The 72,089-nt window shown below is 39.9% G+C and overlaps 2 protein-coding genes across 8 annotated transcripts in view; both read left to right on the top strand.

The window, feature by feature from the left end:
• Window positions 1-19,642, top strand: part of CD84 (CD84 molecule) — a 36,374-nt gene extending 16,732 nt beyond the window's left edge. For 2 of the 4 annotated variants that reach the window (XM_024750672.1, XM_024750689.1), the window contains exons 3-8: window positions 11,604-11,855; window positions 12,253-12,372; window positions 13,036-13,068; window positions 14,308-14,405; window positions 15,328-15,390; window positions 17,102-19,642. In XM_024750672.1, the coding sequence (XP_024606440.1) occupies window positions 11,604-11,855; window positions 12,253-12,372; window positions 13,036-13,068; window positions 14,308-14,405; window positions 15,328-15,390; window positions 17,102-17,167 (632 nt within the window). In that variant the 3' untranslated portion in view covers window positions 17,168-19,642. The remainder of the gene's footprint in view (window positions 1-11,603; window positions 11,856-12,252; window positions 12,373-13,035; window positions 13,069-14,307; window positions 14,406-15,327; window positions 15,391-17,101) is intronic. The other 2 variants (XM_024750696.1, XM_024750681.1) reach the window with 2 other exon arrangements.
• A 17,322-nt stretch (window positions 19,643-36,964) lies between these two features.
• Window positions 36,965-65,792, top strand: SLAMF6 (SLAM family member 6). 4 transcript variants are annotated; one of them, XM_024750446.1, is made up of 8 exons: window positions 36,965-37,087; window positions 57,096-57,419; window positions 60,172-60,435; window positions 60,907-60,972; window positions 61,345-61,383; window positions 62,435-62,514; window positions 65,026-65,100; window positions 65,451-65,792. In XM_024750446.1, exons 1-8 carry the CDS (start codon window positions 36,982-36,984, stop codon window positions 65,502-65,504), a joined length of 1,008 nt encoding a protein of 335 aa, XP_024606214.1. In that variant the 5' UTR covers window positions 36,965-36,981; the 3' UTR covers window positions 65,505-65,792. The 4 variants fall into 4 exon arrangements, with proteins under 4 accessions (XP_024606214.1, XP_024606207.1, XP_024606221.1 ...); XM_024750439.1 differs by having other exon boundaries at window positions 60,907-61,020; XM_024750453.1 differs by lacking the exon at window positions 60,907-60,972.
• Window positions 65,793-72,089: the final 6,297 nt, after the last annotated feature.

Below are 72,089 nucleotides of genomic sequence, written 5' to 3'. Positions count from 1 at the left end.
GTAAGTTGTGGGAAGACAGAGGGCTTGTTTTTTTATTTTTACTTTGCAATTTGCTGTCTAAAGAACACTTTTATTTCTGACAGCTGGGTTCCCTAAATCTTTTTATACTTATAAATACTTAAATAAATATATCAGTACTTAAGAGGATGTGGCTTTGTTTGCTTTTAGCTATGTACTCTTCCTGTGGACCTTGTTTCTGTTTTCTATAAAATGTAAATAATCATACTATCTATTTCCCATAGTTATTGTGAAGATCAAGTAAGACAGTGTATGCAAAGTACTTTTTAAAAACCTTTTTATTTTGAAATAATTATAGATTCATAGAAAAGTGTAAAGAAATGTATAGGGAGGGCCTGTGTGCATTTCACCCCCACCTCTCCCAATGGTAACATCTTACATAACTAGAGTACAATATCAAAACCAGGAAATCGACATTGGTACAATCTGTAGAGCTTATTTATTGAATAGATTTCACCAGTGATATAGGCATTTATTTATGTGTATGTGTGTAGCTCTGTACAATTTATTCACAAAAATAGCCTTATGTAAACACTACATAATCAAGATACTTAACTGTACCGATGTCACAAGATTCCTTCATCCCTTTATAGTCATTCATTGCCACCCCCTTTCCCCTCCCAAACTCCTGGAAGACATTAATCCATTCTTCATATCTAAAATTATGTTACTTCACAAATGTTACATAGATAGAATCATGCAGTATGCAAGCTTTGGAGATTGGCTTTTTTCATTCAGCATAATTTCTTTGAGCCATCCTAATTGTTGCAAGTATCAATAGGTTATATATTTTTATTGTTGGATAGTATTTCATGGTACAGATGTACTACTTTGTTTAACTATTCACCTATTGAGGGATATATTAGTTGTCTCTAGTTTGGGGGTTATTACAAATAAACCTGCTATGAATATTTGTGTACAAGTTTCTGCATGAAGTAAGTTTTTGTTTCTTTAAGATAAATGTCCAAGAATGAAATCATATGGTAAGTCCATTTGTCTTTCTTTAAATGGTTTATTGTGATAAAATATACATAACATTTAACATGTTAACATGTTAATCATTTTTAAGTGTAACATTCAGTGGCATTAAGTACGTTTACATTGTTGTGCAATCATCACCACTCTTCAACTCCAGAAATTTTTTTCCCCTTTTAGATAGATTTTATTTTTTAGAGCAGTTCAAGGTTCATACAAAAGTTAAGTAAAAAGTACGGAGTTCCCATATGCACCCTGCCTCCTACGACATACATAGCCTCCTACATTATCTACATCCCCCACCAGAGTGATATATTTATTACAATTAATAATGTACATTGATACATCGTTAGCAACCAAAGTCCACAGTTTACATTAGGGTTCACTCTTGGTGTTATACATTCTATGGGTAATGACAAATATATAATGACATTTATCCACCATGACAGTATCATTCAGAATAGTTTCACTGCCCTAAAATCCCTCTGTGTTCTGTTATTCATCCCTCCCCCAAGCCCTGGCAACCACTGATCTTACTGTCTCCACGGTTTTGTCTTTTTCAGAATGTCATGTAGTTGGAATCACACAGTATGTAACCCTTTCAGGTTGGCTTCGTCCACTTAGTAATATGCATTTAAGTTATCTTCGTATCTTTTCATGGCTTCATAGCTCTCTCCAGAACTTTTGAGTCATTTTTAGTGTTAAAAGGATTGCCAAATTATTTTGCATTCCCACCAAAAATGTACGAATGATCAGTATCTCCACATCCTCACAGCATTTAGTGTTGTCACTATTATTTTGGTCATTCTGATGAGTGAGTAGTATATTTCATTTTGGTTTTTAATTTTAATTTCTCCAGTAGCTAATGCAAAATGCCTTTAAAAGGTAAAATATTAGTACTGTTATCATCACTAAAATTACTGCAATTCACTAGGAGATGTATGTGGTGTGTTACGCAATGCTACTCAAAGTGTGGTCTGTGCGCTGGCAGCATCAGCATCACCTGGGAACTTATTGGAAATGCAAATTCTCAGGCCACAATCCTTACCATTGGTAGTGAAGCCCAGGAATCTGTGTTTTAACATTCTCTCTAAACTATTCCTATGTGTGCTGAAGTTTGAGAAGTGCTAATCTAGAACTGCCCTGTCCAACATGGTAGTCAGTAGCTACATATAGCTATTAAGTATTTGAAATGTGGTGAGTACAAGTTGAAATGTGCTCTAAGTGTAAAATACACACTAGATTTAGCATCAATAAAGAAACCCATAAAATATCTCATTAATCAATTTTATATTGGTTCCAGGTTAAGATAACATTTTGGATATATTGAGTTAAATAAAATACATTATTACATCATCTGTTTATTTTCACTACTTTTAATGTGGCTATTAGAAAAATTTAAATTACATAAGTGATTAACATTTTATTTCAGCACTAATTTCTATCATAGAGAATATTTGAGCCATGTCTCAAGGATTTTACTGTCCATCTACCCCACGGCAGAAAAACACAGAAATGCGACTAATAGATAAAATTCAGGTATACAGTTAATCCACTAAAGTTCAAGCTCCATAAAGGCAGAGACTGGTATAGGATACACTTCATGTTCCCAGCTCCTACCTTGCCAGGCACATAGTGGGTGCTGCAGAAGTATTTGTTGAATGGAAAAGTGAATTAATCATAATAGTCCCAGGTCCTAATACAGTGCCTGACAATTGTAAGTGCTCAATTAATATAGCATAATTCAATCGGGTTGCATCTGGATAGGACGCATACTGTAAAGAGCATTAATGTCAGAATTAGAACCCTTGCCAACTGTGTGATCCTGGCAAAGTTGTTTACCTTGTCGGGGCCTAAATTTCCTTATCTATAGAATGTAGATTGTAATAGGTGGGATTAATTGAGATAGGGTTAGTTGAGCTCCTAGTACAGTGCAAGCCTTAAAGTAGATGCTCAATAACTAGCTGTTGTTATTAATTTTTTAACCCTTGTCCCCTTTTTAGATTCTAGTTAGGAAGAACTTCCTAGATGAAGAAGGCTCTGAACTGGGCATGAGCGACAGAGTCAAAGAACCATACCCAAGTGTGGACACTTCAGAAAATATCTGACTCATTCAAGAACTTTGGCTGAGAAAATATAGAGGGCGTTCAATTTTATGATGTTTGTTTTCATCCCGTTATATGTTTAGTTTTACCCACTCAATCTTTAGGGGGTGTTAAACCACCTGCAATTAGGGCAGACTACTGTAAAATCTTAGAGAAAGTCCATACAACAAAATCTTCACTTTTTGGGTAGTTAGCTGAGAAGATAAAGAGAAAGAAACTGACATTTAATGAACACTATCTATTTGTATGGCATTCTACCACCTAATTTTTTAAAATACATAAAGATTATACATATTTAGGCAATATATGCACAAACAGAGCAAAAGATAATACAATGAAATGCAACTGTTCCTTTTCAGAGGCAGTCACTATTGCCAGTTTATTTTGCTTCTTCAGTAGAAAATTAAAGTACATATAAGCATAGATAGATTGTTGCTGGAGAGATAGATAGATAGATAGATAGATAGATGATAGATGGATAGTAGAGTGGTCTTTATATATAATAGCTCATCTAATCCTCACAACCACCCTAGCTAGAGAAAATTGTTGTCCCCGTGTTATAATTGAGGAAACCAAAGCTCAATGCAGCTGGATACCTTCTCCACTATTCCATAGTTAGAGAACAGTGGAGCATGGATTCTGAACCTAGTCTCCAATGGCTTCTCCACACTTTTACTTGGGAGGATGAAGGTCTGTCAGCCACAACCCTGACCTTCTCTGCCCATCAGCTTTGTGTAGGTAACATCTCTGTTCCTGCAGAGAAAAATGAGATGGAATCCTATTCTTCACCACTATCCCCCACCTTGACACCCACACAAAAAAAAAAGTCTTTTTAAAAATAAGTGAACAACAAGCAGAGACTTAAACACTGTTGTAAATCAAGTTTCTACGGAAACACACACACACCATTTGGTTCCTTTTTCATTATACATATCTGTATCTATCACTGTTATAGCTAATCAAGGTCTTTACTCCAAACTTGTTTAGAAGCTCTTTGGCAAGTTATCACTAATTCTGATTTGGAATGGTTCCCTCTAAGAGACTCTTAGGACCAGAGTATCTGGTTAGGTTGGAATCAAAGACTTTACAGCTCTTAGTTCCCATGTTCTACTCCCTCACAGGTACAGAAAAATGGTTCCTATATTTACAGTGCTGAATTTATTGCCTTTACAGACCTCACATTAATTAGAAAGTTATGTGCCATTTCCTTCCTCTATTTCCTCCCTCACATGGCAATAGTGGGAGGAGCAAACCACATTGCAGCAGTTTTGACAAGAATGAACTAAACTTACCAGCTCTGAATGTGGTCCTTTTCTTATCTCCTGGTAAAATGTTTTTCCTTTCCTTCTGCCAGCTCCAGATCTAGATATTGCCTCAACTTATATATAATTGGATTTTTGGTAACCTTTTTCTACTTACAACTTTTTCATTGCTTTAGTAAAAACATTTTTTAAAATGAACTTTTATTTTTTTATTATTTAAACATCTTTATTGGAGTATAATTGCTTCACAATGGTGTGTTAGTTTCTGCTTTATAACAAAGTGAATCAGTTATGCATATACATACATCCCCATATCTCCTCCATCTTGCGGCTCTCTCCCACCCTCCCTATCCCACCCCTCTAGGTGGTCACAAAGCACCAAGCTGATCTCCCTGTGCTATGCGGCTGCTCCCCACTAGCTATCTATTTTATGTTTGGTTGTGTATATATGTCCATGCCACTCTCTCACTTTGTCACAGCTTACCCTTCCCCCTGCCCATATCCTCAAGTCCATTCTCTAGTAGGTCTGTGTCTTTATTCCCATCTTACCCCTAGGTTCTTCATGGCATTATTTTTACTTAGATTCCATATATATGTGTTAGCATACAGTATTTGTCTTTCTCTTTCTGACTTACTTCGCTCTGTATGACAGACTCTAGGTCCATCCACTTCACTACAAATAACTCAATTTCATTTCTTTTTATGGCTGAGTAATATTCCATTGTATATATGTGCCACATCTTCTTTATCCATTCATCTGTCGATGGACACTTAGGTTGCTTCCATGTCCTGGTTATTGCAAATAGAGCTGCAATGAACATTGTGGTACATGACACATTTTGAATTATGGTTTTCTCAGGGAATATGCTTAGTAGTGGGATTGCTGGCTTGTATGGTAGTCCTATTTTTAGTTTTCTGAGGAACCTCCATACTATTCTCCATAGTGGCTGTATCAATTTAAATTTCCACCAACAATGCAAGAGGGTTCCTTTTCTCCACACACTCTCCAGCATTTATTGTTTGTAGATTTTTTTTGGTGATGGCCATTCTGACTGGTGTGAGGTGATACCTCATTGTAGTTTTGATTTGCATTTCTCTAATGATTAGTGATGTTGAGCATTCTTTCACGTGTTTGTTGGCAATCTGTGTATCTTCTTTGGAGAAATGTCTATTTAGGTCTTCTGCCCATTTTTGGATTGGGTTGTTTGTTATTTTGATATTGAGTTGCATGAGCTGCTTATAAATTTTGGAGGTTAATCCTTTGTCAGTTGCTTCATTTGCAAATATTTTCTCCCATTCTGAGGGTTGTTGTTTCGTCTTGTTTATGGTTTCCTTTGCTGTACAAAAACTTTTAAGTTTCATTAGGTCCCAATAGTTTATTTTTGTTTTTATTTCCATTTTTCTAGGAGGTGGGTCAAAAGGACCTTGCTGTGATTTATGTCATAGATTGTTCTGCCTATGCTTTCCTCTAAAGTTTTATACTGTCCGTTCTTACATTTAGATCTTTAATCCATTTTGAGTTTATTTTTGTGTATGGTGTTAGGGAGTGCTCTAATTTCATTCTTTTACATGTAGCTGTCCAGTTTTCCCAGCACCACTTATTGAAGAGGTTGCCTTTTTTCTATTGTATATTCTTGCCTCCTTTATCAAAGTTAAGGTGACCATATGTGCATGGGTTTATGTCTGGGTTTACTATCCTGTTCCATTGATCTATACTTCTATTTCTGTGCAAGTACCATACTGTCTTAATTACTGTAGCTTTGTAGTGTAGTCTGAAGTCTGGGAGCCTGATTCCTCCAGTTCCGTTTTTCTTTTCTGAAGATTCCTTTGGCTATTCAGATCTTTTGTGTTTCAGTACAAATTTTGAAAATCTTTTTCTAGTTCTGTGAAAAATGCCATTTGTAATTTGATAGGGATTGCACTGAATCTGTAGATTACTTTGGGTAGTAGAGTCATTTTCACAAGGTTGATTCTTCCAATCCAAGAACATGGTATATCTCTCCATCTGTTTGTTTTTTTTTTGTTTGTTTTTATGGTAAACGGGCTTCTCACTCTTGTGGCCTCCCCCATTGCAGAGCACAGGCTCTGGACACGCAGGCTCAGTGGCCATGGCTCACGGGCCTGGCTGCTCCGCGGCATGTGGGATCTTCCCGGACCAGGGCACGAACCCGTGTCACTGGCATTGGCAGCCGGACTCTCAACCACTGCACCACCAGGGAAGCCCTCTCTATTTGTTTGAATCATCTTTAATTTCTTTCATCAGTGTCTTATACTTTTCTGCATACAGGTCTTTTGTCTCCTTAGGTAGGTATATTCCTAGGTATTTTATTCTTATTTTTGCAATGGTAAATGTGAGTGTTTCCTTAATTTCTCTTTCAGATTTTTCATCATTAGTGTATAAGAATGCAAGAGATTTCTGTGCATTAATTTTGTATCCTGCTACTTTAAGAAATTCATTGATTAGCTCTAGTAGTTTTCTGGTGGCATCTCTAGGATTCTCTATGTATGGTATCATGTCATCTGCAAAGAGTGACAGCTTTATTCTTCTTTTCTGATTTGGATTCCTTTTATTTCTTTTTCTTCTCTGATTGCTGTGACTAAAACTTCCAAAACTATGTTGAATAATAGTGGTGAGAGTGGACAACCTTGTCTTCTTCCCACTCCTAGAGGAAGTGGTTTCAGTTTTTCACCATTGAGGACGATGTTGGCTGTGGGTTTGTCATATATGACCTTTATTATGTTGAGGTAAGTTCCCTCCATGCTTACTTTCTGGAGGGCTTTTATCATAAATGGGTGTTGAATTTTGTCAAAAGCTTTTTCTACATCTATTGAAATGATCATATGGTTTTTCTCCTTCTATTTGTTAATATGATTTATCACATTGATTGATTTGCATATATTGAAGAATCCTTGCATTCCTGGGATAAACCCCACTTGATCATGGTGTATGATTATTTAAATGTGCTGTTGGATTCTGTTTGCTAGTATTTTGTTGAGGATTTTTGCAACTGTGTTCGTCAGTGATATTGATCTGTACTTTTATTTCTTTGTGACATCTTTGGTTTTGGTATCAGGGTGATGGTGGCCTTGTAGAATGAGTTCATCAGTGTTCCTCCTTCTGCTATATTTTGAAAGAGTTTGAGGAGGATAGGATATCAAACATTCTCTAAATGTTTGATAGAATTTTCCTGTGAAGCCATCTGGTCCTGGGCTTTTGTTTGTTGCAAGATTTTTAATCACAGTCTCAATTTCAGTGCTTGTGATTCATTTGTTTATACTTTCTATTTCTTCCTGGATCAGTCTCAGATGGTTGTGCTTTTCTAAGAATTTGTCCCTTTCTTCCTGGTTGTCCATTTTATTGGCATATAATTGCTTGTAGTAATCTCTCATGATCCTTTGTATTTCTTCAGTGTCAGTTATTACTTCTTTTTCATTTCTAATTCTATTGATTTGAGTCTTACCCCTTTTTTTTCCTGAATGAGTCTAGCTAATGGTTTATCAATTTTGTTTACCTTCTCAAAGGACCAGCTTTTAGTTTTACTGATCTTTGCTATTGTTTCCTTCATTTCTTTATCATTTATTTCTGATCTGATCTTAATGATTTCTTTCCTTCTGCTAACTTTGGAGTTTTTTTGTTCTTCTTTCTCTAATTGCTGTAGGTGTAAGGTTAGGTTGTTTATTTGAGATGTTTCTTGTTTCTTCAGGTAGGATTGTATTGCTATAAACTTCCCTCATAACACTGCTTTTGCTGCATCCCATAAGTTTTGGGTTATCGTGTTTTCATTGTCATTTGTTTCTAGGCATTTTTTGATTTCCTCTTTGATTTTTTCAGTGATCTCTTGGTTATTAAGTAGTGCATTGTTTAGCCTCCATGTGTTTGTATTTTTTACAGATTGTTTCTTTTAATTGATATCTAGTCTCATAGTGTTGTGGTTGGAAACACACTTGATATGATTTCAATTTTCTTGAATTTACCAAGGCTTGATTTGTGACCCAAGATGTGATCTATCTTGGAGGATGTTCCCTGAGCACATGAGAAGAAAGTGAAATCTGCTGTTTTGGGAAGGCATGTCCTATAAATATCAATTAAGTTTATCTTCTTTAATATATATATCATTTAAAGCTTGTGTTTCCTTATTTATTTTCATTTTATATGATTGGTCCATTGGTGAAAGTGGGGTGTTAAAGTCCCCTACTATGATTGTGTTACTGTTGATTTCCCCTTTTATGGCTGTTAGCATTTGCCTTATGTATTGAGGTGCTCCTATGTTGGGTGCATAAATATTTACAATTGTTATATCTTCTTCTTGGATTGATCCCTTGATCATTATGTAGTGTCCTTCTTTGTCTCTTGTAATATTCTTTATTTTAATGTCTATTTTGTCTGATATGAGAATTGCTACTCCAGCTTTCTTTTGATATCCATTTTCATGGAATATCTTTCCATCCCCTCACTTTCAATGCATATGTATCCCTAGGTCTGAAGTGGGTCTCTTGTAGACAGCATATATAAGGGTCTTGTTTTTGTATGCATTCAGCCAGTCTATGACTTTTGGTTGGAATATTGAATCCATTTACATTTAAGGTAATTATCCATATGTATGTTCCTGTTACCAGTTTCTGAATTGTTTTTGGATTTGTTATTGTACATCTTTTCCTTCTCTTGCGTTTCCTGCTTAATGAAGTTCCTTTTGCATTTGTTGTAAAGCTGGCTTGGTGGTGCTGAACTCTCTTAGCTTTTGTCTGTCTGTAAAGCTTTACATTTCTCTGTTGAATCTGAATGAGATCCTTGCTGGGTAGAGTAATCTTGGTTGTAGGTCTTTCCCTTTCATTACTTTAAATATGTCCTGCCAGTCCCTTCTGGCTTGCAGAGTTTCTGCTGAAAGATCAGTTGTTAACCTTGTGGAGATTCCCTTGTATGTTATTTTTCCCTTGCTGCTTGTAATATTTTTTTCTTGGTATTTAATTTTTGATAGTTTGATTAATATGTGTCTTGGCATGTTTCTCCTTGGATTTATCCTGTATGGGACTCTCTGCACTTCCTGGACTTGATTGATTATTTCCTTTCCTGTATTAGAAAACTTTTCAACTATAATCTCTTCAAATATTTTCTCAGTCCCTTTCTTTTTCTCTTCTTATTCTGGGATCCTGATAATTCGCATGTTGGTGCCTTTAATGTTGTCCCAGAGGTCTCTGAGACTATACTCAATTCTTTTCTTTCTTTTTTCTTTATTCTGCTCTGAAGTAGTTATTTCCACTATTCTACCTTCCTGGTCACTTATCCATTCTTCTGCCTCAGTTATTCTGCTATTGATTCCTTCTAGATAATTTTTAATTTCATTTATAGTGCTGTTCAACATTGTTTGTTTGCTGTTTAGTTCTTCTAGGTCCTTGTTAAATGTTTCTTGTATGTTCTCCATTCTTTTTCCAGGATTTTGGATCATCTTTACTATCATTATTTTGTATTTTTTTTCAGGTATACTGCCTATTTCCTCTTCATTTGTTTGGTCTGGTGGGTTTTTATCTTGCTCCTTCATCTGCTGTATTTTTCTGTCTTCTCATTTTGCTTCACTTACTGTGTTTGGGGTCTCCTTTTCACAAGCTGCAGGTTCGTAGCTCCCATTGTTTTTGGTGTCTGTCCCCAGTGGCTAAGTTTTGTTCAGTGGGTTATGTAGGTTTCCTAGTGGAGGGGACTACTGCCTATGTTCCGGTGGATGAGGCTGGATCTTGTCTTTATGGTCGGCACGACTGTGTCTGGTGGTGTGTTTTGTGGTGCCTGTGACCTTATTATGATTTTAGGCAGCCTCTCTGCTACTGGATGGGGTTGTGCTCCTGTCTTGGTAGTTGTTTGGCATAGGGTGTCCAGCACTGTAGCTTTCTCATCGTTGAGTGAAGTGGGTCTTAGCATTGAGATGGAGATCTCTGGGAGAGCCTTCGCTGTTTGATACTACATGGAGCTGGGAGGTCTCTGGTGGACCCATGTCCTGAACTCAGCTCTCCCACCTCAGAGGCACAGACCTGACACTCAGCTGGAGCACCAAGACCCTGTCAGCCTCACAGCTCAGAAGAAAAGGGAGAAAAAAAGGAAGAATGAAAAAATAAAGTAAAGTTATTAATATAAAAAATAATTATTAACAATAGAAAAAATTTTAAAGTAATAAAAAAGAAAAAAAAAGAAAGAAAAAACAGAACAACCAAACCAAAAAACAAATCCACCAATGATAACAAGCACTAAAATCTATACTAAAAAAAAAAAAAAAGAGAAATAAACCGGACAGACAGAACCCTAGGTCAAAGCTATACAGACAAGATCACACCAAGAATCATACACATACACACTCACAAAAAGAGGAAAAGGAAAAAAATACATATATCTTTTGAGAAGTCTGAGGTCTTCTGCCAACGTTCAATAGGTAGGTGTTCTGTAGGAGTTGTTCCACATGTAGATGTATTTCTGATGTATTTGTGAGGAAGAAGGTGATCTCCACGTCTTACTCTTCCTCCATCTTGAAGCTCTCCCCCCTTTCAAATGCTTTGTTGAGCATTTATATCCCTAGCCAACATATGGTTGCAAATGATGAAGGAACCAACATGAGGAGTGGATAAACACAACCAACATATATATTGGTTGATATTTTCATTTAAGTTCAGTAATAAGAAAAAAGTGATTGAACAAAGACATATATTGGAACTTCACTTGTTCATCAATGACGTGAGCAACTTCTTTGCTGAACTGGATAGTGGTTTTCAAATACTGGAAGAACATTTCTAATTTTTTGTGTGCTATTCACAATATAATGGCTACAGACAGGATGCATTGTTATTTTAATCTGCTTCAGTACCCTCTCCTCCATTGCTTTCTTAAGTCTAGTGTGACAATCAAGAAAACAATAAGTCAAGCCCTAGTTTGCAGCATTTGCCAATTTCTTTGGTGTAAATACTCCCACTTTGGCTGATTTTAAGACCTGCAGAGTTGGGAAGACTTTGTATTGATACATCATTACAAGGGATAGATACAATAGATGTAAATAACCTCTAGAGCATAGATTATAGTAAATTGTCCAAAAAAAAATTAGTAAGTGATAAGTTTTAAAGAGTTATTAGATTGTTTTTAATATAATTTATTTCATTGTAAGTTTTTAACATCCATCATGAAAATTTCTGAAAATTTAACAGTTGGCTCGCACAAGCTGGTATAGGCCAGCTCCAGCTTACCACTGGCTCATGTGTTTTCTCCTCATAGGTCGGCTTGGGAAGCCAAAAATTACTCAGAGTTTAATGACATCTGTGAATAGCACCTGCAATGTCACACTGACATGTTCTGTCGAGAAAGAAGAAAAGAATGTGACATACAGTTGGAGTCCACTGGGGGAAGAAGGCAATGTTCTTCGAGTCTTCCAGACCCCTGACAACCAAGAGCTGACTTACACGTGTACAGCATGGAATCCTGTCAGCAACAATTCTGACTCCATCTCTGCCCAGCAGCTCTGTGCAGGTAACCATCTCTGTCCATCTCTCCTGAAGTCTCAGAACACTCTAACCTGCTGCAAGGCCTGAATCAGCCCTAGTTCTCCAGGGAAAAGTGCCTCCCTTATACCAGGGCTGGACTCAGGGGAATTCTCTTCCCAAGAAGCCCTGGAACAGAATCCAAAGCCTTCTGGGTGATGCCGGGCATTTCAGGGTGTTCTGAGGCAGCCCCCGCTCAGCTCCCCAATTCAGTTTCTGATCTTGACCTTTAATAGCAGGAAGTACAGTTTCCCTCTGAGCTTTGGCACTCCCCTCTATCAATATTGAGTGTCCTTCAGGGGAGTGCCCCTGAATGTGGACAAGTTTGCCCAGCCTCTAAGGCCTATTTCCTGAGAGTCAAGTCTCACCACATCTTCTATTTCCAGACATCGCAGTGGGCCTCCATACTCACCGCACTGGGCTGTTGAGTGGGCTGGCTGTGTTCTCTCTGCTTCTAATCATTCTACCTTCAGTGATTTTGTTCCTTTTGCACAAAAGAGGACAAGGTAAGATTTTCTCAGAAGTTAAAATGTGGAAATGCACCTGCCTTCTTCCTTCTTCCTGGGACTGAAGTCATTTATCCAAGGTGAGGTGGAAATGTCCTTTGTTCCAGGGAATTAGCCTTCCTAAAATCCCCAGCCCCTCACCTTACCATCTCCCAGAAAGATGGTCCCGAGGACTATATAACATTACCCTGAATGGTCTTCAAAATATGTTACTGGGATCACCAAGATGTCGTGGGCCCAGAACATGGGTTCGAGTTTAGCACTGCCATTAACAAGCAGTGCTTCATGGGATGCATGTCTTTACCTCTCTGACTTAGTGTTCTCACATGTGAAATGAGGTTTGGACTAGGTCTCCAAGGTCACTTCCAATTCCATCAAAACTGTGACCTTTGAAATGTCATTGAGGGACATGTACTAATTTTATATTCCATGGTTGTCACTAGATCCCTTTGGGTCCCTCTGGATCACTCTGTAATTGTAACCATTCTCAATTCAGAAAACCTGATCTGGGGTTCTAGGGGATCATTATACCCTCCTATTCCTCCTAACTCCGTGTCCACCCAAAATCTTGCTTTCCCACCAATCGTAATAACAAGCCTGTATGTAGCGAGGCTCTACATCTGATTCCATGTTCCTGACTCTCCTTTGTGTCTGATTCCTCAGGTTCCTACTTGAAGATCTTCAGTAAGAACCCTGGTAAGTTCTCAGCCACGAATTTTCCTGTATGATGGAAGAGATGCATTCACAGCACAGTGATTAAGCCTAAGCTTGTACTTTGCAGGCAGTCTGGGATGAAGGTGCCAGCTTGACCATTTATCAACTACCAGTTATTTTATCACTGTCTCAGTTTTCTCTGTTGTAAAATATACATAAAAATAGGATTGCTGCATATACTTATTAAACGGATTTAATGAATTACACATATAAAATACTTGGCCCAGTGTCTGGTACCTCGTAAGTACTCAGTCAGTGTTAGATACTATACTTACAATTGACCAACCTGGTCTTGGCACAGAAGGAGGCATTCTGGGGGCAGAGAGTTTGTGACATGAACTGTAACTCAAATGGCCTCATGATGGGGAGAAATCACACAACCTGCTGTAATATCACTCAGCTCAGGCTTGTTGTCTGCAGATATGTTGGTGCCCTGGAATATGAAGGCCCCAAATTCTGGCTATCTCTTTTCAACTTGACCCTCAAATGTTCCATGTTAGGAGCAAAGAAAAGCAGTACACTGGGAGGAATTCCCACGAATTCTTAAAAGCAGGGACTTATCTCTCTTGTCTGCTGCTCCGTGACCTCATACATTGCTTGGCATGTGGAGAGAGCTTAACAAATCTTTGACTCTGTGGATCAGTCAAGCAACAAATATTTGTGGAGCATCTACTACAGGTCTAACATTGAGGTGGTAAAAGAAAGGTGTGCACCAGAAGAGGCCAACACAGTGTATAACTAGAGAGAATCATTCTAGTCAAAAAATTAAGACCCTCACATGAAAAGAAAACTAGCCATGCAAGGTAGTGGATGCTAAGTGCCAGAGACACTAAGACCCTGTGTGGAAAAGCTACCTTCAGTGCCCACACAGGGATTGGGGAGAATCTCTTTACCCTAATGTGGGCTTTGGAGCAGAAAAGACTTCCCACTGAGCTCTGAGTGAAACCTGAGCCAGGTGTCTCCCATACCACATGCCATCCCTAGAAAAGGAAAAGACAGTCAAGGATCCAAGCATCCATCTCAAGAGAATGGGAGTCATTTAACTTCTTTGGGTTTTATTTCTTCATTTGAAAAAGAGAACATTAGAATAGATCACCTCAAAAAAAAAAATAAAAAAAAAAAACCCCCAAAAAAAAAAAAAAAAAAAAAAAAAGAATAGATCACCTCGAAAACTTCATCCACATTTCACATACTGTGGTTCTATGTTTGTTTGTGACACAGATGCTGCCTCAAAGAAAACAATATACACATACGTCACAGTTCCAAGAGACACCCAGACAGCAGAGCTCAGGATCTATGATGAAATCCCCCAGTCCAAGGTGAGGTGGTGCTACTCGTGGGTCTCCACCACAGGCCCCCAGGACAGGGAGTCATGGGCAGCAGGCACAGCCAAGAGCCTGACGGGGTCCAACCAGGAAATACCAGGTCAGGGAAATGATGCCATGAGTCTTTCTATGAGGACAAGAATGTGGTCAAGTGTCACCCCATGACAGCCTCCCGGGGTTGAAGCCTCATGCTTCCACATGAGAGCCTCACTCCAGGTTAGATGAGAGTCATGACTGAGAGCAAAGCACCTTCTATAGGGGACCCACAACAGGGGAGTCCCTGATGTGAGGTGAAAGCTGTTATGTGGCCACTGACAGGTGAACAAGTTGCTAAGCGGGGTTCAAGGACACAGAACTGAGAGAGGTCCCCTTGAACTTGAATTCTTGGTCTGGCTGTAGCAACAGCTTGCTTTCCTCAGGCTGCTTTGCTCTGTTCCACAGCCTCCCCTCTCGCCTGCCTTTTACCTGCCTGTCTCTCCCTCACCTCCACCCTGAACCAGGCTTCTACATGGTATTCCCTTTCTCTGTGCCCCCACCAGCCTGTCTCCTAAAGTCTCCAAGGAGTGAAAGGGAAACTGAGGTCTGCCCGGTAAATCCAGCCTTGTACTTGGACTGATAGGTCAGCTGGGTCCATAGAGCCCATGGAAAGCTAAAATTCTGACTAAGCAAGACTCAGTCTGACCCCTTCTCTTGGCTCCTGAAGATTTTGCCCAATGGCTGCCAACTGTCCCATGCTCACCCCCACCTGAACCTGATTCTCTCCAAAGCTGGATGGAACCAAAGTTGAAGCTGGAGAGGAGGCCACCTAGTGAAAGTGCAACCAGGGAGGGCTGATGGGCAGAAGCAGAAGTAAGAAGGGGGGACTCATAAGATTTTGCCTGGGCTCCCTCACTGAGGGAAGATGGGTGTTTTACAGGTGCTCCCCACCAAGGAGGAGCCAGTGAACACGATTTATTCCATAGTGCAGTACTCTGATAAGGTAAAGACTTCCTGATTTTTAGCCCTGTTGTCCTGTCTATTCCAACCTTTCTGCTGTATCTTGTCCATCAACCAGCAGTCAGCTGGTTCCCTTGGGACTCTATGCTTCTCAGGATTAATTGCTGAGGGCCTTGGTCTCATTCCACACATGCACACAGCCTTACTCCCCAGGTCCATGACCATCCACAAGCTGGCCTCCTTGATGCTGATCCCACACTTTATATGCAGGAGCCCCTAGGCCTCTGAACTACAGTGTGGAAACTCCAGCCTCTATAACATCCAAGGCCATTGCTAGCTCACAGTGTGGAAATTAGAAAGCAGGTGTCCCCCACCTTCCCCCTACGCTGGGCAGACACAGGTCCACACCAAGTGCACAGTAGAACACAGGGGCAAGTAGAACACAGGCTGAACCCCAGTTCCCATTTGCTCCCTCAGCAGACCCTCACAGTGTGCAACATGCCCAACCATTTGTAGAGCTCTAGTGACACTCACATTCCCTGTGCCTCAGTGTCCTTCTCTCAATTATGCAAAGAGAGAAGGTAAGTCCTGATCTTTGACAGGACTTTCAGTTTGGGGAATCTGGTGAGGAGTTGAGGCCCTGTCTGAGGGTCCTGATTTCTGCTACAGTAAGGACAGCTCTGGGGTATCTGGGTGAATCAAATATTTTGGAAGTATTTCTGTTTAATAGCTGAGCTAATAGGTAGGAAGCTAATCATGAAAGATAAATTTGAACCCGGAAGTCTCGGAGGAAAGGGATAATAATGATAACAAATAAAGAGTGAGAAGAAATATCGGGATACCAAAATGGAATGCAAATGAATCCATGAATAAGAATTAAGAGCTGATTCTATGAGGCATCTATGAATTGGCCAAATAGGAAGGTCGTAAGGGAACTCAATGCACAGGTCAGTTTGAATGTAAAGATAAGCCAAGTGTCCTGGAGAACAAGATAAAAGGACCTTGACTTCCTCAGTGATCAGGAGATGAAAGGAGGGAGAAGGAAAGGAAGGAGGTGAGTGAGGAAAGAGGAGGAGGAGGGAAAAGGAAGGAGAAGCAGGAAGCGGGAAGCAAGGTGTCCACATGTTTGAACCAGGATTGGAAGGAGAGTGGGAGGAAACAGAGAAGAAAATACAACTGGAAAAGACTAGACTTGAGGGATTAATCAGGGACTCTTGGATTGAGACATCTCAAAGTAAACCCTCTAGACAAGTTGGATGACAATTATTAATTTGGATAATGTGTAATTTAAAACCTAGGACTCTGCAAGCCAATGGGAGGGTTGTTTGCAGTATTCTAAGTAACTAGAGCATACGACACCAGTGGAGGTGACTCACCACTAAATATAGGCCAAGGTGCAGTTACCGGGGTACAGAAGGAATGAAGGCTGAACTAGGAACATGGAACATGGGTAGCTTGAGCCTGGATGTTGCCTCAAGCCTATAATAAAAATCAGTGCAGATATCCACATTCTCTACTGCTGCTTTTTCTAAGCTAAGAAGTTGATTACCCAAGGGCTTCCAAATTGGGTGGCTGGAACAGAGGTGAGGGACTCAGCAAAGGGCAAGGCCCTGCTACCCCAGTTTACCCCAGAACCAGGGAAATCTAAGGCATCGGTCTGTGCCATTTGCATGACTCTAGAGGGCTCCTCGTGGGACTGGAATTCCCTACCAGCCCCTTTCAGTCAACATGTCCTCCTTCTCCCTTTTGTGCAGATGGGGAAAACCAACACTCAGGACAGCAAACCTCCTGGGACTTCAAGCTATGAAATTGTGATCTAGGCTCCCAGATGGAATTCTCCCCATGGAAACTGAGCTACAACCATACCTACTGGCAGATGCTCCAGACCTAGACTTGCTCTGCCCAGATCTTACCTGGAGATTGCAAATCACCAGATCCCAACACGTAAGCAAAGAAGCAAACACTTTGTTGCTGGGCATAGCTCATGCCTAGATAAGCAAATGGATACATGCCCTTTCTGAAATTGCTCCCTTCCTGATGAATGACAAGGAAGGTCCTTTGGAACAGTGCTTCCCACCCTTCTTCACATCGCAGCACATGGAGAAAATATTTTTGTGGCCCAATGGGGTAAACAGTAAAGATTGCTCATGGTTGGAGGCTGTGTACGACCAGAGGTGATGACTCTTCCCAGCAACCCCATATGTGAAGGATCCACATTTTGCACACCTGTAATCTGCCATGACACACCACTTAGGAGCCTCTTCTCACAATATATGGGAGGAGCCCTGGTCCATGGCTTCCCCAAGTCCACACAGCACCTTGGCCAGATGAGCCCCTCACTTGAGTACATGGCTTGGCATGTACTGCATTTCAGCCTCTGTTTGTCCCTTTGCCTGGGAAACTTTGTTCAGGGTACACCTGGCTGGACCAGTTCAACCCTATGTAACTGTGTGGCATGGGAAGCCATCAGAGTTGTGGCTCTCAGCTGTGCAGACACAGTCTCCCAATAGAGTGTTGGAAAATGCTCTTTCTGTAGGAACTAGCCTGCTGGGGCATTTTTCTTCAAGCTCCACTTCAGAAACCTCATAATATATTTTTTCTGGCCAAGTTTTCCTTCTATATCACTCTGTGATTGTTAATTTTATGTGTCAACTTGATTGGACCATGGGGTGCCCAGATATCTGGTTAAACATTATTCAGGCTGTGAGTTTGAGGGAAGAGGTAAACATTTGAATTGGTAGACTGAGTAAAGCAGATTAATCTTCCCCTCCAGTGTAGGTGGGCATCACCAAATCCATTGAAAACCTGTATAGAACAAAAAGGCAGAGTAAGGGAAAATCCATTCTCTCTCTCTGCCTGTCTTTGAAATGGGACATCAGTCTTCTCCTGCCTTAGGACTTGCACATGGACTGGAATGTCCACGATCAGCTCTCCTGGTTCTCAGGCCTTTGGACTCAGACCGGAACTATACCATCACCTCTCCAGCTTGCTGACTACAGATCTTGGAATTTTTCAATCTCCATAACCACATGAGTTAATTCCTTTATAGCTATTTCCTGTTAGATCTGTTTCTCTGCAGAACCAGGCTAATAGAAACTCCAAACAGCTTCATCAAGAAGAAGAAGCCAGGGCTTCCTGGTGGCGCAGTGGTTGAGAGTCCACCTGCCGATGCAGGGGACACAGGTTCATGCCCCAGTCCGGGAAGATCCCACATGCCGCGGAGTGGCTAGGCCCGTGAGCCACGGCTGCTGAGCCTGCAGCCTGTGCTCTGCAACGGGAGAAGCCACAACAGTGAGAGGCCCGTGTACGGCAAAAAAAAAAAAGAAGTAGAAGCCATAGCCAGTAACCTCATTCTCTAAAAAGAATTGCTAAGCTATATTTCTGGCACTTTAGGGGAACCCAACCATCAAAACAATAGACCTTGAAGGAAGCAGTCATTCTCTAGAGGGAACTTTGTAGATGACAGTATAGGTGATGAAATTGGATTCACCTCAGTTCCTAAGGCTCATCCCAGAAAGTCATGGAGTTCAAGCTGATGTTAATGACCCTCCCTCTTTCCCTGACAACACTAAGGAGGAATCACCTATGGCTGAGCAGAACATTGAAGTAAGCATTTGAAAAATTGTTTCCCTTATGTGTTAGCAAGCATAACCAGCTAAATCCTAAAACCCCATGAAAAATCCCAGGCTGGATAGCAGAAATAAACTGCATTTAGGCAGAATGAAGTTGTTAGTCCCCACTAATGGGTCCATAGAACCACCTAGCCCTGACTCTCATTAGCACTGTGTTGGGGGTTGCAAAGCCTCCAAAGAGTAAGATGAGCATGACGTCTGCCCTGGTCTAACTACAGTACAAGTACTACAGTTAAGTTCTGAACTACATGCTACAGAGAGTGGCATGAGCTAGCACAGTCAGAAAACATCTTACGGAGGAAGTGCTGCTGAAGCTGGACCTCAAAGGATGGATGGAATTTGGCAGAGAATGAAGAAGACAGAAGGCATCCAAGTGAGGAAGGCATGAAAGAAAGAAAAGGACTGGATCTGTGTCATGTATTTGGGATACCTCCCCAGATATACCATGCATGTTCACAGTCTCTTGCCTGTGTGTGGCACAGTGCTCAGCTGGAATGTATGCCCCCATCCCCTGCCCATTTACACAGCCTTCAATACCCAGCTCAAATGTCACCTCATCTATGAAGCTTTCCTGGGTATCACTCGGCAAATTAACTATGGTTCTTTTTGCACTCCTTCCCCCACCCCTTTGGTCTTTCTGTCATTAAAACTCATTTCATTCTACCTTACAGTATAGATTATTATTTGTTTCCCTCTATGTTGCCCATTACTTAAAGACAAGGCCCATGACTTCATGATCATGAAGAGGTAATAGCTTTATTCATCTCTGCATCTACCGCCAGCCAGCATGGTGTCTTGTACCTTGCTTGTGAGCTATAAATGCTGTTGAATAGAATTGAAAGTGACCAGCCAGGTTGCAAAGAAGATACATATTGGAAATACTGATGGATAGGAGCCAATAAGCACAGTGGAATCAAATCACGGCAAGCATTACATATCAAGAGGCAGACATCAGAGACTATTCCTAGTATAAGGACACTTTGGAGGGAGAAGATTTTCAGAGTTAGACAGACCAGCTAAGACATCAAGTGATGCAATGAACCAGGTGTGAAGAGGTGAAAGGCAGTCACCCTAGGGAAGGGTATGAAGGAGGAAATAAAAAGATGTGGTCCTAAAGGATGAAGAAGTTCCAAAGTCACACTAACAGGCTGTTTTTTCTAAAATAAAAGTATTCTTTTATGTGAGTTGAGGGATTGCTCCTGAATATCTTCATTCTGTAACTGCTGTCCCTGCCTTTCTCTGGTGTGCTCACTCAGTCACATTCTTAGTATACTAACACTCCAGTGGAAAGGTGGGATGGGAGAGAAAGGAAAGCAAGAAAGCAAGCAAGAAAGAAAGAAAGTAAGAAAGACAGAAAGAAAGAAAGGAAGGAAGGAAGAAAAATGAAAGAAAGAAAGAAAGAAAGGAAGGAAGGAAGGAAGGAAGGAAGGAAGGAAGGAAGAGAGAGAGAAAGGAAGGAAGAAAGAAAGGGAGAGAGAGAAAGAAATGGGGGAGGAAAGAAAGAAAGAAAGAAAGAAAGGGAGAGAGAGAAAGAAAGGGGGAAAGAAAGAAAGGAAAGAAGGAAGGAAGGAAGGGGGAAGGAAGGGGGGAGGAAGGGGGAGAAAGGAAGGAAGGAAGGAAGAGGGAGAAAGGAAAGAAGAAAGGAAAGAACCAGAGATAAGTGTTCCTTAGGTCTTCCAGGAGAACTAACCTGGGATGGAACCAGTGCACAGAAATTCTTCAAGTGGGCTTTGGGACTCAGGACCACCGTGTTTGATTCTTTCCTGTGAGTCTTCTGATTTATGAAGATGTAAGCTACTTACCCCATTCCCAAGGGCTCAGTTCTCAGATAATCCTTCTGTAAAATGACTGTGATCTTATTTTCCCCTTCACATATTTCCATACAACCTAGATTATGAACAACAGGTCTATAAAATCAAAGTATTCTTTCAATGGAGAGGATCTTGTATCAGACAAAGATGTGCTAGTTTAAAAATGTGCATTGAAATTGAAATCTGAGGGGCAGGGCCCTCTAGTGGAAAGCAGAGGTAAGACAGGACACTCCCTGGCAAGTCAGCGTGGGCTTTACCAGGGAACTGAGTTAATGCCTCTCAGAAAAAGAAAGTGAAGCTGATTTAAAATGAGAGTTTTTTAAAGCTATAGAACATTATGAACTGCACAGCCCACAAGAGAAGATCTGGACTGGGCCACCTATGGAAAGTGGGCATAGGAAGGAGCCTGGCTGGTCCAGGCTATGTAAACAGAGAGCACTTCTCATGGTTACTCCTGGAGAAAAGAAATGACCGGGCTGTATTTTCTTCAAGATCCATTACTTTCCTTCTATTTGAATTTTCTCTGAATTTCACTTGATTTGTAAAATTTTCTCACATGTAATTAGTGACAATACCTATTGGCTGTAAAATGAAGCTTAAGGACACAATAGGAAAAAGTGTAATGAGTGGTCACAAATGTGGGCTCTGATGCTAGAGTACCTGGGTCTGAATCCTGGTTTCTTAGATATGTGACCTTGGGCAAGTTATTTTAACCTCTCTGTGCCTCAGTTTGCCCATCTGTAAAATAGGTATAATACTGGCTCCTACCTTGTAGGGTTGATGTAGGGATTAAATGAGGTGTTCCGTGCCTGCACACAATAAAACCCTGGATCATTATATTAGCTGTTCTTATAGGCCTGAAACCATCATAAGATGCTAAACCAAAATTATGAAATAAGGTTCTTGCAACACAAATGTATCTGATATTGTGCTAGATTAACATGGTATATCAAACTTTTAACTCTCAATCCTCAACTCAATACCTGCTCCTATTATTTCACTTATTACACTACATCTTAATTACCTGATAGCATACCTGTCTCCTCAACTAGCGAGAGCACAGGGGCTATGTCTGAATAATAGTGATGGAAATAAAGAGCTATTTGAGGGCAGGGAGCCTGTAATAGTTAATTGAGGGCTTACTTTGTACACCAACTGCTACACTAGATGCTGTAAAATAGAAATTAACTCTTCTAGTTTACATTAAGGCTCAGGGAGTAAATACCTTAGCAAAGCCAGTAAGCTTAGGAAGACAGGATCTGAACTCAGGACTTCTTGTCATCAAGGCCTAAGTACTTGCACTCTACCATGCTGCCTCCTTTACCTGCTGTGGCTTCCCAACACCTGGCACTTTGCTTCAAGTATATCACACACCTGGCACCTTGCTTGACACATAATAGGTGGCCCACAAATATTTGTTGAATGAATATGTACATATAATAATATTTTAAAGACAATAACTGCAGCTCCAAGTCAACATGTTCATATATTAATTCCATTGTTCTCTGGATAACCACCCAGCTTTCCTTTTGGAAACAGCCATTAAAGAAGCTTGGATAGAAGCCCTCTCTGCATTTTGGACAGAGCTAGTTTCCTAGCAAACAAGGAATCCAGGTCTTAAGCATTTCTGATGAGTTGTTACAAAATGAGAAAAACACAGTGTAAATTTCCACTATTTACACCACAAGAAAAACAGGAACAGAAGAGGTAAGAACTGGGGAGTTGTGCTATACTAGTTCATGGTTAAGAAACAGCTACGCACCTTGAGATTTTAATGATCCTCCATCCAAGTGTGAGGAGCCCTTGATGGTTTTTCATATTAAAGTGTTAATACATTTTGACAAAGGCTCATTAGTAAAAGTCCTGAAGTTCTGATTTGAGGAAGCAAAGTAATGACTAGTACATTCTTTAGAGGCTTGTAGACTTTGAGAAATTTATTTAGAGGATGCATAAGAGAACTATCCTCTCTTCGGATGATAATTATTATCATCATTCTTGCTGGCTGATTGCCCAGGCAGTTCTGAATAGCCCTACACAAGCCTCTGGGTTTAGCTGCATCAACTCTGGGACCTGAAAGTGGCCATATCTTTGCAAGTGGGAAATAGAGATTTTTTTCTTATGAGGTTTTATCATAGGCAAATAATTACATAAATTATCTGTCAGGGAATTATTAAAAATACACATAATCTCAATCACTAATTTATAATCTATATTTCCAACTGTTTATGGGTCATTTCTGCATGGATGTCAGAAGTCACCTTAAATTCAGTGTGCCCAAAATTGAACTCACAGGTCTTTCCTTGACCTCCCCAACTTGCTTTCTGTCTGTTTCCACTGTGCTAGTTAATGGCCCACCAAATCATAATAGCTGACACTTACTGAGTGCTTACTATGTACCATTCCCGCCCTGATGTTTTATATGTATTCACTCATTTAAAGCCCATAAGAAACATTAAAACTTATCTACCCCCAAAATAGTTGCAATCATCCTCCATTTTACAAGTTAAGAAACTGAGTCACAGAAAGGCTAAGTAACTCAGACAAACAAATATTAAAACCAGGAATCAATTCCTAGTCTTCCAACTCCAGGGGTTGTGTCCTGAACTGCTATTCTTCACTGCTTCACCAGTCAGCTGCCACCCAAAGCAAAGAAATCTTTTATCCTCGAGTATTCTTTCTTTCTTCCCATCACCTCACCTCCCCACTACATCTAATCAGCTACTAGGTCCTGTCAATTCCAACTCCTCATCTGTCATACAGAGTGAAGTAAGTCAGAAGGAGAAAAACAAATATCATATGTTAACACATATATATGGAATCTAAGAAAAAAGAATGTCATGAAGAGCCTAGGGATAGGATGGGAATAAAGGCACAGACCTACTAGAGAATGGACTTGAGGACATGGGGAGGGGGAAGGGTAAGCTGTGACGAAGTGAGAGAGTGGCATGGACATATATACACTACCAAAGGTAAAATAGATAGCTAGTGGGAAGCAGCCGCATAGCACAGGGAGATCAGCTAGGTGGTTTGTGACCACCTAGCCGGTGGGATAGGGAGGGTGGGAGGGAGGGAGACGCAAGAGGGAAGAGATATGGGAACATATGTATATGTATAACTGATTCACTTTGTTGTAAAGCAGAAACTAACACACCATTGTAAAGCAATTATACTCCAATAAAGATGTTAAATAAATTAATTAATTAATTTAAAAAAAATTCCAACTCCTCTATTTGGCCCTTCTCAACCATGTCTCCTCAATCTGTCTAATTCTCAAACACACCCTCCCTCTCTATCCCAGTCTCTCAGTTCATTCCTTTATCCTTTATTACCTGGGCTGCTATCACACAAAGAGCAACCTTTCTAAAACATGGAAGTTATCACTTCATTTTCCTGTGGGACCAGACTCCTTAGCAATCTAACCTATCAGATTTTCCAGGCCCCTCACCTGCCTCTTCCCTAGACTCCAGCCACATAGAATATCATGTATCCATAAACTCACCAAATCCTTTCCCACTCCCATGCCTTTGCCTATGCTGCGTCCCCCACCTGAAATGCCTTTCTCTCCACTCCATCTCTGGCTCTTTCATATTTCAAGGATCAGACCAAGTATCCCCTCTTTGTGTAGCTTTCCAAAACCTCCCACTCAAAGCTAAATATATAGCTCCTTATTCACACTCCTGCAGCATTTAGTACATAAGTGCATAATAGTAGTATTTATCATATTCTTTTATAATTATTCCCTGCATCGGCAGGCGGACTCTCAACCACTGCGCCACCAGGGAAGCCCTGTGGCATTTTTTTAACTGTCTCCCCAACTGGTCAATAAATTGTTTTGGCTCAGAAGACTTTCTCCTCTTCTTTGTGTCCACAGTACCTAATAAACCTTGGATCCTCAAAAACTTGGATTAATTAATACAAGCATGAAGATTATGCTTACTAGTAGCAAATGCTGCTAAACCTATTTCAGAAGCCAGGTGCCATGTTTGTAACAGGGTATTTTATCCTTTCTACATGTTACCTTTTATTTCATGTATTTGTAAATTTCCAAGTATTGTTCGCACCTTGTAAGTGCCTAAGAAATGAGACTACAAGCTCCATTTCAGCAAGTAAACACACAAATATTTTATGATGCATCTATTCTGTTTGTGTCTTACTTGGCTTTTTCAGGAAAAAAAGAGATAAAATAAGTAGCTGAAACATCGAAAACTATCAACAATATGATAAAGGCTCTGTGCAGCTGAGAACTCAGACCCTGAATAGACACAAAGTTACCATGGATTGAGGTAGTCAGACAGAGAATGGGGAAAAGGAAGTCTACTGTGAGAGAGATGACCAGGATCCTGAGAGAAGGTGGAAAACCTAGAGGTAAGGAGGACCAGGACCAGAAACAAGAAACCAGAGCACAGCAGAGGCATATGTCTAGAGGTAGAGCAGGGAGTTCTGCCTTGATCATCCTAGAAACAGAGAAACTGGGCACTTAAATCATATGTTTTGGGGTCCCTCTCCCTCTAGTATAAGAGTTTTGTCTTATTCATCTTTTCAGTAAGAGTGCTCACCACAGAAGCCAATGCCTAGGAGAGCTTAATAAATATTTGTTGATTCACCTTGTTATAAAGCAGAAGCTAGCACACCATTGTAGAGCAATTATACTCCAATAAAGAATAAAGATGTTAATAAATAAATAATTTGTTGAACTGAACTCAGATTGGGACCCAGACATCAAGAGTAGAATAGAAGTCCTGGAAACCACTCTGAGTCTGTTTCTAGGGAATTTGAGAGTAAGATTGTATAGGTCACCCACAGTGCCACTTGGAGAAAAGGGATAAAAGGACTAGGTTTTTCAACGATGAGACTAGGGTGTGGTTCCCTCAGAACTATAGGTGCAGGGCCTCAGGGTGTTTTGTAAAACTTTGAAGAAATGACTTGCTAAGAGGTGGTATGTGAGACAGCAAACAGTATCTTCTAGATCTGAAACCACTTCCTTTACTCTCTACTTATCAAAGAAGCTTCAGATCCTCTGCTCTGAGCAACTCTGCAAATACGCTTGGGCTCCCAGCTCCCACAGTTACATCTCTTCATCCGTTTTTTGTTGGGCTGAAATGGAACCACTACCCAGAACAATTTCAGTGCCACCTGTGTAGCAACTTTATAAACAGATACAGATAATCTTGAAAAGATTTTTTTAAATTTTTGGTGATGTTTTTCTAGTGCCCTCTGAGGTTCTGGCACATTTCATTTAATTTAATCTACACGTTAGCCTTAGGACTCTCCCTCTGTCTGAAATGCTTTACCACCCACTCCGTACCTTCACTACCTCTAATACACACTTCATTTAGTTAATGCCCAGTTATCCCTCAGGGCTCAGCTCAAATGTCCCTTCCTGAGGGAAGTCTTCCTGTTCTTCAATCCATGTCTGATGCCCATTTTTACTCTCATTATACTAGATCTCTTTCCACCACAGCAGTTTTCAGATTTTGTCTTTAAATATTTCTCCTTGTGATTATCTGATCAATGTCTCTGTTTCCCCACTAGACTGTGAGCTCCATCAGGGCACAGATCACATCTGATTTTGTTCATCATTTGTATCCACAACGTCTGATCCTGTGCAAGTTACAGAGGAAGTCCTCAATGTATAATATTTTGATTAACTAGTGAAGATGCAACAGTTTGTACAGCTTTTAACTGTCTTACCTTACCTGGAATGAGTAATTCTTTGGCACATGTCTCAATGACAAAGCTATTTATTCCAAAGTATATTCCCTTAATAAGTTTCCAACCTTCAGATGGAAATGCAATAGAAAAATACTGGCTTTACTTCCTGTGTATAAAACATAGTTAGGAATTAGAAAACACAGAAAAGAATTAACATTAACAATGTTAAAGGTGTGCTTACAAGGTTGGCCCTTGGCTGGTGTCTGGGAACTTGGATTTGGGGAGAGTTCTACCATTCCCTGATAAGAGGGAGTCACTGAACTTAAACTGCTTATACAAACAATTTGCTTTGTGCTAAACACCTGCTTTCCTTCTGGGATTCTGAAATTTTATACATGCTAGGTAGATAGCGCCTGCATGACTACTGATAAAAACCCTGGAATCCTAGGCTCAGACAAACTTCTCTAGTAGAAAATATTTCACACATGTTGTCATCACATGTCACTAGAGGAATTAAGCATATCCTATGTGACTCCACTGGGAGAAGTCTCTTGGAAGCTTGTACCTTGGTTTCTCCTGGACACCACTCTATATACCATCTCTTTTTACTGATTTTGCTTTTTATCTATTCACTGCAATAACTCATAGCCATGCGTATAACTATATGCTGAATCCTATAAGTCCTCGTAGTGAACCATTGAACGTGGAAGTGGTCTTGAAAATCCCTGACATACCTCCTTGAATGTTTTTATAATCCATCCAACTTTTCTTCTTCCATCCAGCAGTAGCTACAGCAGTCAAGGCACTATCTTCTCTTACCTGGACAACAGCCCTTTACCTCCTGAAGTCACACTTGCCATGGTCCAATTCATTCTCTACACCACAGCCAGAGTGATCTTTCCAAAACACAAACAATGCCGTCTTGTGGCAGGAAGAACAAATGGATTGCTCTGGTATATAGCTTTACACTCATAATAGTTCATAAGTTGAAAGGTTATAACTGCAAGAACTTCTTTAACCAGAGATAAAATGGAAAATATACTCAGTTATCTAATTCCCCAAGAGGCACCAAGCCTAGATGGTCTTATGAGCTAACTCCACCACCTTCAATGAAAGGATAATTCCTATGTAATTTTAACTGTTCCAAAGTGTAAAAACTAGTGGAAATTTTCAAAATTCATTGAGCACTATTAATATAGCACTGATTCCAAACTAGATGAGGACGATTCCCAAAAAAGAAAAATATAGACCAGGGATCAGCAAACTACTTCCTGTGGACAAATCCAGTCTGCCAAGTGTTTTTATATAGCTCGTGGGTTAAGAATAGTTTTTACAATTTTTAAAAGTTGGAAAAACTCAAAAGAAGAATAATATTTGGTGACATGCAAAAATTATATGAAATTCAAATTTCAGTGTTAATAAATAAATTTTTTTCTGGAACACCCCCAATACTCATTCATTTACATATTGACTGGGGCTGCTTTCATGCTACAACAGCGAAGTTGAATAGTTGCAGTGGAGACTGTACAGCCCCCAAAGTCTAAAAGTATTCACTATCTTGACCTTTATGGAAAAAATTTGTCAATTCCTGATATTGATCAGTCTCACTTATTAATATAATTGTTAAAAATGTTAATTCAAATTTTAGTAAATTGAACCAAGCAAGGAATTAAAAAGAAAAAAGTGTAATCAAGTAGGGGTTCTCTCCAGAATGCAGAAATTAGTTATCTTTAAGAAATCTTTAAAAAAATTTTTTATTGAAGTATAGTGGATTTACAATGGTGTGCCAATCTTTGCTGTACAGCAAAGTGACTCAGTTATGTTCATATAGACATTTTTTTATATTCTTTTCCATTATGGTTTATCATAGGATATTGAACATAGTTCCCTGTGCTATATATTAGAACCTTGTTGTTTATCCATCCTAAATGTAACAGTTTTCATCTACCAACCCCAAACTCCCAGTCCATCTCTCTCCCTCCCCACTCCCCCTTGGCAACCACAAGTCTGTTCTCTATGACTATGAGTCTGTTTCTGTTTTGTAGATAGGTTCATTTGTGCCATATTTTAGATCCCACATATAAGTGATATCATATGGTGTTTGTCTTTCTCTTTCTGACTTACTTCACTTAGTATAATAAGCTCTAGATGCATCCATGTTCCTGTAAATGGCATTATTTTGTTCTTTTTTATGGCTGAGTAGTATTCCATTGTATATATGTACCACATCTTCTTTATCCATTCATCTGTCGATGGACATTTAAGTTGTCTCCATGTTTTGGCTATTGTGAATAGTGCTGCTATGAACATAGGGGTGCATGTGTCTTTTTGAATTATAGCTTTATCCAGGTATATGCCCAGGAGTGGGATTGCTAGATCATATGATAATTCTATTTTTAGTTTTCTGAGGAACCTCCATAATGTTTTCCATAGTGGCTGTACCAACTTACATTCCCACCAACAGTGTAGGTGGGTTCCCTTTTCTCCACACTTTCTCTAGCATTTGTTATTTGTAGACTTTTTAATGATAGCCATTCTGACTGATGTGAGGTGGTACCTCATTGTAGTTTTGATTTGCATTTCTTTAATAATTAGTGATGTTGAGCATCTTTTCATGTGCCTACTGGCCAACTGCGTGTCTTCTTTGGAGAAATGTCTATTAAGGTCTTCTGTCCATTTTTTGATTGGACTGTTTGTTTTTTTGTTGTTGAGTTGTTTGTGTATTTTGGAGATTATGCCTTTGTCTATCGCATCATTTGCAAATATTTTCTCCCATCCATTCCATAGGTTGTCTTTTGTTTTTTGTTTGGTTTTTTGTTTGTTTTTATGGTCTGCTGTGCAAAAGTTTGTAAGTTTGGTTATGTCCCATTTGTTTATTTTTGCTTTTATTTCTATTGCCTTGGGAGACTGGCCTAAGAAAACACTGGTACAGTTTACATCAGAGAATGTTTTGTCTATGCTTTTTTCTAGGAGTTTTATGGTGTTATGTCTTATGTTTAAGTCTTTAAGCCATTTGAGTTTATTTTTGTGCATGGTGTGCGGGTGTGTTCTAACTTCATTGATTTACATGAAACTGTCCAACTTTCCCAGCACCACTTGCTGAAGAAACTGTCTTTTCCCCATTTTATATTCTTGCCTCCTTTGTTGAAGATTAATTGACTGTAGGTGTGTGGGTTTATTTCTGGGCTCTCTGTTCTGTTCCATTGATCCATATGCCTGTTTTTGTACACTGTTAAATACTACAGTGTACAAAATACGGTCAATATAGTCAATGGTGAGAAGTTGAAATACTTCACTGTTTTTGAAGTGAAGTACTACACTGTTTTTATTTGTACACAATACTACACTGTTTTGATTACTGTAGCTTTGCAGTATTGTCTGAAGTCTGGGAGAGTTATGCCTCCTGCTTTGTTTTTTTCCCCTCAGGATTGCTCTGGTAATTCTGGGTCTTTTATGGTTCCATATAAATTTTTGGATTATTTGTTCTAGTTCTGTGAAAAAATGTCATAGGTAATTTGATAGGAATCACATTAAATCTGTAGATTGCTTTGGGTAGTATTGCCATTTTAACAATATTAATTCTTCCAATCCAAGAGCATGGGATATCTTTCCATTTCTTTGAATCCTATTTTACTTCCTTTATTAATGTTTTATAGTACTCAGCATATAAATACTTCACCTCCTTGGTCAGGTTTACTCCAGGTATTTTTCTTTCTTTGGTGCAATTTAAAAAAGTGTCTTTTTTTTGAATTCCCTTTCTAATTTTTCATTGTTAGTGTAAAGGAATGCAACTGATTTCTGAATGTTAATCTTCTGTCATCCTACTTTGCTGAATTCATTTATTAGATCTAGTAGTTTTTGCGTGGAATCTCTAGGTTTTCTATATATAGTATCATATCATTTGCATACAGTGAAAATTTTACCTCTTCCCTTCCAATGTGGATAACTTTTCTTTTTCTTGTCTGATTGCTGTGGATGGGATTTCCAATACTATGTTGAATAGAAGTAGTGAGAGTGGGCATCCTTGTCTTGTTCCAGATTTTAGCAGGAAGGCTCTCAACTTCTCACCATTGACTATTATATTGGCTGTGGGTTTGTCATAAATGACTTTTATTATCTTGAGATATGTTCCCTCTAGTCTCATTTTGGTAAGAATTTTTTTTTCATGAATTCATGTTGAATTTTGTCAAATGGTTTCTCTGCATCTATTGAGATGATCATGTGTTTTTTGACTTTTCTGACTTTTCTCTTGTTAATGTGGTGTATTACATTGATTGATTGATTTGCATATGTTGAACCATCCTTGTGAACCTGGGATGAATCCCACTTGGTCGTGGTGTATGATGATTTTTATGTGTTGCTGGATTCTGTTTGCTAATATTTTGTTGAGAATTTTTGCATCTATATTCGTCAAAGATATTGGCCTGTAATTTTCTTTTGTGGTGGTGTCTTTGTCTGGTTTGGGTATCAGGGTGATGGTGGCTTCATAGGATGTCTTTGGGAGTGTTCCCTCCTCTTCAATCTTTTGGAAGAATTTGAGAAGAATCAGTATAAGTTCTTCTTTGTATGTTTGGTAGAATTCACCTGTGAAGCCATCTGGTCCTGAACTTTTGTTTGTAGAAAGTTTTTTAATTACAGATTCTATTTCACTTCTAATAATAGGTCTGTTCAAATTATCTATTTCTTGCCAACAAACACATGAAAGAATGCTCAACATCATTAATCATTAGAGAAATGCAAATCAAAACTACAATGAGATATCATCTCACACCAGTCAGAATGGCCATCATCAAAAAATCTAGAAACAATAAATGCTGGAGAGGGTGTGGAGAAAAGGGAACACTCTTGCACTGCTGATGGGAATGTAAATTGGTTCAGCCACTATGGAGAACAGTATGGAGGTTCCTTAAAAAACTACAAATAGAATTACCATATGACCCAGCAATCCCACTACTGGGCATATACCCTGAGAAAACCAAAATTCAAAAAGAGTCATGTACCAAAATGTTCATTGCAGCTCTATTTACAATAGCCCGGAGATGGAAACAACCTAAGCGCCCATCATCGGATGAATGGATAAAGAAGATGTGGCACATATACACAATGGAATATTACTCAGCCTTAAAAAGAAATGAAATTGAGCTATTTGTAATGAGATGGATAGACCTAGAGTCTGTCATACAGAGTGAAGTAAGTCAGAAAGAAAAAGACAAATACCGTATGCTAACACATATATATGGAATTTAAGGGAAAAAAATGTCATGAAGAACCTAGGGGTAAGACAGGAATAAAGACGCAGACCTACTGGAGAACGGACTTGAGGATATGGGGAGGGGGAAGGGTGAGTTTTGACAGGGCGAGAGAGAGTCATGGACATATACACACTAACAAACGTAGTAAGGTAGATAGCTAGGGGGAAGCAGCCACAAGGCACAGGGATATTAGCTCGGTGCTTTGTGACAGCCTGGAGGGGTGGGATGGGGAGAGTGGGAGGGAGGGAGACGCAAGAGGGAAGACATATGGGAACATATGTATTTGTATAGCTGATTCACTTTGTTATAAAGCAGAAACTAACACACCATTGTAAAGCAATTATACCCCAATAAAGATGTTTAAAAAAAATTATCTATTTCTGCTTGATTGAATTTTGCTGGGCTGTATGTTTCTAGGAAGCTGTCCATTTCTTCTAGGTTGTCAAATTTGTTGGCATATAATTGTTCATAGTATTCTCTTATTTTTTTTTTAATTTCTGTGCTATCAGTGGAGATTTCTCCTTTTTCATTTCTTATTTTGTTTATTTGGGTTCTCTCTCTTTTCTTCTTTGTGAGTCTGGCCAGTGATTTGTTAATTTTGTTTATGCTTTCAAAGAACAAGCTCTTGGTTTTGTTGCTTTTTTCTATTGTATTTTTTAAATCTCTATTTATTTATTTTCTCCCTGATCTTTATTATTTCCTTCCTTCTGCTAACTTTAGGTTTTGTTCTTCTTTTTCTAATTCTTTTAGGTGGTAGGTTAAGTTGTTTATTTGAGATTTTTCTTTCTTTGGATGAAAGTCTGTATCGCTATGAACTTCCCTCTGAGAAATGTTTTTGCTGCATCCCATAGATTTTGTAGGTTGTGTTTTCATTGTCATTTGTCTCAAGGCATTTTAAAATTTCCTTTGTGACTTCTTCATTGACCCATTGGTTATTTAGTGTCATGTTATTTAGTCTGCATATAATCTTTTTTTTTTTTCTCATTTCTTTTCCTGTGGTTGATTTCTAGTTTCATGCCTTTGTGGTCAGAGAAGATGCTTGAAATAATTTCTATACTCTTAAATTTCTTGAAGTTAGTTTTGTGCCATAGGATATGGTCAATTCTAGAGAATGTTCCATGTGCACTTGAAAAGAATGTATATTCTGTGGGGTTTTTTGATGTAGTGCCCTGAAAATATCAATCAAGTCTAACTGTTCTATTGTATCATTTAGGACCTCTGTTGCCTCATTGGTTCTCTGTCTGGAAGGTCTGTCCATTGATGTGAGTGGGATGTTAACCTCTCCTAGTATTATTGTATTCATATCAATTTCTCCTTTATGTCTGTTAGTATTTGTTTTATGTATTTTGGTCTTCCTATATTAGGTGCATATATGTTGATGAGTGTAAAAGTCTCATCTTGTATTGATTCTTTTATCATTATATAGTGTACTTCTTTATCTTTCTTTATACCCTTTGCTTTAAAGACTATTTTGTTTGATATGAGTATTGCAACTCCCACTTCCTTGTCATGTCCATTTGCATGAAATAACTTTTTTTGGTTTTTTGGCTGCATTAGGTCTTCATTGCTGCATGTGGGCTTTCTCTAGTTGTGGCAAACGGGGGCTACTCTTTGTTGTGGTGTGCAGGCTTCTCATTGTGGTGGCTTCTCTTGTTGTGGAGCACAGGGTCTAGGAAAGTGGGCTTCATTAGTTGCAGCATGTGGGCTCAGTAGTTGTGGCACATGGGCCCTAGAGCACAGGCTCAGTAGTTGTGGTGCACAGGCTTAGTTAATCCGTGGCATGTGGGATCTTCCCAGAGCAGGGATCAAACCCATGTCCCCTTCATTGGTAAGCAGATTCTTAACTACTGCACCACCAGGGAAGTCCCTGAATGAAATCTTTTTCCATCCCCTCACTTTCAATCTATGTGTGCCTTTTTCTCTAAAGTGGGTCTCTTGTAGGCAGCATACTGTAAGCTCTTGTCTTTCAAATCCAATCTGCCACTCTATGTCTTTTGATTGGAACATTCAGTCCATCAACATTTAAGGTAATTATTGATATATATGTATTTATTGCCATTTCAAACCTTGCTTTCCAGTTGATTCTTTATTTCTTCTGTGTTCCTTTCTTTTTTCTTTTTGTTTTTCTTTTTGTGGTTTGATGATTTCCTTTTATTTTATACTTGTATTCTCTTCTGTTAGGTTTTTGTGACTCTATTGTAAGTTTTTTATCTATTGTAAGTTTTTTATTTGTGGTTGCCCTGTTTTTCCAATATGTTAACCCATTCCTATATCTGCTTGCTTTGGACTGATAGTGATATAGACTCAAACACGTTCTAAAAAAAAGGAAAAAGAGGGCTTCCCTGGTGGCACAGTGGTTAAGAATCTGCCTGCCAATGCAGGGAACATGGGTTCGAGCCCTGGTCTGGGAAGATCCCACATGCCACAGAACAACTAAGCCCGTGTGCCACAACTACTGACCCTGTGCTCTACACCCCACAAGCCACAACTACTGAGCCTGCATGCCTAAAGCCCATGCTCTGCAACAAGAGAAGCCACCACAATGAGAAGCTCATACACTGCCGTGAAGAGTAGCCCCTGCTCGCTGCAACTAGAGAAAGCCTCTGCGTAGCAACGAAGACCCAACACAACCAAAAAAAAGTAAAAATACATAAAATAAATAAATTTTAAAAAATAAAGAAAAAGAATATGGATTTTCTTACTCTCCTTCCCCACACTTTATGATTTTGATGTCCTTTTTTACATCTTCATGTTTATCCTTTTGCTGTTCCTTGTGTTTATCATTGCTTTCACAAATAGTTTTTTTTTTTCTTTTTGATCTGTATACTGGGTAATTTAAGTGATTTACTTTCCAGCTGGATTTACTCCTTCCTATTTCTTCTTGCTTCTCTTCTATTTAGAGATGGCCTTTCAATATATCTTTTAGGATAGGTTTAGTATTGTTGTATTATTTTAGTTTTTGCTTGTCTGAGAAATTCTTTATTTCTCCACCTATTCTAAATGGCAATCTTGCTGGGTAGAGTATTCTAGGTGGAAGATTTTTCTCTTTTAAGACTTTGAATATACTTTGCAAAAGAAATCATTTATTGCAAGATTTTATTTAAACAAATTAAAGGGGAGAAAAGAAATAATCATCTGGAGAGATTCCAAAACATGTATTTGATTAAATTCAACCCTGAATGGCCAAAACAATCCTGAAAAGGAACAAAGTTAGAGGACTTACACTTTCTGATTTCAAAACTTACTACAAAGCTACAGTAATCAAAAGAGTGTGGCAGGGGCATAAGACAGACACAGGGTGCTGTAGAATAAAACAGAAGAGACCAGATATAAACCCTCAAATATATGTCCAACTGATTTTTGACAAGGACGCCAAGAACATTGAATAGGGAAAGGACAGCCTTTTCAACAAATGCTACTGGGAAAATAAGACATCCTAATGCAAAAGAATGAAGGTGAATCTTGCCTTAAATAATACAGAAAAATCAACTCAAATGTATCAAAGAGATAAATATAAAAACTAAGACTATAAAACTCTTAGAGGAAACACAGGGGAAAATCTTCATTACATTGGATTTGGCACAATTTCTTGAATATGACACCAAAAGCATAGGCAACAAAAGAAAAAACCAAATAAACCAGCCTTCATTAAAACGAAAAACTTTTGTGCATCAAATGATACTATCAGGGACTTCCCTGGTGGCACAGTGGTTAAGAATCTGCCTGTGACATATGGTCACCTTATCTTTGATAAATGAGGCAAGAATATACAATGAAGAAAAGACAGCCTCTTCAATAAGTGGTGTTGGGAAAACCAGACAGTTTTATGTAAAAGAATGAAATTAGAACACTCCCTAACACCATACCCAAAAATAAACTCAAAATGTATTAAAGACCTAAATGTAAGATCAGACACTGCCAAACTCTTAGAGGAAAACATAGGCAGAACACTCTATGACATAAATCACAGCAAGATCCTTTTTGACCCACCTCCTAGAGAAATGGAAATAAAAATAAACAAATGGGACCTAATGAAACTTAAAAGCTTTTGCACAGCAAAGGAAACCATAAACAAGATGAAAAGACAACCTTCAGAATTGGAGAAAATATATGCAAATGAACCAACTGACAAAAGATTAATCTCCAAAATATACAAGCAGCTCATGCAGCTCAATATCAAAAAAACAAACAACCCAATCCAAAAATGGGCAGAAGACCTAAATAGACATTTCTCCAAAGAAGGTATACAGATTGCCAACAAACACATGAAAGGATGCTCAACATCACTAATCATTAGAGAAATGCAAATCAAAGCTATAATGTGGTATCACCTCACACCAGTCAGGATGGCCATCATCAAAAAAATCTATGAACAATAAATGCTGGAGAGGGTGTGGAGAAAAGGGAACCCTCCTGCGCTCTTCGTGGGAATGTATATTGATACAGCCACTATGGAGAACAGTATAGAATTTCCTTAGAAAACTAAAAATAGAATTACCATATGACCCAGCAATCCTAAAACTGGGCATACACCCAGAGAAAACCATAATTCAAAAAGACACATGCACCCCAATGTTCATTGCAGCTCTATTTACAATAGCCAGGTCATGGAAGCAACCTAAATGTCCATCGATGGATGAATGGATAATGAAGATGTGATACATATATACAATGGAATATTAATCAGCCATAAAAAGGAACAAAATGTGGTCATTTGTAGAGATGTGGATGGATCTAGAGACTGTCATACAGAGTGAAGTAAGTCTGAAAGAGAAGAACAAATATCGTATATTAATGCATATATATGGAACCAAGAAAAATGGTACAGATGAACTGGTTTGCAGGGCAGAGATGGAGGCACAGTTGTAGAGAACAAACATATGGACACCAAGGGGAGAAAGTGGCAGGGGATTGGGGGTGGGGGTGTGATGAATTGGGAGATTGAGATTGACATATATACACTAATATGTGTAAAATGGATAACTAGTAAGAACCTGCTGTATAAAAAAATAAAATAAAATTCAAAAAAAACCCAGTTAATTTTAGGTTGCATAACCACAATATGTAATTTAGGTTGTTTTACTACCATATAAAAGAAAGAAAAAAGGATATAGATAGTGAAAATTCCAATTCACATCACACACAATATTTTTGCACTTTGCTCAGAAAAGAAATAAATAGAGTAATAAAATAAAAATGGAACTCTTTGTATAGGGGAAGAAAGCCTTGCCACGCCTCTGAGAGGAAGAGGGCAGTTTCAGTAGAAGCACTTTCAGTCTATGAGAGAATGCCAAGAACATTGACTGCCTTGAGGTCTCCAGCACCATTCTCCACTGCTAAGAGCATGATCTGGCTGCTCCAGTCTCTCACGCTTGTCTCCTGCCTTGGCCCAGGTAAATGCTGAAGCGGACCCATGTAGTCATGAGTCACTCCTGGTTTTGTGCAGCTTGCTCAATCTAAATCACCTATTTATAGGTGTCTGTCTGTCTCTCTGCCAAGGGATCTGGTGGGGCTCACAGTGGTTCCTGATAAACTGCCGTTTCCTCTCAACCTAAAAGCTTATGGCCTGAGATGGTTCAGAGTTAAGAGCTTCAACTGTGTTTTCATTTAATTGAATTATCTGCTGGGGCATGGTAAATGTGTTTTATGAGACAAGACTCTTTGGGTTTTATGACCAGCATGTTGTGATATAAAGAGACCTAAAGTTAAGAAAAGAGGCCTTCTTACTTACTGTGGTATCACAGGTAGGTTACACGTTCCTCCTGAGCCTCACGATCTTCATTGGAAATATTGAAACTCTATGGTTGGGCTTAGCCGAAATTTCTGAACCCAACTAAAACACTAGAAATAGTCCTCTCAGTTTTTGCTTACTGTGATAAAAAGCGTTCTCCAGCTTTCCTTTCCTTTGATGCAAATCAGGGGCTATCTAGTCCAGCAGCACCCAATTTGGCAGACAGAAAGGAATTATCTGATCCTGCCTGCTTCTCATTCCCTGCTGTCCATTCCATGGAAAGCATGAAGGTTCATGTCAGGTTTGGAGAACCACAAGTGGTCAGCTGGGGCCAAAGTATTGGATGCGGCAGAAGACAAAACAGGAAAGCTAGCCCAGAACTAGCCCAGGGTAGCAGATAAAAATAGTTAATATTCATTGAGGGCTCATACTGTTCCAGGAACTGAGTCAAATATTGTACATACATTATATACATAAGCCTTATGATAGTTCTATGAGTCTATACTATTATTATCCCCTTTTTGAATAACTTGCCCAAATTTCATTAGACAGTAGGTGGCAAGCTCTTGCAATATTTTTGAGGAACAGTGACAGTTGAATAAACACGGTAGCAGCACAAGAGGAAGAAGGACAGAAGCAAAAATCATCATAGATGTAGAATTAACTAGATTAACTGGCAATGGGAATTAGGGGGGAAGAGAATTCACTGTCATCCAATAAATATTCATTGAGCACCTACTGGATGCCTGGCACTGTTCTAGTTCCTGGGGATACACCATGAACAAAGGATGCAAAAATTCCTGCTCTCGTGGAGTTAACTTTTTAGCAAGGGAGACAAACTATAAACAAGATAAATAAGTGAAATAGTATATTTGATAGTGATAAATGATAATAAGGAAATAAATCAAGCAGGGAAAGGAGATATGAAATGTTGGTGGGGGGGGTGAAATTTCAGAGTAGCCAAAGAAGGTTACAAAGTTGCGGGGATGAGGGAGCAGCCATAAAGAGAAGGTGATTTCTATTTTGGAGCTACTAATTTTAAGATGTTAGTGTGATATCCATGAGAAGATTTCCTGAAAGCAGCTGGAAATTTAGGATTGGAGGTAGAGCTGAGGCTGGAAGCTTAGAAGTCACAGCATAGAAGTAATAAATGAAGTTAAGGAGAAAAGTGTAAGGACAGAAACTTGGGAAATAAGTATAAGATGTAGAAAGAGAGAGAATTTACTTACACATTCAAGAGCCACTCCCCAGCATGGGAGCAGAGACCCGTGTCTTTGCCTACTTGCAAAATTGAACCCATCTCTAGAATTAAATGTTCTGAACGTCCTCAGGTTAAAATTCCCCTGCTTCTCCTCATTCCCAACAATACTTCTCATAGGGCCCTATGAAATATACAGTATCCTCACTTTAAGGAAGAGTAAAGAAGGCATACATCACTTAAGTATCTTGCTTAATGTCACACTGTTATGGGGGAAGTGGGGATGGTGCAGAAAAGAAACATACTTGAATGTGTTTTGCAGGTGTTCTGAAGCCCAGGAGGAAAGCAGTGATTTCCAGGGTTAGAAATCAGGGAACCTGGCTCCAGAGTCTGTATTCATAACCACTTTACTCTGCTAGTTAGTTTATACAAAGTTATATATTCACATAAATGTATATATAATTATAAACTGTGATACTAGGAAGAAAATAAGCAGGGTATTGATGCCGAAAACTTGGCTTCTGTACACTGGTGCTGAATTGAATCTCAGAGACAGAGTTTTAGGTGAAATAGAAAAGTGTAGCTTTATTGCTTTGCCAGACAAGGGAGACACAGCAGGCTCCTGTCCTTAAAAACTGTGTGTCCCAACCTGGGACCATTTGGTGAGGAGTTTTTTGGGGTTTTTTTTGTGGTATGTGGGCCTCTCACTGCTGTGGCCTCTCCCGCCGTGGAGCACAGGCTCCGGACGCGCAGGCCCAGCAGCCATGGCCCACGGGCCCAGCCACTCGGCGGCAGGTGGGACCCTCCCGGACTGGGGCACGATCCCGTGTCCCCTGCATCGGCAGGCGGACTCCCAACCACTGCACCACCAGGGAAGCCCTGGTGAGGAGTTTTATAGCAACCGTTCAAGGTTGGGGTTGCTGATAAGATTAGGGTGTGTGCAGGACCTGCACTCCTTCAATTTGGTCTCAGGTAATCTGATGAGTTTCTATGGTTCCTTTAATCTGGCCTCAGATGGTCTTCTTGAAGAGCTTCTCTGGTTCCTTTAATCTGGAATGAAGAATGCTGATATATTCCATTTTGGGGGTTTTAGTTCTGTAGAAGAGCTCAAAGATATTGCTGTTTAACCCTTGAGGCGGAACCAGGACCCTGCCCCAAGGTTGCACTATTGTTTCTTGGCTGCTCCTCTCTCGTCTCTGCATCCCCTCTCTTCCTTGATTAGCAACTATTCTAATCCGCCCTTAGGAACTCAGGGAAGGTCATGGAGGCTGGAGTCTATTCCCTACAAACAAGAAATGGGGGACATAAAGCCTTCCATGCCCAGGAGTCCCCATAGTGTCCTTCTTGGTTTCAGTACAATTGCAGAGAAAAACAAGAGGATCTGCTTTGGATGAGGTGATATGGAATGGATTTTCTGGAAAGGTAGCATCTCCTCTGATATTTAAGGAGTGTGAGAAGTCAAACAGGGGAGGAGTCTAATGAAGAAGCATTCAAAGCAGTGGGAATTACATGTGCAAAGGCCCTGGTGCAGGGAAGAGTTTGGAGTGATTAAGGAAGGGAAAGAAAACTACTGTGACAAGAGTATGGCACAAATAAAATCAATCTCGAAAACAAGCATGAAGGAAGATGACTCATGCCAGCCTACATTCTTTCAAGGGGCTGGACACCATAACTTGCTCCTTTTAAGAAATGTATCTGAAAAGATAAACCATGTTAAGAATAATCCCAATTGGTATAACTGAAATCAGACATTATCATGCCCTGGAGAAAATGAATCTCATTTGCTTCTCCGTTTTATTCTTTATAGGTGGGAACTTACTTATCAAATGTCAATATGCATACAAATTATTAGGAAATCTTATTATAATGCTGATTCTGGAATGGAGACTAAGATTCTGCATTTATAACAAGCTCCCAGGCAACCGCAATGCTGCTTCATGAACCACACTCATGAGACTTTAGTCACAGTGGAGTTGGAGGGATGGAGAAATAAGAACAAATTCTTCAAGTGTGTTTGCAGGAAGCAGATACAGGTATTCTGATGCTGAAGAGAGAAGAGTGGTAGGAAATATATGTACAGCCAATACACATGGGCCAACCAAATGATTCTGACGTTTTGAGTCAAAAACTTACAGGCTCTTCTGCTAAGAGATTTTAATCCGATGACTCCCCTTCCCCTGAGCAGCATTATCTACTTTACTAACCATCCACACCTTCAAATGTTTATTGCTGCTCACCACAGGCAGAGAGTTGTTTATATTTTGTCACTATCCTCAAGGACAACTGTGTCTTTCCACCTCTCAGAATCTGTGGTCTGTGCCCACTGGACTACCAGCCTTCCACACCTCCCAGTTTTCAGTCTCCCACTACAGATCTAGCCTCAGTTGTGTCTCCATGTGCACAGAAAATTTTTGTCTTTCTTTTTTTTCATTAAAGTGAAATTCACAAAACAAAATAATAATATTAAAATGTACAATTCAGTGACATTTAGTAAATTCACAATGTTGGGCAACCACCACTTCTATTGCTCCAAAACATTTAGTCACCCCAAAAGGAAACCTTGTACCCATTAAACAATCACTTCTCATTTCTCCTTCACCCTATCCCTCTTCAAACACCAATCTGCTTTCTGGCTCAATGGGTTTACCTATTCTGAATATTTCCTATAAATGAAGTCATGCAACATGTGACTTTTTATGTCTGACTTCTTTCACTTAGTACAATGTTTTCAATGTTTATTCATATTGTACCATGTATCAGTACTTTGTTCCTCTTTATTGCTGAATAATATTCCATTGTATGTGTGTACCATATTTATTTATCCACTCATCTACTGATGGACATTTGTGTTGTTTCCACCTTTTGGCTTTTGCAAATAGTTCTATTATGAAGATTTTTGTACAAGTATTGTTTTCAATTCTTCTGGGTATATAACCAGGAATGAAATTGCTGGATCATATGGTAATGTTGTACTTAATTTTTTGAGGGATCACTAAATAGTTTTTTCCACAGTGGCTGTACCAGTTTACAATCCCACCAGCAATGTGTAAGGGTTCTAATTTCTCCACATCCTTACCAAAACTTATTTTCCAATTATTTACTATTATTATTGTTGTTATCATTATTAATCACCATCTTAATACATGTAAAGTATATTGTGGTTTTGATTTGCATTTCCCTAACAACAAATGATATTGAGCATCTTTTCATGTGCTTATTGGCCATTTGTATATTTTCTTTGGAGAAATGTCTATTCAAGTCCTTTGTCCCTTTTTGATTGGATTATTTGTCTTTCTTTTTTTTGAGCTATAAGAGCTCTTTAACTACGTTGAATACTAGACCCTTATCAGATATATGATTTAAAAATATTTTCTCCTATTCTGTAAGTTTTATTTTCATTACCTGATAATGTCCTTTGATGCACAAAAGTTTTTAATTTTGATGAAGTCTAATTTATCTATTTTTTCTTCTCCTGCTCACACTTTTGTTGTGATATCTAAGAATTCATTGCCAAATCCAAGATCATGTAAATTTACACCTATGTTTTCTTCTAAGAGTTTCATAATGTTTTGCTTTCATATTTAGTTATTGAAACATTTTGAGTTGATTTTTGTATAGGTGTGAGGGAGGTGTTCAACTTCATTCTTTTGTTTATAGACATCCGGTTGTCCCAGCACTATTTGTTGAAGCAAACATTCTTTCCCCATTGAAAGATCTTGGCATTCTTGTCAAAAATTAATTGTCCATAAATGTATGGGTTTATTTATGGACTCTCAATTCAATTCCATATAGACATCTATATGTCTATCCTGATACCAGCAATGCACTGGCATGTGATTAATGTAGCTGTGAAAATTTCTAAATTGGGAAGTGCGAGTTCTTCAATTTGTTTTTATTTTTCAATATAGTTTTGGCTATTTGGGGTCCTTTACAATCCCATATGAATTTGAAGAATGGCTTTTCTATTTATGAAAAAGAAAGTCACAAAAGTCGTTGGAATTTTGATAGAGATTGAACTGAATCTGTAACTTGCTTTGGGTAGTATTGCCAAATACTTAATCTTAAATCCTACAATCCATGAACATAGGATGTCGTTCCATTTATTTAGGTATTCTTTAATTTCTTTCAAAACGTTTCATAGTTTTCAGCATATAAGTCTTGAATCTCCTTGGCTAAATTATTCATAGATATTTAATTATTTTAGATGTTATTATATATGGAACTGTTCTCCTAATTTCCTTTTCAGATTGTTCATTGCTAGTGTTTAAAAATACAATGTGTAAAAAATTAATTAATTAATTAATTAAAATAATAAAAATACAATGTGTATTTGTAAAATACAAATTTAAACTCTACAATTGTAAATTTACAATTGTAAAAATACGTGTTGTAATTGTAAAGTTTTGTAAATTGATCTTCTATGCTACAACTTTGCTTAATTCATTTATTAGCTCTGATAGATATTTTGTGGACTCTTTTTTTTTTATATATACTTTTTGTTTTATATTGAAGTGTAGCTGATTAACAGTGTTGTGATAGGTTCAGGTGCACAGCAAAGGGACTCAGTCAGCCATACATATACATGTAGCCATTCTCACCCAAACTTCCCTCACATCCAGGCTGCCACATAACATTGAGCAGAGTTCCCTGTGTAATACAGTAGGTCCTTGTTGGTTATCCATTTTTAATATAGCAGTGTGAACATGTCGATCCCAAACTCCCTGACTATCCCTTCCCCTGATCCTTCCCCCCAGTAACCATAAGTTCATTTTCTAAGTCTGTGAGTCTGTTTCTGTTTTGTAAATAAGTTCATTTGTATCATTTCTGTTTAGATTCTGCATATAAGGGATATCATACAATATTTTTCTTCCTCTGTCTGACTTACTTCACTCTGTATGACATTCTCTAGGTCCATCTATTTTGCTGCAAATGGCATTATTTCATTCTTTTTAATGGCTGAGTAATATTCCATCGTATATATATACCACATCTTCTTTATCCATTGCTCTGTTGATGGACATTTAGGTTGCTTCCATATCTTAGCTATTGTAAACAGTGCCTCAATGAACATTGGGGTACATGTATCCTTTCAGACCATGTTTTTCTCTGGATATATCCCCAGGAGTGGGATTGCAGAGTCATATGGTAGCTGTATTTTTAGTTTTTTAAGGAACTTCCATACTGTTCTTCACAGTGGCTGTACCAGTTTACATTCCCACCAACAGTGCAAGAGGGTCCCCTTCTCTACACACCCTCTCCAGCATTTATTGTTTGTGGATTTTTTGATGATAGCCATTTTGACTGGTGTGAGGTGATGTCTTGTAGTTTTGATTTGCATTTCTCTAATAATTAGCAATGTTGAGCATCTTTTCATGTGCCTGTTGGCCATCTGTATGTCTTCTTTGGAGAAATGTCTATTTAGGTCTTCTGCACATTTTTTTAAATTGGGTTGTTTGTTTTGATGATATTAAGCCTCGTGAGCTGTTTGTAAAATTTGGAGACTAATCCCTTGTTGGTCACATCATTTGTAAATATTTTCTCCCAATATGTGGGTTGTATTTTCATTTTGTTTATGGTTCCCTTTTCTGTGCAAAATCTTTTAAGTTTAATTAGGTCCCATTCATTTATTTTTGTTTTTATTTCCATTATTCTGAGAGATGGATCAAAAAAGATATTGCTGTGATTTATGTCAGAGGGTGTTCTGCCTGTGTTTTCCTCTAGGAGTTTTATAGGTTAGGTCTTTAATCCATTTTGAGTTTATTTTTGTGTATGGTGTTAAAGAATTATCTGATTTCATTTTTTCACATGTAGCTGTCCAGTTTTCCCAACACCGTTTGTTGAAGAAACCGTCTTTCCACCATTGTGTAGTCTTGCCTCCTTTGTCATAGATTAATTGACCATAGGTGTGTGGGTTTATTTCTGGGCTTTCCATCCTGTTCCATTGATCTATATTTCTATTTTTGTGCCAGCAGCATACTCTTTTGATGACTGTAGCTTTGTAGTATAGTCTGAAGTCAGGGAGCCTGATTCTTCCAGCTCTAGTTTTCTTTCTCAAGATTGTTTTGGATATTTGGGGTCTTTTGTGTTTCCATACAAATTAAGATTTTTCTTTGTTCCAGTTCTGTGAAACTTGCCATTGGTAATTTGATAGGAATTGCATTGAATCTGTAGATTGCCTTGGGTAGTATTGTCATTTTAACAGTACTGATTCCTCCAATCCAAGAACATGGTATATCTTTCCATCTGTTTGTGTCATCTTCGATTTCTTTCATCAGTATCTTACAGTTTTCAAAGTACAGGTCTTTTCTCTCCTTAGGTAGGTATATTCCTAGGTATTTTATTCTTTTTCATGTGGTGGTAAATGGGATTGTTTCTTAAATTTCTCTTTCTGAATTTCATTGTTAGTATATAGAAATGCAGCAGGTTTCTGTGTATTAATTTTACATTGTGCAACTTTACGGAATTCATTGATTATCTCTAGTAGTTTTCTGGTAACATATTTACGATTCTCTATGTATAGTATCATGTCATCTGCAAACAGAGACAGTTTTACTTCTTCTTTGCCAATTTGGATTAGTTTTATTTCTTTTTCTTCTCTGATTGCCATGGCTAGGACTTCCAAAACTATGCTGAATGAAAGTGGTGAGACTGGACATCCTTGTCTTTTTCCTGATCTTAGAGGAAATGCTTTCAGCTTTTCACCAGTGAGTATGATGTTAGCTATAGTTTTGTCATATATGGCCTTTATTATGTTCCCTCTTCGCCTACTTTCTGGGAATTTTTTATCATAAATGGGTGCTGAATTTGTCAAAATATTTTTCTGCATCTATTGAGATGATCACATGGTGTTTTTCTTCAATTTGTTGATGTGGTATATCACACTGGTTGATTTGTGGATATTGAAAAATCTTTGCACTCCTGGGATAAATCCCACTTGATCATGATCCTTTTAATGTACTGTTGGATTCAGATTGCTAGTATTTTATTGAGGATTTTTGAGTCTATGTTCATCAGTGATATTGGCCTGTAATTTTCCTTTTTTGTGGTATCTTTGTCTTGTGTCAGGGTGATGGTGGCCTCATAGAATGAGTTTGGGAATTTTCCTTCCTCTGCAATTTTTCACAACAGTTTCAGAAGGATAGGTGTGAGCTCTTCCCTCAATGCTTGATTGAATTCGCCTGTGAAGCCATCAGGTCCTGGACTTTTGCTCTTTGAGAGTTTTTAAATCACAGTTTCCATTTCAGTACTTGTGATTGGTCTGTTCATATTTTCTATTTCTTCCTGGTTCATTCTTGGGTGACTGTTCCTTTCTAAGAATTTGCCCATTTCTTCCAGGTTGTCCATTTTATTGGCATACAGTTGCTTGTAGTAGTCTCTTATGATCCTTTGTATTTCTGTGGTGTCATTTGTAACTCCTCCTTTTTCATTTCAAATATTATTGTTTTGAATCCTCTCCCTTTTCTTCTTGATGAGCCTGGCTAAATGTTTATCAATTTTGTTTATCTTTTCAAGGAACCAGCTTTTAGTTTCATTGATCTTTGCTACTGTTTTCCTTGTCTCTGTTTGTTTATTTCTGCTCTGATCTTTATGATTTCTTTCCTCCTACTAACTTTGGGGGTTTTTTTGTTGTTGTTCTTCTTCTTCTTCTTTCTCTAATAGCTTTAGGCATAAGGTTAGGTTGCTCATTTGAGATTTTTATTGTTTCCTGAGGTAAGATTGTATTGCTATAAACTCCCCTTTTAGAACGGCTTTTGAGGTATCCCATAGGTTTTGAATCATTGTGCTTTCATTTTCATTTGTCTCTAGGTATTTTTTTAATTTCCTCTTTAATTTATTTAATGATCCATTTGTTCTTTTTTTTGTGTGTGTGTGGTACACGGGCCTCTCACTGTTGTGGCCTCTCCTGTTGCAGAGCACAGGCTCCAGACTTGCAGGCTCAGCGGCCATGGCTCATGGACCTAGTTGCTCCACGGCATGTGGGATCTTCCCGGACCGGGGCATGAACCCGTGTCCCCTGCAACGGCAGGCAGACTCTCAACCACTGCGCCACCAAGGAAGCCCCCATTTGTTCTTTAGTAGCATATGTTTTAGCCTCCACATATTTGTGTTTTTTATAGTTTTTTTCCTGTGGTTTATTTTTAATCTCATAACGTTGTGATCAGAAAAGATGCTTGATATGATTTCAATATTCTTAAATTTACTGAGGCTTGCCTTGTGACCCAGCATGTGGTCAGTCCTGGAGAAGGTTCCATGTACACTTGAGAAGAATATGTATTCTGCTGCTTTTGGATGGAATGCCCTATAAATATAAATTAAGTTCATTTGGTCTAATGTGTCATTTAAGGCCTGTATTTCCTTATTGATTTTCTGTCTGGATGATCTGTCCATTGATGAAAGTGGGGTGTTAGAGTCCTCCATTATTATCGTGTTACTGTTGATTTCTCCCTTTATGGCTGTTAGTACTTGCCTTATATATTGAGGTGCTCCTATGTTGGGTGCATATATATTTACAATTGTTATATCTTCTTCTTGGACTGATCCCTTGATCATTGTGTAGTGTCCTTCTTTATCTCTTATAACAGTCTTTATTTTAAAGTCTATTTTGTCTGATATGAGTATTGCTACTCCAGCTTTATTTTGGTTTCCATTTGCATTGAATACCTTCTTCCATCCCCTCACTTTCAGTCTGTATGTGTCCCTAGGTCTGAGGTGGGTCCCTTGTAGATGGCATGTATACAAGTCTTGTTTTTGTATCCATTCAGCCAGTCTATGTCTTTTGGTTGGCATATTTAATCCATTTACATTTAAGATAATTATCAATATGTGCATTCGTGGGCTTCCCTGGTGGTGCAGTGGTTGAGAGTCCTCCTGCCAATGCAGGGGACATGGGTTCATGCTCCGGTCCGGGAAGATCCCACATGCCGCAGAGCGGCTGGGCCCGTGAGCCGTGGCCACTGAGCCTGCACGTCTGCAGACTGTGCTCTGCAGCAGGAGAGGCCACGACAGTGAGAGGTTTGTGTACCACAAAGAAAAAAAAAAAAAAATATATATATATATGTGCATTCGTATTGCCATTTTCTTAGTTGTTTTGGGTTTGTTTTTGTTGGTCTTTTTTCTTCCCTTCCTCTTTTGCTCTTTTCTCTTGTGATTTGATGACTGTCTTTAGTGTTGTGTTTGGGTTGCTTTTTCTTTTGTGTGTGGGTATCTATTGCAGTTTTTGGGTTTGCTGTTCCCATGAGGTTTTGATATATCAGTCTATATATGTGCAAGTTTATTTTGTGGTTATTGTTTTTGTTTGTTTGTTTTAAGTTGCTAGTCTCTTTCCTGCGTAGAGGAGTTTCTTTAACATTTGTTGCAAGGCTGGTCTGGTGGTGCCGAATTCTCTTAGCTTTTGCTTGTCTGTAAAGGTTTTGACTTCTTGTCCAAATCTGAATGAGAGTCTTGCTGGGTAGAGTATTCTTGGCTGTAGGTTCTTCCCTTCCATCATTTTAAATATATCATGCCAGAGAGACCTTCAAGATGGTGGAGGAGTAAGACGTGGAGATCACCTTCCTCCCCACAAATACATCAGAAATACATCTATATGTGGAACAACTCCTACAGAACACCTACTGACACTGGCAGAAGACCTTAGACTTCCCAAAAGGCAAGAAACTCCCCACGTACCTGGGTAGGGCAAAAGAAAAAAGAAAAAACAGAGATAAAAGAATAGGGAAGGGACCTGCACCTCTGGGAGGGAGCTATGAAGGAGGAAAAGTTTCCACACACTAGCAAGCCCCTTCACTGGTGGAGATGGGGGATGCCGGGGCGGGGTGGAAGCTGCAGAGCCATAGAGGAGAGCACAGCAACAGGGGTGCAGAGGGCAAAGTGGAGAGATTCCCACACAGAGAATCAGTGCCAACCAGCACTCACCAGCCTGACAGGCTTGTCTGCTTACCAGCCGGGGTGGGTGGAGGTTGGGAGCTGAGGCTCGGGCTTTGGAGGTCGGGTCCCAGGGAGAGGACTGGGGTTGGCTGCATGAACACAGCCTGAAGGGAGCTAGTGCTCCACAGCTAGCAGGGAAGGAGTCCGGGAAAAAGTGTGGACCTGACTAAGAGGTAAGAGACCATTGTTTAGGGGTGCATGAGGGCAGGGGATTCACAGCACCCCCTAAATGAGCTCCAGAGACAGGTGCGAGCTATCAACACAGACACCAGAGACAGGCATGAGATGCTAAGGCTGCTGCTGCAGCCACCAAGAAGCCTGTGTGCAAGCAGATCACTATCCACACCTCCCCTCCCTGGAGTCTGTGCAGCCCGCCAGGCCAGGGTCCCGTGATCCAGGGATAACTTCCCCAGAACACACGGTGCGCCTCAGGCTGTTGCAACGTCACGCTGGCCTCTGCCGCTGCAGGCTCACCTGGCATTCCGTACCCTCCCTCCCCCTGCCCTGGGTGAGCCAGAGCCCCCTAATCAGCTGCTACTGTAACCCCATCCTGTCTGAGCAAAGAACAGACACCCTCAGGTGACCTACACACAGAGGCGGGGCCAAATCCAAAGCTGAACCCCAGGAGCTGTGTGAACAAAGAAGAGAAAGGGAAATTTCTTCCAGCCGCCTCAGGAGCAGTGGATTATATCTCCACAGTCAACTTGATGTACCCTGCATCTGTGGAATACCTGAATAGACAACAAATCATCCCAAAATTGAGGCGGTGGATTTGGGGAGCAACTGTAGACTTGGGGTTTGCTTTCTGCATCTAATTTGATCCTGGCTTTGTGTTTATCTTAGTTTAGTATTTAGAGTTTATTATCATTGGAAGATTTGTTTATTGATTTGGTTGCTCTCTTCCTCCTTTTATAGATAGATAGATAGATAGATAGATAGATAGATAGATAGATTTTTTCCTTTTTCTCTTTTTGTGAATGTGTATGTGTATGTTTCTTTGTGTGACTTCGTCTGTATAGTTTTGCTGTTACCATTTGTCCTAGGGTTCTGTCTGTCCGTTATTTTGTTGTTGTTTTTTTTAGTATAGTTTTTTAACACTTGTTGTCATTGGTGGATTTGTTTTTTGTTTTTGTTGTTCTCTTCTTTCTTTCTTCTTTTTTTATTACTTTTTTATTTTTAATAATTATTTTTAATTTTAATAACTTTTCTTTTTTTTCTTTTTTCTTTTTCTTTTTTTTTTTGCCCTTTTCTTCTGAGCCATGTGGCTGGCAGGGTCTTGGTGCTCCATCCGTATGTCAGGCCTGTGCCTCTGAGGTGGGAGAACTGAGTTCAGGACAATTGGTCCACCAGAGACCTCCCAGCTCCATGTAATATCAAACGGCAAAAGCTCTCCCGGAGATCTCCATCTCAACACTAAGACCCAGCTCCACTCAATGATGAGCAAGATACAGTGCTGGACACCCTATGCCAAACAACTACCAAGACAGGAACACAACCCCATCCATTAGCAGAGAGGCTGCCTAAAATCATAATAAGGTCACAGGCACCCCAAAACACAGCACCAGAAAGACTAGATCCAGCCTCATCCACCAGAACACAAGCACTAGTCCCCTCCACCAGGAAGCCTACACAACCCACTGAACCAATCTTAGCCACTGGGCCACTGGGGGCAGACACCAAAAACAACGGGAACTACGGACTTGCAGCCTGTGAAAAGGAGACCCCAAACACAGTAAGTGAAGCAAAATGAGAAGACAAAGAAACACACAGCAGATGAAGGAGCAAGGTAAAAACCGCCAGATCAAACAAGTGAAGAGGAAATAGGCAGTCTACCTGAAAAAGAATTCAGAATAATGATAGTTCTTCTGCCTCAGTTATTCTGCTATTGATTCCTTCTAGTATAGTTTACACTTCAGTTGTTATATTTTTCATCTCTGTCCTTTAGTTCTTCTTGGTCTTTGTTAAATATATCTTGCATCTTCTCAATCTTTGCCTCCATTCTTTTTCTAGGATCCTTGATCATCTTCATTATCATTATTCTGAATTCTTTTTCTGGGAGGTTGCCTAGCTCCACTTCATTTTGTTGTTTTTCTGGGGTTTTATCTTGTTCCTTCATCTGGGACATAGTCCTCTGCCTTTTCAGTTTGTCTATCTTTCTGTGACTATGGTTTTTTTTCTGCAGACTGTAGGTTTGCTTCTTGCTTCTGCTGTCTGCCTTCTGATGGATGAGACTATCCAAGAGGCTTATGCAAGCTTCCTGATAGGAGGGACTGGAGGTGGGTAGAACTGGGTCTTGCTCTGGTGGGCAGAGCCTGTGCTCAGTAAAACTTTAATCCACTTGTCTGCTGATGGGTGGGGCTGTGTTCCCTCCCTGTTTTTGGCCTGAGGTGACCCAGCACTGGAGCCTACAGGCTATATGGTGGGTCTAGTGGCAGCCTCTGGGAGGGCTCACGCCAGTGGGTACTTCCCAGAACTGCTGCTGCCAGTGACCTTGTCCCTGTAGTGAACCACAGCTGCCCGCTGTCTCTGCAGGAGACCCTCCAACACTAGCAGGTAGGTTTGGTTCAGTCTCCTATGGGGTCACTGCTCCTTTAGCCAGGTCCTCATGCACACAAGACTTTGTGTGTGACCTCCAAGAGTGGAGTCTCTGTTTCCCCCAGTCCTTTGGAAGTCCTGAAATCAAATCCCACTGATCTTCAAAGTCAGATTGCCTGGGAATTCCTAGTCCCATTGCCAGACCCCCAGGCTCGGAAGCCTGACATTGGGCTCAGAACCTTCTCTCCAGTGGGAGAACTTTTGTGGTATAATTGTTCTCCAGTTTGTGGATCGCCCACCTAGCAGGTATGGGATTTGATTTTATCGTGATTGTGCCCCTCCCACTGTCTCAGTGCAGCTTCTCCTTTGTCTTTGGATGTAGGGTATCTTTTTTGGTGGGTTCCAGCATCCTTCTGTCAATGCTGTTCAGCAGTTAGTTGTGATTTCGGTGCTCTTGCAAGAGGAGCACCAATCTATTTTTGTGGACTCTTTAGAATTTTCTATCTATAAGATCACGTCACCTGTGAATAGGAAGAGTTTCACTTTTTCCTTTCCAATTAAGATACCTTTTATTCTTTTTCTTGTCTAATTGCTGTAACTAGAACTTCCAGTACAATGTTAAATAGAAGTGATGAAAGTAGGTATTGTTATCTTGTTCCTGGCCTTATGTGGAAGGCTTTCAGTCTTTCATTCTTTTTTTTTAAAATCTATTTATTTATTTATTTATTTTTGGCTGCATTGGGTCTTTGTTGCTGTGGGTGGGCTTTCTCTAGTTGCAGTGAGCTGGGGTTACTGTTCATTGCAGTAGGCAGGCTTCTCATTGCAGTGGCTTCTCTTGTTGTGGAGCACGGGCCCTAGGCATGCAGGCTTCAGTAGTTGTGGCACACAGGCTCAGTAGTTGTGGCTCACGGGCTCTAGAGCACAGGCTCAGTAGTTGTGGTGCACAGGCTTTGTTGTTCCACGGCATGTGGGATCCTCTGAGATCAGAGATCGAACCCGTGTCCCCTGCATTGGCAGGTGGATTCTTAACCACTGCACCACCAGGGAAGTCCCTTCCATTCTTGAATAGAATGTTAGATGTGGGCTTCTCAAATGCCCTTTATCAAGGTGAGGAATTTCCCTTCTATTTTTAGACTCTTGTGTGTGAAACAGTGTTGGATTTTGTTAAATGTTTTTTTCTGTATTAATTGAGATGATCATGTGTCTTTTTTCCTTAATTATATTAATGTAGCATATTGCATTGATTGATTTTCATATGTTGAATCACTCTTACATTCCTGAAATAAATTCCAATTAGTCTTGGTGTATAATCCTTTTAATATGCAGCTGGATTCAGTTTGTTAATATTTTGTTGAGGGTTTTTACATCAATGCTTATAAGGGATAATGGTCCATAGTTTGTGTGTGCGTGCATGTGTGTGTGTGTATGATATCTTTGGCTTTGGTAAAGGTAATGCCGGCCTCATAGGATGAATTAGAAAGTGTTTTCTCCTCTTCTTTTTTGGGGAAGTGTTTGAGAAATATTGACATTAATTATTCTTTAAATATTTGGTAGAATTCACCAGTGAAGCCATCTGGTCCTGGACTTTTCTTTGCCAGAAGGTTTTTGATTACTGATTCAATCTCTTTACTTGTTAAAGGTCCTCTTAGATTTTCTATTTCTTCTTAAGTCAGTCTTGGTAATCTGTTTGTTTATAGAAATTTGTCTATTTCATCTAGGCTATCTAATTTGTTACCATACAGTTATTCATATTATTCTCTTATAATCGTTTTTATTTCTATAAGGTCTGCAGTAATGTCCACTCTTCCATTTCTAATTTTAGTAATTTGAGCCTTCTCTATTGTTCTCTCAATTAATCTAGCTAAAATTACGTCAATCTTCCTGATCTTTTCAAAGAACAAATTTTCCCTCTGAGCACTGTGTTCGCTGCACCCTGTAAGTTTTGGTATGTTGTATTTTCATTTTCACTTGTCTTACTCAAGATCCTGTCTTATATATCTCTTCCCTTCTCTATTAAATCTCTTGAGAAATCAGCCCCTACCCTCCTTCTGAACTTGTTTCATGCTGAGCTGAAACAACCCACTATATCTCTTTTTCCTATAGATAGGCCTAAGCCAGTCCTAGGCCTAAGCCATTCCCCTAGGTTAGATATCCCAAAGTTTCTCTGACTTTTCTCTTTTTCAGAATCAGTTCAGCCTTACCTGCTTTCTTTATTCCTTTGCATTTCTCAAAAATACTCCATGTTTCTTAATATATTCAAAAAAATCACTCAGATAATCATTCAAGACACTTTACATTCTGATCTCAACCTATTTAGTATTCCAAGTTCCCTGGGCCAGATTCTGGGGGCATAAAGAGCTGACTGATACATTACTCATGTTTCCAGAGTGAGTGAAACATGTAAACAAACATACTCTAAATTTCTGCTGACTGAACATCCACACCAGGGGATGGACCTCAGCACCACCCCCATGCTCCAAGTGGCTCCCAGTGACTTATAAGGGATGCTTCCCATAGGCCCCCAAAGCAGCCTTCTGTTAAGGTGATGAGGCATCCTCCCAATTCTTAGTCTCTTCTGGTTCCAGTCCTCCAAATCTGCAGCCAGCTGAACCACTTACAGAAGACCTCAATGCTCTGCAGAGAACGTGGATATCCATGCCAAGGATGCTGACCCAGGACATTCCCAAAGCATCAGTGCTGATCCCAGGCAGAGTAGGGAAAAATGCCTTCTTGTGCCTTCTGGGCCACACCACGTCACCTGGGTCCCAAAGCAGCTCTCCTAGAGTCCAAAGTCTTTCAGAGGAGCCTTTGAACTTTTTCAGTAACTTCTTACCTTCACCTTCCTTAAGCACAGTGGCTCTTATCTTCTTTTTTTTCTTAGACTTGCAGGGAATTACTTCTACCAACCCCTTCTCCTCCTTCTATAACTTCTCCTCTTCTCTAACCACAAACTCCTGTCTCCTCCCCTGTACCAATGCAAACCCCATAAATATAAGCAAAGGCAAACAGATATTTGAACTTATCCTTGAAGGATAAATAGGAGCTCACCAGATGGGAAAATGTGAGCAAGGTATTTCAGGCAAAGGGAACAATGGAGCAAAGAAAGAGCCGGGCATTCTTGAAATAATCAAGCAATGGAGAACTTCTTGTTTTTATTCAAAACCCAACTACAATGTTACCTTCTCTGCAAAGTGTTCCCGGATAACCCCCAACCCTTTCTACTCCATCATTTTCACTATTTGTGCTCCTATAGAGCAGTTATCTCTATCAATTCAACATTTATTGAGCTCAAAATAGTGCTAAATGCTAGGAATACAGAGATAATAAGCATAATCCCTACCCTCAAGATTATGAAAAATAGAGGAAAAGAACATTTTAACTATATCTAAGAGAAAGAAACACTCGATATTGAGTGTGCAGGGTGCAATTAGTGGTGTGAGGGCAATGCAGAAGCAAACCCTATCCTAGGTCAATGCCTAACTCACCACACCATAGCTACATGTTTACCTGTCAGACTCCTCTACCACACGGTGAGTCCAGAGAACAGATAATGTCTTATTCATTTCTATATTCAGTCTTCAGTCCAGAAACTGGTACATAAAATGAATCTGATAAGTATGGTCTGAATGCCATGATTTCTAAGGCTTTTACTCACTGAATTGGCATAAAGCTGAGCAAATAGTACAATGAATGGCCTGTTAAATAAATGAATGATTTCAATCTATAACAACAAAGGAAACTTAAAGGTCTGTGCTAGAGAAGGAAGAACAGTTCTTGGAGAGTCTTTGGGCCACAGGGTATGCCGAGACCCGTTACAAAGAGAAACTGGTCCTAAACATCCTGGGCAGAGAACCTGCAAAACAAGGGATGGAGCTGTGCTCATTCACTCAGCAGTATTCATTGGGTGCCTACTCTGCACCAAGCACTGTTCAAGAATGTCCAACACCGTGAACAAGACAGAAAAAATCCTTGCTTTCATGGAGCTTACATTCTTATAGAAGGGGAAAAGAACAAAAAAACAAATATGCAAATTACAGAGTATGGTAGAAAGTAAGTATTACAGAGAAAAACAAATTCAAAGGCAATGAGTACACAGGAGTGAGGGCTTGTGGTGAGGAAAGCATGGTCACAGAAGGCCTCCTTGAGAGGAGATGTTTGCATTAAAGACCTTATGGAGACGAAAGAGTGAGCCATGTGGACACCTGGGGGAAGAGCATTCTAGGCAGAGGGAATTACAAGTGTACAACTCTGGCCTGTTCAAGGAATAAGCAGGCCAGCATAGTGTGAGCAGAGGGAATAAGGGGGAGAGTTATAGGAAGTTAGGCTAAAAAGAGAAAAGTGACCAGATCATTCTGGCCCTCATAGGCCATTGTAATTGCTTTGTTTTGTTTTTTCTTGTTGTTTTAACCTCTTTTACTGAAATATAGTATACAAAGAGAAAATTACAAATCCTAAGTGTCAGTTCAAGGAATAATCATAAAATGAACAAATCTGTGTATCCAGACACAGGTTAAGGAATGGCACATTACCAGCAGCCCAGAAAACCCCCTCTATGCTCCCTCCTATTTGCTATCCCTCCCTCCTCCTCAAAGGTAACCCTATCCTGACTTCTAAAATAATAGATTTGTTTTGCCTGTTTTCTAACTTTAAATAAATGTAAGCATGCCACTGTATTCTATTTGTATTTTCCTTTTTCACTCAAGATTTTGCTTGTGATATTCACCCATGTGATTCTGAGAGGGAAGAATGGTCAAATGACAAACAACAGCATGTTAAAGTGCTGATGGGAAAGAAGTAGTAAAGAGGGGGAATTGATGGCAGTGTTCATGTGATGGGCATGCATGTGACAATTTGAGAAAAAGAGAGGAAGTGTGAGGTCACCCAGGAGCTGAGTGCAAAGATCCTGAGAGATATTTCCTCCCCTACTCAGATCCTCTCCTGAGAATTAAGAGATCTTGAGAAGGTTGAGGTTGTGGTAATGGTTACCTATTCATTGATTCACTCAAACATTTCCATATCTTACTTTGTGTTAGGCACAGTGCTGAGATATAAAGATAATTAAGACATGGTCAGCTGGACAAACAAGTAAACAGAGGGCTAAAAAATGGTATGATAAATGCTAGGAATTTGGCAAAGCATGGTAAAGAAACATCTTCTTTAAGAATGACTGTGACTATTTCACCTTTTTTGCTTGAACATTAATGGCTCTGAGAGAGGCTCATGAGAGTATAGTCATTGTATGTTACTTTGAGGTTAAATGTATTATTTTTATGCTTATCAGTTTTTATCTCCTCAACTACTAGACAATAATCTTTTGGGAGAATAAAAGATATCTTCTGGTATCATGGAAAGAGCACAAAGTAGTTAGAGTCAAAGGAGTTGGGTCTGAATCCTGACTCTGTTATTCCTTAGCTAGGTAACCCTGGGAAAACTAGAGAACCTCTCTGTGCCTCAGATCCTTTCTATAAATGGAGATGGGAATATTCATTCTACTGCCTCACAGAATTGTTGTCAGCGTCGAATGAAATAATGTATAAGAACTGTAAACTCCTATTACTAGTCCTCTAAATCTCACAAGCCTACTATGCTGAACACAGTAAGTATTTAATAAATGTCAAGCTTTGATTATATTTCATCAGCAAAGACTTGTGGGTTTTGAAGTCTGTGCCAGAGAGTTGATATAGTTGTCCCTCTCTATCTCATGCCCAGACAACTCAGAAGCTGGGATCAGATAGTGTGGCCATGACTCAGGAGTGACCAGCTAGTATGGGAGGGTAGACTTGCCAGGATCATCTGGACCAACTACTCATTAAACAAGAGTGCCAGACATTTTGCTGGGGTGGAACCTCTGTGATTGCCCATTTCAACACTCCTCCTAACCGTTTCCCTTTTCATCATATTTCTGGACTTCAGTATCAGAGAGCTCTAACTGACTGGCAGAGGATGGAGAAAGGGTGTGGAGAGCAGGGGGAGGGCAGGGAGAGTTATAGCAGTTTCCTTTCTGTGTTCACAGGGAACACAGTTTCACAAACCAGCTCAACACCATTGATTGTGAACGGGGTCCTGGGGGAGTCTGTAACACTTATCCTGAAGTTTCCTGTGGAAGAGAAGATCACGTCCATCACCTGGCTACATGATGGAAAATCTGCCGTCTTCATAGAGCCAAATGAAGCACTAAACAGGGTGACTGACCCAAAGCGGAAAAATCGATTGAATGTCACCGAGTCCTATTCCTTGCATCTCAGCAACCTGACGATGGCAGACTCAGGACATTACAGAGCCCAGATAACCACACTGACCTCTTTACTGTTTACCAGTTATGATCTGAGGATCTTCAGTGAGTCAAATCATGGGGTTTAATTGTGTATGGACTGAAAAATAGTACATATTTCAATTCTATGTGACTGCAAGTGTGCACTATAGCTTAGTGGTAAAAAGCATGGCATTTGGAGCTAGACTGAGGTCCAGCAACAAAACTATTCAATGGCATTGCACAGCAGTTAGTGATAGAGCTAAGATTAGAACCTAAATCTTGTGACTTCTAGACCCTGTATTAGGCTCCATTACACTTGTTGAGACAAGTTTCTTCTGCCACTATTTAGAAGACCAAGCACAACTTCTTCTGCAACAACCACACTCCTGAGGCTGAATGCCAATGGCTTCTCAGGGCCTTTTGGAGTGCCTCTCCTTCAAAGGCACATACACAGAGAGATGTGTAAGCTACACCAACGTGTTTTACAATTGTGCAAAGGTATTTTAAGATATAAATTATATAGGTTTTCTTTTAAAAAACACTGGCCAATTGTTCTGTATGTACTAGGCTAGGGATGGCAAAGATTTGATCTTATGGGCCAATATAAATTAATTGGGAGTAACTGTCTAGGGTTCAGTGTTAAGAAAGATATCAGAGTCATGTTGTTTATTCACTGAGTCAACAATATTTGTTAACCAGGGATAATATACGAGAAACTGTTTTAGGCCCTTGAAATACATCAGTGAACAAAACAAAGGTCCCTGCCCTCATGGAACTGACATTCTGGGTAGGGACTATGGGAGCAATAATAAACAGTACACATAATATATAAACAAATGACACAGTAAGCTGCGAGTGCTATGGAGAAAGAGAGATTAGAACAGAATAAGGAGCATCAGAAGTGCCAGAAAGCAGTGGTCAATTTTAAATGGAGTGATCATAATAGGCCTCATTGAGAAGATGACATTAGAGCCAAGACATGTTGGAGGTAAAAGAGTGAGCCATGCAGATATCTGGATGAAGAGCCATCCCGCACAAGCACTCCCTGTGTCTGGCAGCTCAAGGAATATAAAGAAGGTCAAACATCAAGGAGCAGAGTAAGAGAGAGCAATAGGAAATGAGGTCAATAAGGAAGTAGGGGGCCATATCTTCTAAGGCTATGAGAGCCATCACAAGGACTTTGGCTTCTATTTTGGGGGAACGGACAACAATTGGAGGGTTTTGCAGAGAAGTAATATAATTTAACTTATTTAAAGGATCTCTTTGGACAAGGGTGGAAGCCACTGAACCAATTAGGAAGCCATTGCAACTATCTAAGCAAGAGGTAATACTGGCTTGGACCAGAGTGGTAGCAGTGGAGGTAGTGAGAAGTGGTTGGATTCTGGATATATTTTAGAGGTAAAGCCACCAGGATTTTGTGATGTGGGAGTATGAGAGGAAAAGATGAGTCAGGGATGACTCCAGGGCTTTTGGCTTGGATGACTGGGAGGATGTAGTTGTTGTCAACTAAGATGGGGAAAGTTGCAGATTGAGAAGGTTTTGGAGAGAAAAACAGGAGTCTTTTTGAACATGTTGAGTTGGAGATACACATATCCAGGTGGAAATGTCAAGTCAGTAGTTATATATTCATCAAGTGGAGAAAGATATCAAGATAGGTTTTTGAGGTCAGCAACAGACATTGGCTGAAGGAGATGTAATATTCATGCCAAATATTTGCCATTTCTGTGCTACATGCTGTCTCATTTAATCCTCATAATTACCCAAGAAGTAAGTATTATTGCCCAGTTTTATAGATGAGGAAACTTAGGCATGAAGAGACTAAAATTTGTCCATGTAGCCAGTAAATGACAAAGCCATGATTCTAACCTAGGTCTTCCTAACTCCAAATCCAACATTCTTGCCATGACATGAAAATTCTGTTCTAGCAAGGTATGTTCCACCACCCCTACTCAGTTAGCTAAGCTTAAAGCATTACTTAATCTCTTCTAATCAGACAGTTGGAGTCATTCTGTTTCTATTGGGTCACCTCTATTTCAACCCTTGGGCGGAGTCTAGGTCAGAGGGCTTTTCTGTACTGCTTTCATGTCCCCATTGATTCACAGCCACTGACACCTTAGAGGTGATATTTTCTGGTCTCTGCTCTCAGATATTTCTGCAACATATGTAGTCCCAAATATATTGCACTTCTTTCTTCTCCAGAATTTCTTGCTTTCTCTCTGTTTCTTCACTTCTTCCTTTCCTAATTCTTTAATTCTCAACATTTCCCTTTCTGACTTGGTGACACTCTACATCAAGGTCTCTTTGTCATCATTTGAGCCAGCATCAGCTCCAGTGAGAACCAATATTCCCACAGATGTGGGAAATACAGTTCTCCAAGAGTGTTAAGCTTTTATCTTCCATCCCATCTAGGGAATTCTGACAATGGAGAAGTATGCCTGGTCTTCTGGTTTCGGACCTGGCTGAGGTAGGGCTGGCCCTTAGCTTAGTCTCCAAATTATCTTTACATGAGGGGCAGTGAACAAGTGTTAGAAGGACCCCCAGGAAGAAACTGGAGCTCCAAAAATTAAAGTGATCAGCTTAAAATCACCCGACTAGTTGGCAAAAACCCCAGTCTTTCCCTTCCCTCTCTCCCACTGCCTACTCTGTCTCATACTGATGTCCCTTATCATTTGGTCACCCCATACCTTGATGTCATCAATTAGGCAGTACATGCAGAGTTATTTAGAGTACACAGCTGTGTCAGGTGGAATACAGAAACATCGAGGTGAGAGATATTTTTCACAGAGGGCTGAGCCAAGACATTTGTCCTTAATCCAGGCCTCTTCTCTGCACACAGGACGACTGAGGAACTTACAAGTTGTCCCTCACACCAAATGGTCTAATAATAGGACCTGTGAGATCCTCCTGACCTGCTCTGTGGAGAATCCAAATGATAACATCTTATTCAGGTGGCAGGTCTCAGGAAACACACTTCAAAGTGAAGCAAACCTTACTATCTCCTGGGACCCCAAGAGTTTCAATGAAGAGACCTACACCTGCATAGCTGAGAATCCTGTCAGCAATTCATCCTTCTCTGTCTCTCTCCAGAGTCTCTGCAAAAGTAAGTATGTCTCAGGTCTCTCTGAGAGCCTTGAGTGGCTGTGAGGTGTGGGGTGTCTCTTGTGATCTTTATGATTCCTAAAACAGCAGCCCAGTAGGAGACAGCCAAGTGACACTGGGAAGGGACAGACATCCCCTGGGGCTCCATGCCTCTCACTCCCCCAGAGGTCTCTCCTTCCTCCCTCCCCCTCCACCAACCCTTTCTCTAGCCCACTCAGATCCCAAGAGCAAAGTCCTTGGGAAGGCAGGATTGCTTCCTCCCACTGGCTCTACCAGGCTCCACCATGCCCTGTCTGCCTAAATGGGACTCCCACTCCCAGAAAGCCTGCTCACACCCCCAGAGCCTCTGGGTATAGATGAACCCACCCAACTCCCAAAGATGGTCTAGAAGAGATGCAGTAGAGGCTCTAAAAAACCACTCTGGGCCTCACTCGATGTGTCTCGAGTGCAACTTCTTTTTTTTTCTTTTTAGGTGTTACTAATGAAAAAAATGAACACCTGGATACCACGTGGATTGTAGTGGCAGTTTCTTCAATATGTATAGTTGTCATCATCGTGTCATTATTTGTTTGGAGGAAAAAAATAGGTTTCCTTCCTTCCTACTTACTGTTTCTTCTCCAAGGTTCCAGAGACTTAGCATTTGGGGCCTCCAAAAGACTCTGTCTTGTAGAAGACAGATAAAGGGAGGGAGCATGCAAACCCTGGCTCAGCTGGTCCACTGGGACAACACCTGGGTTGTGAATACACATGTGCTAATCTCCTAGAAAAGTGTCTTACTGGAAAATGCAGGACCCTTTCAGGTCCCCTTCCACCACACCCTCTAGAGAGACACATCTAGGGGTAGGGGGTGGAAGGCTTTTCTCATTATAGTCACAGATTTCAACAGATTTCAATTAATTTTATTTTTCAGGTTTCTTTCAATTCTCTACTCAGCAAACCCAGTGTCCTGGTGAGCTTCCAGACTCTTAACTCCCAATCATAAAACAGATAGGAAGAACCGAGTGAAAAGGAAAGGGGGGCAGTCAGAGGGCTGTATAATGAGAGAGGAGGGAGTCAGAATGTCATTACTCAGATGGACCAGATGGTGCAAGGGGATAACACCTGGAACTGTGCAAGTTTGTCCCCTGTGTGACTTACAGGGTCCCTTACAAGCATGCAAACTGATCACTCATGTAATTTCTTGGGGTAGGATTAGGGTCATTCCCCACTCTGCCAATGGAGAGACTAAGCGCCAGTGAAAGGACTCATGACCTGTTCATTATCAACAGGAGGTGCAGGGTAAAGACAGGATTACAGCATCAAATGCCCAAAGACAAACTGCCTGACTCCATCACTCTCTTCAGCCAGGGTTTGGGCATTGAGTGGACACAGTCAAAAGAGAAAGTATGATATAGAGACAGAAACACAGGCTCTGGACTCAGACTGCCATTGAGTCTTATTTCATGGGTGAGAGATACATGACTTCATGCATGGAGGACCTGGCATGAGGTTTGGAGTGAGAAGGCATGCATTCAAATTCTTGTCTGATCATTTCCTGTGTGAGTTTGCACCAAGTCTGTAAAACTTTCTGAGCTATCAGTTCCTCATCTCTAATATAATCAAACCCACTCTAAGGAGCTCTGAAAAGTTTAATAGTATTATATATGTGAAATAATCTGGCTCCATTATGCTCACCAGTGAGGTTCTCTAGCTCCTGTGTAGGCAGTGTTATTTGGTCCCAGAAGCTCCCTTCCTGGAAGCCAGAGGGAGACTCTGAGGCTTTAGGATAGCTCAAGACCATGTGCCCCTGACAAGATGAGGTCAGAAATAGATCACATGGCTGAGAATGTTCTGGTTCAACCCAGAACTCCAAAGACTGTCAAAAATGAATGAACCCTAAGGAAGGGCCATGCTTTGAACAATTGCCTCTCTGGGGTCAGAGAATGGCCTGGGGTAGACAAGGTCCTGGGAGAGCAGACTAGAGTCCTTCAGCTACTGACTGTGCCTTCCTGTGTTAACAGCAGAGACTGTGAGGAACTTAGAGTATGCTTCCTTCTCTCCAGGGAGCACTGTGTATGCTCAGGTCACCCATTCAAAGAGGGTGAGTACTTTCAGGTTTATACTCCTTCATGGTCATTATTTTTACAGTCATTATACATGAACTTGTCATCAAACTTTTCTAAATTCAAATGACATACACCATTAAGGAGAGGCAAAGGCAGCGACAAGAACTGCAGAGTTATGTGCGGGACCTTTCTAGACCTCAATGCTCACACCTCAGTAGAATGTTGACTCATACCCTGCTTTACATTGCTTAATCTAACTGCTTAACGCATCAGTGAGTCTTGTTCCTTCAGCTTAATTACAAGCTGCCTGGAAGTGAAAATTATGTCTTCCTCTCTCTTCCCCTATGTCTTAGCATGATGCTCAGTAAATACTTGCTGGATGGATCAGAGTTCATTTAAGCTTGAGAGCCCCCAGAGGGCATGATTTTGTATCAGGGGCTTTCTCATCCTGGATGTAGGGGAAATAGGGGAGCTCAGAAGCGTCTCTCAAGAGGGAAGAGGGGCAAGAATTTGCAATCCCTCAACAGTAGAGGACACGAAAGGCATGAGCAGTCCTCAATCGTCCCCTGCCCTCTAGCAACATAACAGGATGGCCTTGGTCAGGCATCAGGAACTCCTCGCCATGCATCAGTAATTCCCCATCAACCGCAAAATAAAGCACCTGCAGGTGGTACATTTCTAAATAACACTACACATCCTGGGAGGCCATTTTCCATGTCTTCTGAAAAATAAGCCAAGAGAGTCAACATTCTTCAGTTGATGGAAACAATGGTCTGGCTAGAAATCTTGGATTCCACAAGCAAATCTCCCTTCACAAAGCCCCTCACAGGTATTTGCAAAGTAGACTCTGAAGCTAGCCAACAATAAGAAGTGCTCTCACTTCAGATATTTCAATTGCCTTTCCAATTTCCTCTTGAAGACAAGATGAATTACTCTCAACAAACAAAGAAACTCTCCGGCAAGTTTGTTAACTTTTGCTTAGCAAAACATGGTACTTTGGAGAGTTTCAGAGGTTTTGATAACACCCCAAATATGCCTTAGTTAATTTAAAATGCCAAAAACTATGAGGATGGGGGACTTCTGTTACTGCCACACTTTTTATTCCAAGCAGAGCCATTCTTAAGACAAGATATTCCTGCTCTACCAGTTCCCCATGCTTGAGGAGAACCCCAGTGACATGATGACCAGGCAAATAGAATCACAGGGGGTAAAATGAAGCAGGCAATAACTCCAGTTATAGGTAGTAAAGATCTGAGACAAAAGATGTAGTACAATAACCATCTGGTGTGTAGGTTAGTTCCTAAAAATAGAGGAAGGAGAGTAGAGTTGGATGCAGGACAAGAATGTTTTCTTTCCTTCACACCACCTGCCAACAAGGTCGCCCTTCTCTCTCTCTCTGGTTCTTGAGACCACCAGTCTGCTGGAGTGTTGTGCTTCTGTTTGGGGCTCAGGAAAGGTGACTAATCCTTCACAGGTTTAAGAGCTAGTGGTGCTTTGTTTCCAGCTTCTCTTGCCGGACACTCCCTAGACTTCCTCCTAAAGAACTTTGACATCATCCCTCATTTGTCACACTGCCTTTCCCAAGAATATACAGTAAGTCCCTTACATACAAATGAGTTCCATTCCGAGAGCATGCTCGTAAGTCCAATTTGTTCTTAAGTCCAACAAAAGTAACCTAGATACCCAGCTAACACAATCAGCTATAGAGTACTGTACTGTACTGTAATAGGTTTATAATACTTTTCACAAAAATAATACATCAAAAAAACAAAAAAAATAAAACATTTTTAATCTTACAGTACAGTACCTTGAAAAGTACAGTAATATGGTACAAGAGCTGGCATACAGGGGTTGGCATCGAGTGAACAGGCAAGAAGAGTTACTGACTGGCAGAGGAAGAGGACATGGGAGATGGTAGAGCTGAAGGATCTCCTGCAATAGGAGGTGGAGGGCAAGCTGCAATTTCACCCATGCCTGACGTTGATGTCACAGGTTCTGGTTCCTTGCTGCATTCAATTTTAACTATTCTCTTGAAAAAATGATCCTGTGATGTCTGGGTAGTAGTTTTTTTTTCTCACCATAAATGACACGGTAGCACTGGATCGCATTCTGAACGGCTGCTGCAACCTTCATGTACTGTTCTATATTTGGGTGCTGTGCCTCAAAAACTAACAGTGCCTCTTCAGATAAAGAAAATCCCCTTTCCATTTCCTGTATCGTGAATCTCTTCAGTTCTTCAATTACTTCTTCTTCCTCTTGTCTCTCTTCTTTCTTTGAGCCTCCAATTCTATCTAGTCTTCATTAGTAAGCTACACAAAGTAAGTATACAAAAGCTTGTGCACTTACTTTGTTGTCAAGTGCACAACCACTTGACATGACAATGTACACCAGACACGTGAACTAACTTATGTGATTGGACATGTGAACACACGTTCACATCTTTGAAATATCACAACTTGAAGTCTCATAAGTAGGGGACTTACTGTATCTGTGCATGAGTACATTTCTCTTTATGTGAGCCAAATTGGTATGATTGTGTTTTACAGGAAATAGAAATCCCAAAACCTGTGAAAAACAATGACTCCAGCACAATTTACTCTGAAGTTCAACAGTCCCAAGCGGTAAGCCTATGATTGGCACATCTTTTTACATTCCTACCTCTCTTCTCAGACCTATGACTTTGCAAATATGGTAAAAGTAAAGGGGCCATTTTACAGATGCACAAATACCAGCAGGATACAGAAAGTCTCAGGACAGCTCCAAAACATATCCAAGAAGCTACCTTGTATTAGGATCACCACACATAATTGAGTTTTTAACCTACTTGTTTTTTTAATTTAATCCTGCTTATGCTGTCAATATCCCTTACTGCCTGTTAGTGCTCTCCAAACCACCTCTATATCCATGAGGAGTGGCCTGACACTCTAGTCCCTATTTACCTACTTTATTTTTCTCTTTTTTTCCATTACAGAAAGCCCATCTATTCCAGGACAACTGCCCTTCACAATGTCATGTAATTCGCTGAAAGTCTTCAAAGGAATTCAGGAACGACACATCTTCTAATCCTGTGGGAGAGAACAGAGCTTGGTTTCTGTCTGACAACAGAATTTGAATATCTAGGATTATCAGACTTGAATCTGCTTACCTAGGTCAAACATTTAAGGAATAACATCATCTCCAGCATATGACCCAAATAACAATTTCTAATCAGCTCCAAGTGAAAACATACATCAGATACCATGCTTGAAAAAGTCCTCAACAAAATACTAGCAATCCGAATCCAACAATACATTAAAAGGATCATACACCATGATCACTATCAATTGATCAATTTCAATATCCGCAAATCAATCGATGTGATACACCACATCAACAAATTGAAGAATAAAAACCATATGATAAGGGGGTGGAGTCAAGATGGCATACTAGGAGGATGCGGAATTCGCATCTCCTCACAACTAGGGCACCTACCGGGCACTGGTAGGGGACCACGAACACCTAAGTGGACAGGAGGAACCCCCAGCAACCAGGTAGGGTGTGGGGGGAGTGTAGGGGTAGAAGAAGTGGAGGTCAGAAGGGACTGGAGTCCCTGAGGGTTGGCTGGAGGAGGGGAAGGGATCCCACGCTCGAAGGGGGAAATTGGGGAACCACTGGGAGGGCAAAGGATCAACAAGGAGTGTGGCCAGGTTTCTCCTGCCCACTTGGACCCCCAGGAACCTGCTGAGATCCTGGGCCTGATCCTCTGCCCACCTAGGGATCCTCCAGCCACACGGATCTGAGGGAGAGGGAGGGAGGGAAGGGGGAGCAAAAGTAAAGGCCCGACCTCTAGGACCAGCACCCCTGAGGGGTGGCTGGGGGAGGGGAGGAGTTCCTACACCTAGCGGCACCCACCCATGGTTAGGGGTCCAGTGGCTACAGGGGAGACCCTGGAGGTGACAGTGGGGGAGGGGCGCAAAGGAATGGAAGGGAATGTGGCCAGTGCTTTCCCTGTCCACTTAGGCGCTGGAGAGCTTGTTGGGCTCCCTGGCCTACTCCTCTGCCCTTGGGGTCTCCCGCCTTACCCGCAGAGCTCAAGCCCTGTTCCTACACCCCCACCCAGGGCTCTACCTCTACAATCGGAGACCCCCTTCAATGTGCTGGGCCTAAACACCACCCACACACCCTCACTCAGGGCCCTACCTCCAAACTCCGGAACTCCACACTCCAGAGGCCCTCCTTTCTACGTGCTGCCTCTTCCCTTCCATGCAGGTCCTAAGCAGAGGCCCCGCCCCATGCTTGAACATCGCCCAGCCTAAACCCCGCCCCCAGGGCCTTTTCTGGCTATGTGGTCCTGAGCCTAGGCCCTGGGCCACGCACAAACATCATGCTCCCACCTGCCTAAGTCCCACCCCACCCTAAACTCCGCCCCTGCCTTAGTTCCACCACTGCCTAAACTCCACCCCAATAGCCAAGGCTGTTTTTTTTTTTCTTTTTTCTTTTTTCTTCTTTTAGATTGGGGTTCTGTTTTACCTTGTTGATTCTCTTATATTTTCATTTTTCCTAATAAATCTTTTATTTTTCTAATTTTATTTTATTCTTTATACTTTGTTATTGTTCTCTACTTTTGGCTCGTTCCCCACTACCACCCTTTTTTTCTTTTTTCTGTTGTGGTTTTAATTTACCTTGTTGCAGTTGTTTCAATTAAACTTTTATTTTTCCTAATATATTTTTTATCTTTCTAATCTTATTTCATTTTTAACTTTGATATTGTACTGCTCCTTTTTATCTTTCTTTCTTTCTTTTTTTTACCATGTCACGAAACTTGCAGGATCTTGGTTCCAAGGCCAGAGTCTGGGCCTGAGCTCCTGTGGTGGGAGCTCTAAGACCAAATCACTGGACTAACAGAGAACGTCAAACCCCAGGGAATATCAGTAGGAGTGAGAACTTCTGGAGGTCCTCATCTCAGCACCAAGACCCAGCTCTATCCAACTGTCTGTAAAATCCAGTGCTGGACATCTCAGGCCCTACAACCAGTAAAACAGGAATACAGCACCACTCAGCAAAAAAAAAAAAGAAATGACAAAAAATTATGTTACAGATGAAGGAGCAAGGTAAAAACCTATAAGCCCACATAAATGAAGATGAAAGAGGCAACGGACCTGAAAAAGAACTCAGAGTAATTATAGTAAACATAATCCAAAATCTCGGAAACAGAATGGAGAAAATACAAGAAATATTTAACAAGGATCTAGAAGAACCAAAGAGCAAACAAACAGTGATGAACAACACAATTACTGACATTAAAAATACTCTAGAAGGAATCAATAGCAGAATAACTGAGTCATAAGAACAGATAAGTGAGCTGGAAGATAAAATGGTGGAATTAACTGCCAGGAAGCAAAATAAAGAAAAAGAGAATGAAAAGAATTGAGGACAGTCTCAGAGACCTCTGGGATAATATTAAATGCACCAACATTCGAATTATAGGGGTCCCAGAGAAAGAAGACAAAAAGAAAAGGTCTGAGAAAATATTTGAAGAGATTATAGTCAAAAACTTCCCCAACATGGGAAAGGAAATAGTCAATCAAATCCATACAGGATAAACCCAAAGAGAAACATTCCAAGACACATATTAAGCAAACTATCAAAAATTAAACACAAAGAAAAAATATTAAAAACAGGAAGAGAAAAGCAACAAATAACATACACAGGAATCCCCATAAGGATAACAGCTAACTTTTCAGCAGAAATTCTTCAAGCCAGAAGGGAGTGGTAGGACATATTTAAAGTGATGAAAGGGAAAAAACCTACAACCAAGATTACTCTACCCAGCAAGGATCTCATTCATATTCAGTGGAGAAAAAAACACTTCTACAGATAAGCAAAAATTAAGAGAATTCAGCACCACCAAACCAGCTTTACAACAAATGCTAAAGGAACTTCTCTAGGCAGGAAATACAAGAGAAGGAAAAGACCTACAAAAACAAACCCAAAACTATTAAGAAAATGGTAATAGGAGCATACATATCGATAATTACTTTAAATGTAAATGGATTAAATGCTCCAACACACATAGACTGGCTGAAGGGATACAAAAACAAGACCCATACATATGTTGTCTACAAGAGACCCACTTCAGACCTAGGGACAAAACAGGCTGAAAGTGAGGGGACAAAAAAGACATTACATGCAAATGGAAATCAAAAGAAAGCTGGAATAGCAATTCTCATTGAAGACAAAATAGAATATTACAAGAGACAAAGAAGGACGCTATACAATGATCAAAGGATCAATCCAAGAAGAAGTAATAACAATTGTAAATATACACCCAACATAGGAGCGACCTCAATACATAAGGTAAATGCTAACAGCCATAAAAGGGGAAATCGAAAGTACAACAATCATAGTAGGGGACTTTAACACCCCACTTTCACCAATGGACAAATCAGCCAAAATGAAAATAAATAAGGAAACAAAAGCTTTAAATGACACATTAAACAAGATGGACTTAATTGATATTTATAGGACATTCCATCCAAAAACACCACAATATATTTTCTTCTCAAGTGCTCATGGAACATTCTCCAGGATAGACCATATCTTGGGTCACATATCAAGCCTTGGTAAATTTAAGAAAATTGATATCGTATCATGTATCTTTGTCAACCACAGTGCTATGAGAAGATATCAACAAGAGGGAAAAAACTGTAAAAAATACAAACACATGTAGGCTAAACAATACACTACTAAATAACCAAGAGATCATTGGAGAAATCAAAGCAGAAATTGAAAAATACCTAGAAACAAAATGGCAATGAATACACGACCACCCGAAACCTATGGGTTGTAGCAAAAGCAGTTCTTACAGGGAAGTTTATAACAATACAAGCCTGCCTCAAGAAACAAGAAACATCTCAAATAAACAACCAAACCTTACACCAAAAGCAATTAGAGAAAGAAGAACAAGAACAACAACAGGGCTTCCCTGTTGGCGCAGTGATTGAGAGTCCGCCTGCCGATGCAGGGGACACAGGTTCCTGCCCCGGTCCAGGAAGATCCCACATGCCATGGAGTGGTTAGGCCTGTGAGCCATGGCCACGGAGACTGTGTGTCTGGAGCCTGTGCTCCACAACGGAAGAGGCCACAACAGTCAGAGACCTGCGTAACAACAACAACAAAAAAACAGAACAACAACAACAAAAACCAAAGTTAGCAGAAGAAAAGAAATCATAAAGATCAGATCAGAAATAAATGAAAAAGAAATGAAGGAAACAGTAGCAAAGATCAATAAAACTAAAAGTTGGTTCTTTGAGAAGATAAACAAAATTGATAAATCATTAGCCAGACTCATCAGATAAAAAGGGAGAAGACTCAAATCAACAGAATTAGACATGAAAAAGGAGAAGTAACAACAAACACTGCAGAAACACAAAGCATCATGAGAGATTACTACAAGCAATTATATGCCAATAAAATGGACAACCTGGAAGAAATGGACAAATTCTTAGAAAAGCACAACTTTCTGAGACTGAACCAGGTAGAAATAGAAAATATAGATGGACCATTCACAAGCACTGAAATTGAAACTGTGATTAAAAATCTTCCAAGAAACAAAAGCCCAGGACCAGATGGCTTCACAGGCAAATTCTATCAAACATTTAGAGAAGAGCTAACACCCATCCTTCTCAAACTCTTCCAAAATATAGCCGAGAGAGGAACACTGCTGAACTCATTCTACAAGGCCACCATCACTCTGATACCAAAACCCAACAAATATGTCACAAAAAAAGAAAACTACAGGCCAATATCTCTGATAAACATAGCTGAAAACATCCTCAACAAAATACTAGCAAACAGAATCCAATAGCACATTAAAAGGATCATACACCAACATCATGTGGGTTTTATACCAGGGATGGAAGAAATATTCAGTATATGCAAATCAATTAATGTGATACACCATACTAACAAATTGAAGGATAAAAACCATATGATAATCTCAGTAGATGCAGAAAAAGCTTTTGACAAAATTCAACACCGATTTATGATAAAAACTCTCCAGAAAGTAGACATAGATGGGACCTACCTCAACCTAATAAAGGCCATATATGACAAACCCACAGCCAACATTATTCTCAATGGTGAAAAACTGAAACAATTTACACTAAGATCAGGAACAAGACAAGGTTGCCCACTCTCACCACTATTATTCAACATAGTTTTGGAAGTTTTATCCACAGCAATCAGAAAAGAAAAAGAAATAAAAGGAATCCAAATCGAAAAAGAAGAAGTATAGCTGTCACTGTTTGCAGATGACATGGTACTATACAGACAGAATCCTAAAGATGCTACCAGAAAATTACTAGAGCTAATCAATTAATTTGGTAGAGTAGCAGGGTACAGAATTAATGCACAGAAATCTCTTGCATCCCTATACACTAATGATGAAAAAAATCTGAAAGAGAAGTTAAGGAAACACTCCCATTTACCATTGCAGCAAAAAGAATAAAATACCTAGGAATAAACCTACCTAGGGAGACAAAAGACCCGTATGCAGAAAACTATAAGACACTGATGAAAGAAATTAAAGATGATACAAACAGATGGAGAGATATACCATGTTCTTGGATTGGAAGAATCAATACTGTGAAAATGACTATACTACCTAAAACAATCTACAGATTCAATGCAATCCCTATCAAACTACCAATGGCATTTTTCACAGAACTAGTACAAAAAATTGCACAATTTGTATGGAAACATGAAAGATGCCGAATAGCAAAAGCAATCTTGAGAAAGAAAAATGGAGCTGGAGTAATCAGGCCCCCGGACTTCAGACTATACCACAAAGCTACAGTAATCAAGACAGTATGGTACTGGCATAAAAACAGAAATATAGATCAATGAAACCCGATAGAAAGCCCAGAGATAAACCCACGCACATATGGTCACCTTATTTTTGATAAAGGAGGCAAGAATATACAATGAAGAAAAGACAACCTCTTCAATAAGTGCTGCTAGGAAAACTGGACAGCTACATGTAAAAGAATGCAATTAGAACACTCCCAAACACCATACACAGAAATAAACTCAAAATGGATTAAAGACCTAAATGTAAGACCAGACACTATAAAACTCTTAGGGGAAAACATAGGCAGAACACTCTATGACATAAATCACAGCAAGATCCTTTTGACCCTCCTCCTATAGAAATGGAAATAAAAACAAAAATAAACAAATGGGACCTAATGAAACTTAAAACCTTTTGCACAGCAAAGGAAACCATAAAAACAATGAAAAGACAACCTTCACAATGGGAGAAAATATTTGCAAATGAAGCAACTGACAAAGGATTAATCTCCAAAATATACAAGCAGCTCATGCACCTCAATATCAAAAAAAACAAACAACCCAATCCAAAAATGGGCAGAAGACCTAAATAGACATTCCTCCAAAGAACATATACAGATTGCCAACAAACACATGAAAGGATGCTCAACATCACTAATCGTTAGAGAAATACAAATCAGAACTACAATGAAGTATCACCTCACACTGGCCAGAATGGCCATCATCAAATAATCTACAAACAATAAATGCTGGAGAGGGTGTGGAGAAAAGGGAACACTCT

This window comes from Neophocaena asiaeorientalis, unplaced genomic scaffold (genome assembly GCF_003031525.2).
Source record: "Neophocaena asiaeorientalis asiaeorientalis breed wild unplaced genomic scaffold, Neophocaena_asiaeorientalis_V1.1 scaffold315, whole genome shotgun sequence".
Lineage (NCBI taxonomy): Eukaryota > Metazoa > Chordata > Mammalia > Artiodactyla > Phocoenidae > Neophocaena > Neophocaena asiaeorientalis.
Note: the sequence above shows the minus strand (reverse complement) of the source record. Positions and strands in the feature narration are given on the sequence as shown.

Excerpts from the sequence above, each read along its gene's own strand:
- SLAMF6 (XM_024750439.1), top strand. The coding sequence starts at position 36,982 with ATGCCAAGAACATTGACTGCCTTGAGGTCTCCAGCACCATTCTCCACT. Across the intron at positions 57,420-60,171 it reads TTATGATCTGAGGATCTTCA|GACGACTGAGGAACTTACAA; the intron begins GTGAGTCAAATC and ends CTCTGCACACAG. Across the intron at positions 61,384-62,434 it reads TCAGCAAACCCAGTGTCCTG|CAGAGACTGTGAGGAACTTA; the intron begins GTGAGCTTCCAG and ends CTGTGTTAACAG.